The sequence below is a fragment of the Henckelia pumila genome, chromosome 4 (assembly GCF_033568475.1).
Source record: "Henckelia pumila isolate YLH828 chromosome 4, ASM3356847v2, whole genome shotgun sequence".
Classification (NCBI taxonomy): Eukaryota; Viridiplantae; Streptophyta; class Magnoliopsida; order Lamiales; family Gesneriaceae; genus Henckelia; species Henckelia pumila.
Genome location: NC_133123.1, coordinates 23,007,921 through 23,078,521, shown reverse-complemented (window position 1 = coordinate 23,078,521; position 70,601 = coordinate 23,007,921). Strand labels below are relative to the sequence as shown.

The following is a 70,601-nucleotide window of genomic DNA, read 5'->3' as shown; positions in this document are numbered from 1 at the left end:
CACGAATCCGGCATACAAGCGAAGCCCGTTTTAATCCCCAACCGAGATGAATCAACCATACTAATAGGATACACGTCCGGTATAACACCTTGCTGATGCTGCGAGCCTCTCTTTCGATGATTCTGCTGCGAAGGAGGCGAAGCCAACGGCGGTAACTGCGAAATTGGCATCAACATCAAGTTAAAATTGGGGCAGGTCCCTCTTTTCAAATGCTCGGAGGCAGTCCTCGATGGGTTTGAAGCAGAGAACGCAGCATCACAAAGAGTGCATTTCAATTTCACAGCTTTGGGGGAGTTGGTCTCAGGATTCTTGATCAAGATAGGCTCGAGATGTGCCCAATACCAAGCCCCTTTCCCTTTGACCGCCTTCGTACGGACAGTCAACAATCCTTCATATCTCTTGCTCAACGCCATCGCCGCCAAATCTTCCCCCGACGCCGCCATCGAGTTCAAATTCTCACTGGACATGACCGGAAAGTTTTCTCCTTGGAGTCCAAAATCCAAAATCCGGTGGCGGGTAGTTGATTTCTCAGTAAAAAATAAAAAGAAAAGAAAAAACAAGACGACCTTTTTTTTTTCTTTATAGTGGGTCAGTCAGTAGTAGTTCAAAAACAACTAGGTGAGATTTCGGTTCGGGTAATTTCACCAAACTTCCATTCGAAACGAACCTCCCCCAAGAAATCTGTTCCGAACACGACGTGGGTTTCCGGCTTCCGGCGCCGCCGTCACTATCCCACCGACGGCCGGCATTCCCACAGCTGGTGGACAGATTTAAACTCGAAAGAATCGCCGAAAAAAAGCCAGGAATTGAAAGGGAATTGGGAGAGATTTGTATTTGTAGAGAAAAGGAGGAATGATGGAGGTGTTCCTCTTGTGGCTGTTGGTGAAGAAGAAAAATGGAGGACTGCTTTATTACATAATATTTTATTAACTTTTTTGGTATGCTGACGTTATTTAAAAAAAAAAGTATTATATTCCTGGTACCACGTGCTAAATATGGCGCGTGTGAGGAATCCGCGAATAAAGGTTGCGAATTTGTCAACAGCCCGGGACATTGGAGTGGGCCCCACTTTCAATTAGCCAATAGAATTGACTGATTAGTCAACATTACAATTGGTTTGGTGACATGGAAACCAGTCCACGTTTATTATGTTTTTTTTTTTTTTTTATTAAAGAGAAAAAATTTTGTTTATAACAATTGGTATTAGACTCGTATGTTTGATCGATTCATTCCACCGTCCATACCCAAAAGATTTCATCCAACGGTGGTAAAGGAGATACGTATAGTTTTTGCCGTGCTGTCTCGGACATTATATCACATGAAAAAATGATGTAACTACTTTTTCTTGTAATTTTTGGATCAAATGTTTATGACATCGGTCATATGTTTACATTGATTTAAGCATTATTGATCATGATACATAACGATCTTCTTTCCTGCTTTATCACTCGACAAATTCGAATGTAGTCATAAATAGATATTCAGAGTACACATGCATATAAGAGTGATCCATCGATATTGGTGCATGGCACGAGCCCTCATTGAAGCACACTATGAAAATATAACTCTAATCTCAAGTTCTAGTGAAAAAAATGCTTTCGCTATAATCAAAATTTTAAAAATCGCGAAGTATGACAAAGCGTTACGATCAAATTTCAAGCTTCACAAGCTTAAGCGAGTTTAGAACAAGCTTAAGCGTGAAAAAATATTTTTATTTTGATATAATTTTAGTTATATTAATTTAATTAATACAATAAATAACATATAAAAATAAATATTTTAAGAATAAGTACATAATTTTTCAGTTATAAAAAACATAAGTCTCAAAATAATAAATTATTTAGAATAAAATTTTTGTGTTAGGTCGAGTTTTATCTCTTAGTCACAAAGAACGAAAATGTATGAAGTAAATATAATTTTGATGTATTTACGTTTTTTTTTTAAAAAAAACTTATATTATTATATATTTATTACTTAAACTAAAAATTAAAAGCTAAAAATATTTATAAATAAAAAATTGTTTTAAATATTATTTTAAAAAAAATTATGTTTTTCAAGATTTTTCGTGCTTTTTTTGCGTTTAATATAATCAACCAAAGAGTTAATCGTTTTTTTCACTTTTTTTTCAAAACGAATCATTTTATTCACACTTAATCATGTTTAAGCGACGATTTTTCACGTTTTATAAATACCGGACAATAGTAGCTTTTTTCATCTTCAAGGGAAGCAGAGAGCTCCGCTCGACTTGAAAGTCAATATTTCTTGCCTTTCAAAATCGATTATGCCTTCAAATTAAAAAAAAATGATTATGCCTTCAAATAAAAAAATTATTGATTATGCCTTTTTAAAAAAAATGATTTTGCCTTAAAAGATTTGAAATGGGTTCGATTCTATAATAATTAATACATTTATGACTTGTTCTTCTTCTAAGTTCTAATGCTTTTTCCATTATTATGTCATGACCGTATGTGTTTTAGTTTTTTCTTTTACTTCTATCATAAGCCATACAATTATTTTATTAAAAGTAATATTGTTTCCACTAATTATTTTTAATCTGTCCAAATAAATTCTATACTTCGATAGAATTATATGATTTTTTTTCCCACAATTTTGAACGAGTAGTTAAAGTTTAAATCTAAATTTTCCATTTTTTCGACTTTCGATTTCTAGTTTTTAGAGTGTGCTTTATATATAATTGTTATTTAATATGACCTTTATTCGTATTAAATATATTTTTTCAATATATTTATTTAGGAAAAATTATTAAAAGAATATAATTATATGGGCTACTTTCAACCACAACTAAAATAAAGTTGATAAACCATCAGAATTTGTCAAAAATAATATTAATAAACCAGCAGAAGATTCCAATTTCATGAACTGAACTAAAAAAAGTAACAAATCCCAGTTTCATACATATAAAATACAAGTTTTACACAACAGAAGAAAAACTCACAAGAAATGCAAGGATACCAGAAGTCACTCCTACACTACAGTCGCCTAAACAAGAAACAGAATAACTTCTAATCGTGCTCGACTTTGCTCTGTAACGACGAGGAGTCTTCGCTTAGTAAAAGGGTCAGAAGAAGTGAGCCTAAGGCTTTCTAAACCTAAGATAATGATAGGCAAATGGTATATGATCAGCAAGTTATTCACTGGCTTTGCTCTCCCGAATCTTCACCTGTTAGTGAACGATTGTTGTCAATGTCGGTAATCTTGGAACCTGGAATGGAGTTCAAAGAAGCCAAGTTGTAGTTCCCATGGAAGGAAATGGAACTGGTCGGATTTGGCTTCGGCCCATTATAGGCTGCTTGATATCTTTCTTCAGCGATAGGGTTACTGGAGGAGGGTCCGAATGTTATCGTGTTCTCGTATCTTGGTTTCTTGGGCTTCTGCTCTTGCTGATGTCCGGGAAGAAAACTGCCAATCACAACCTGTTGCATTCAAAAGGTTTAAAAGTTATTCAAACCTCAAAAATCAACAGGAACAGAATGTTTTCACGAATACTTCCTACGCAAATAACGACATAGGTTGGTGCACGAGGAAGTTGTAATATCCCGTCCATCATTGGAGTTCAAATGACGATTTAAAATCTGTTTCACTTATACGTGACATATTAAACTACCAATGCTCATTCTTACCATCTATTAGGCAAAAAGCCACAAAAATTACATTTGACAATAATTCTCAAACCTGAACAGAGCCTGCAGCCACTAGCATGCCAGCTAGACCTCCCCCCAGAACACGGCCATCCGGTCCGGCCAGAGAGATGCTCATTCCACCAGATCTACTTTTTGTCAATCCATCATCGTTCAGAATAAACGATCCAGTCAACGAAAGAATCTCGAAATTCCCCTGTAGAGTGAACACCCATGTTATTTAAAACTAGGGCATCGCGTCCTGTATAAGATTCTTGATAGTGATGGATGAAATAATCATGTAGCCAAAAATTTCACCGTAAGTGGGCGAAAGTAAACCACAAAAAACTCGGAATGGGAGGCGAAATCATATGATCAATTACACAAGGCCACTACCTCATAGGTCAAAGTACCGCCAGATGAATTAGGCTGCCGCAGTGTAACATTTGAGATAGCGCCATTAGCAGCAAGAATGCAAATGGCCCTAGATCCTTGCTGAGAGAAGGATAGTATCTTCATACTAACATCCTGAAACAGGTAAAAATATATAAAATTTAGCCAAAAATAAAATGGGACGTGAGACCCCCGATGCAACAAGTGGGATTGGTGTCCATTTAAGCATCAACATGGCTCATTTGAGCTCTTCGAAACACATGTATGTGGGCATGCATGAGTGACTTGCTATATGTTAATTGATTTAAGTTGGATGATTCGTAGTCCAAATGTAGTTTTTCCAAATGCCATAGCCAATAATCGGAATTGTAAATATACTCAGAGGAAACTTCGTACGAGATATCGAGATTAAAGCATGCCATTATCAAGTTGGAACATATGCCTTGGAAAATAATAACATCACCTAGCTGCTAAATTATGATTACTACTCCACAATTTTAAGAACTTCTATGGGATTTTAAAATAAATAAACTTTCTAAAATCAATCAGAATTAAAAGAAAACATGTACTAGAAAGAGGAACAGCTTTCTTGGGATATATAACAAATACCTCGCCTGCATTAACAGTGATTACATGGGGTGTAAAACTTCCACCTCCAGAATAACCCATCGTCCCCCCTACAAAATATTAAAAAATTATAGGTATTAAATCATGGATCATTCAAATATAAAATATCTTAGCAAGCAACTACTGCAAGTTAATATTTCTGTGTCTGTGAGTACAAATAATATTCACATACTATGGCTATATGGCTAGCATAAGTTACAAGATCGAAAATCACTAAAACTATTTTCACAAGTTCCACACCAACTGCACTAACAAAATACAAGATCTCCACCGATCGTGCAAGGATAATGGAAGTCCAAATTTTTTCCCCCTCGCCCTTTGGATCTTGCAGTCCATTTACACGTGATGGTGCGAAATCTACCATCGATCATCAAAAAAACATGGAAAAAAAAACAACTTTCTGAGAGAGGTGCTTTAATGTTAACGATCCTGCATTACCAGGTTAATCCTGTGTTTCTCAAAAGCCCAAGTCCACCTGTACCATGAACCAGATCCACATATTTTTCTACCATTTTCTTGATTCTTACACCACCATTCATGCACAATTGCACACAACAATTATACAGTAAAAAGACATATGCTTGTTCTGTGACATCAGCTAAAAAGAAGAAGTCATTAATAAACGAAATTGATTCTCAACAAATATCAGCATATATATTTCCACATTTTAAACGTGACACTGACACTTGTTTTATGTTTTATACGTATAAACTTGACCCCATAGCACAGAACAAAATAGCAGAGAGCAGCACAATGAAAAAAGAAGATATATAGATCTAATTTCTCAACACTTGTAGCCAACAGATTTATCAGTGGTTTCCAAATTTTATGCTTATTTTTCTCCCACAAGATTTTCATTTTCCACCCCCATCGAATATTAATAAACGTCCCACTTCTCTCTATCACAACTCTAGCCCAAAATCTTGGGTCCACCTTTGACATTCAACCAAAATAATAGCAGCAGATCTCACATACACACACTCACACACACACATACACACAAATTTCATACGTTTCTTTACAAACCAACAAATATAATTTCGATGCCGAAAATGGGTACCCGGAGTTTCGAATTTTGACTTCTTTTTCTTCTTGAAAGAGTCAACTCTTCCACCCAAACTCTGATTCCATGCGGAATAATCGCCAGTGAGTGGAATCGAAGCCGATATAGGCATAGGTGACAGTGCCACAATAGAACCATCTGGCGCATACTTTCTTGGCCTTCCCCTCTTCTTCTTCGTCACCTCTCCGGCCGCCGGTGCCGTCACACTTGCCGGCGGAGCTTCCGACGCCGGCGGAGCAGTGGATCCCCCAAATTGGCTCGAATTTTCCACCATAGGCTCGACCCTGAAGCTTTGAGGAGCTTCGTCACCTCTCACTGCAACTCCAGAGCCCATTAATCCTTCTTTATCCTCCATTAATACACTAAAGTATATCAGACACCTACAAAATCCTTAAACCCCAGAAGATTCTCGGAACTAAACTCACTAAATATGACAAAGATCGTGTCTTTTTCACCTCAAACACGCAGGACTAACTGAGAAAACCACCAAACAAAATTTACCCCAAAGTAGAAATTTTAAGAGCACCACAAGGTAAAACTTGAATTACCCAGAAAATCTTACAAAAAATCCAGTTCAGGAACTCGGACAATCTTGTAATCAAAGATTCAGGCTTAAAAATTCCAAGATCATCCCAGTACACCAGAAGCTCCGCTGCAGGAAAATGCGGGGTAAAATTTTCAAAAATATATATATTTTTTAAATTTCTGCCATTACAGAGCAAGATCAGAACTGTATCCGTGAAATTGGGAAAAAAAATTCAAAATTTTGGTTGGTGTCCGAATTTTTTTTAGATGTAAAAATTAGGGTTTTGCAAGAAAAGGCTGATAATAATAATGAAAAATAAGCAAAGTTGGAGAATATTAGGAATTTAAATAATTATGAATCAATTAAATAATAGAAAAATTAATTAGGTGAGTGGCAATATTTAAATTCAAAATTCAAATTATTAATTGTGGTTAACAAAATGGTTTCAAATCCGTCTCGGAAATTTCATAAATGGGATTTAAAAATATGCAAAGTTAATGGATTTTAAATATAAAAGATTATAAAATTTCTGTAAATTCTTTTTTTATTTGGAAAAGGCAATTTAATTATTTAAAGCTGTAAAGCAATTGTGGCTTGTATTTCAATATTTTCAACCTTTGACCAGTTCTCTGTCTTATTTTTTAAAATTATTTTTATTTTTATTTTTTAATTAATTTTACGAGAGAAGTTCTTTGTCTTTTAGGTCAATAAAAGTTGACATATTTGAAAAGATTCATCTTGCAATGATCGATTCATTTGAGGGGAAAATTCTCAAACTACCACTCATAACCTTCTCACTTTTGAGCTTTAGTTTTTAAATACATTTTCTTAATACATATTATCAATGTCGTTAACATGGATGAATGTTATTGGATATGATATAAAAAATTACGTGATTGTGAAAATATTTAAGTTTCGTCTAGAATACGGGAATAATGATATTGATAAACAATAATGATAGGTTACACCTAAAAATTCAACTGGGCCTGAGCCCAATCATGAAGGTCCACTCCAAATATTTGTGAGGCCCAAGCTTATTTAAATATTATATATATTTAATTCAAGCAGGCCCTGAATTCTACAAAATCCCATAAGAGGCTCGAGCCCGTGAAACACTCCGAATATCTATAAATAGCTCAAGTCACCTCATTATTAAGGTACACAGTTTCTTAAGCACTATATCGCTCTACTCTCGATTATTATTCCTTGAGTAATAACTGACTTGAGCGTCGGAGTGCCTTCGCCGGGAACCCTCCCGGCTCCTCTGATTTTGTTTTGTGACGTAGGAACAACCCACCGAAGATCTCCACCGGGAACATACAAGGATCTGTTGATACTCCGAACTTTGCGGAAGCAACGTGTCATATACAAGTGATTTTTGGCTTCATCAGCTTGGCGCCGTCTGTGGGAACCCGTTCACTACGTCATTGAGAACACATATTACTTCAAAAATGTCTCAAGGAAATGTTAACAATGGAAACGCACCGCCGAGTATTACTCTCACCCGTGAAGACTTGACTGCGCTAATGGAAAACACAGCCGCACTCGCAGCAAAAGATGCAGTTGCTCAGTACCTAGAAACCCGCAAGCGCAAAAGCAGCAAGAAAAAGGCTCAGACTGAAGGCTCGTCATCTCTTGACCCTAATAACGGAGACCCAAATAAAGATAAATCTAAAGTGAATGATAAAGATCAAGGGGGGACCAAGAAAAATACTACTCAGAAAGACGGTGAAGCAAGTGTTCACACAGTTCATGACATTTGTGGCGAAAACAAGATCACTAATCCAGCTCGGAAGGATGGATCTCGCACACATGTAACTGGAGAGAATATGTCCGCAATTTTGCCGTCACGCCGAAGCCCCTTCACTGATGACATATTATCTGAAGCATTACCAAAGGGAGTCAAAATCCCCAGCTTACCTGAGTTCGATGGAACGAGTGACCCCCAAGACCATATTGACAAATTCTACGCGAAAGCGGATTTGTATGATATCACAGATGCGGCATACTGTAAAATTTTCCGAACAACATTATCAGGAAGAGCACTCACATGGTTCAACAAGTTACCCTCTGGATCTATTGCTAATTTGGAGCAACTTACTGACTGCTTCATCCAGCAATTCTCAATTAACAAAAAATACCCAAAAACACCAGCATATTTGTTCACAGTCATTCAAAAAGAAGGAGAATGTTTGAGGGACTATGTTCGGCGATTTACTCATGCGGTGCACGAAGTCTTACACGTGAACCATGATTTGTTAGCTGGAATAATGCAGCAAAACTTGCGTCATCGGAAGTTCAAGGAATCAATAGCGGGAAGGCCGCCCAAAAACCTAGAGGAATTACTGGAAAGAGCTGAGAAATACATTCGGGTTGAAGAATCTATTGAACCACACTACCTGAATAAAAGAAAGAGAGAAGAAGATAAACCAGATATTAGAAAGCGAGACGAGAAGCGAACAGCACAGAGCCCCCGTCTCCAGAATACACCCCTCAATGCACGTCTGACCGATATACTGGTAGTGGCTGAAAAACAAGGATTGTTGCGTCCCCCTCGCCCAATGCAGAATAACCCAAAGCGCCAACGTTCGGAAAAGTATTGTCATTTTCATAAAGATAAAGGTCATACTACAGAAGATTGCTTCAGTTTGCGAGCAGAAATTGAAAAACTCATAAAGCGCGGACATTTGGGAAATTTCGTGGACAAGTCCCGCGGTGAAAAACGAGATGACAGGCATCGGGACGAACAACCAAAACATGACTATCAAAAGCGCCATGACGAAACTGGAAAACAGCATGAACGAGCGGATGAAAATTTGCCCTCGGGAGGGGTAATCGCCGTAATCACTGGGGGGCCTGCTTGTGGCGACTCGAACAATGCAAGAAAAGCTCTTCTGCGAGCAGCAAAAGGAACCAACAATTTATCCAGCCCCACATCCTTGTCAATATGTGAAGTTGGAACCATCCAAGATGGATTATCATTCAGTGACAAAGATCTGGAGAACCCTCGGGGTACCCATAATGATGCTTTAATCATCTCAGCCACAATCTCCAATTTTTGGGTAAAGAAAATTCTAGTGGATTCAGGAAGTTCGGCCGACATAATTTTTCATGATGCATTCGTCAAGTTGGGTATTAGTAATGCACAGTTAACTCCAGTCAACACTCCACTAGTCGGATTTTCCGGAGAAATAGTTGAAGCTTTGGGAGAGGTAACGCTTCCTCTATCCTTGGGTTCTTACCCCAAGCGGTCTACTAAAATGGTGAAATTCCTTGTGGTAAAAGCTTCATCTGCGTACAATGTGATATTGGGACGACCAAGTCTCAATATATTCCAAGCCATCGGATCGACATATCATATGAAGCTGAAGTTTCCGACTCCAGGAGGAGTAGGAGAAGCCCTTGGTGATCATCGTCTAGCTAGAGAGTGTCATGTAGTGACTCTGCGGGGTTCGTCAGAAAATCGGAAAAGACAAGTCTCTAGTGAGGAAAAACCACCAAAGCCCGGAAAGCTTTTGCGTGAAAATGGAATACATTTGGTGGATGAAGAAGCTGAGAGCAAAGAGAGAATAACAGCAACCGAAACTCTGAAACATGTGGCAATCATTCCAACTGATCCCAAGAAAACCCTAAAGATCGGGACCGAATTACCTCCTGAGCTGGAAGAGAAGTTGAAAAATTTTCTTGGTCGCAATTTGGACGTGTTTTCTTGGGGTGATGAGCATCTGCCAGGAATACCTCATGAATATGCGCTTCATCACCTCCGTGTTGATCCGAAAATGAGACCGGTGAAGCAAAAGAAAAGAGCATTTGGTCCAGAGAAAAATCGGCATATAGCCGCGGAAGTGGAGAAACTCTTAGTGGCAAAGTACATCAGGCCAGTTTCATACCCAGATTGGCTTGCAAATGTGGTTTTAGTACCAAAACCTGGAGGAAAGTGGCGTTTGTGTATAGATTTCACTGATCTCAACAAAGCATGCCCCAAAGATCCGTTTCCACTCCCTCGAATTGACTTGTTAGTCGATTCGATAGCAGGATGCGAGCTGCTCAATTTTCTTGATGCATATCAAGGATACAATCAGATCGGCCTAGCGCCAGAAGACCAGGAAAAAGCAAGTTTCATCACCGACAGGGGAATTTATTGTTATGATGTAATGCCGTTTGGTTTGAAAAATGCTGGAGCTACCTATCAGCGTCTGGTAAATACCATGTTCGAACACTTGATCGGGCGTAACATGGAAGTTTATATAGATGACATGCTCGTCAAAAGTATTCAAGCATATAATCATTTGGAAGATCTTGAGGAATGTTTCAGTATACTCAGAAAATACAGGATGAAACTTAATCCGGATAAATGCACTTTTGGTGTACGAGGAGGCAAATTTCTCGGTTATATGGTGTCAGAACGAGGAATAGAGGCCAACCCGGAAAAAATCAAAGCAATTTTAAACATGAATCCTCCGAAGAGTGTAAAAGGCATCCAAGAGTTGACAGGACGTTTGGCCGCCCTCAACCGATTTATCTCAAGATCTGCAGACAAGGGTTTACCATTTTTCAAAATGTTGAGGAGTGGGAAAGGTTTTCAATGGACAGAAGAGTGTCAGCAAGCATTTGACGAGTTGAAAGTGCATCTGACCTCTCCGCCGTTGTTGGTAAAACCAAACGAAGGTGACACCCTGTTAATTTATCTGGCAATATCTGCGGAGGCGGTAAGTGCAGTATTGGTCTCTGAAGTAGGACGTGAGCACAAACCAGTTTATTATATCAGTCGAACTTTACACGGAGCAGAATTAAGATATACAAAAATCGAGAAACTGGCACTGGCTTTGGTAATTGCAGCGAGAAAATTACGTCCTTACTTTCACTCTCATCCAATAATTGTACTCACCAATCATCCTCTCAAACAAATTATCTCGAGTCCTGAAGCATCAGGAAGAATGGTTAAGTGGGCTGTTGAACTGAGCCAATATGGAATTGAATATCGCCCGCGTCCAGCGATTAAAGCACAAATCCTGGCTGATTTTCTAGTAGAAATGACAGTAACTCAAGAAGAAAGATCCACCCAAACATGGATGGTTTATGTCGACGGGTCATCAACCTCTACAGGAAGCGGTGCAGGTATAATTGTGGAGAGCCCACAGGGAGATAAATTTCAATATGCCGTCTATTTTCTATTCCCTGCAACGAATAATGAGGCAGAATATGAAGCTTTCATCATGGGAATTAAATTGGCCCTGTCGGTCGGAGCAAAAAGACTAACGATACATAGTGACTCCCAACTTATCGTCAGTCAGGTTAAGGGAAATTATGAAGCGAAGGAAGATAAAATGTTTGAATACCTCACTCAAGTGAACGAGCTTCTCTCGCGTTTAGACAGCTATGATATAAAGCAGATACCTAGAGGGAAAAATGAGTCAGCAGACCGCCTTGCCAAGTTAGCAAGCTCCTTGGCCAACATTGATAGTAGGAAAATTACATTCCTAACTTATGGCAAGGAAAAAACTGATGGAAGTGATGTTACAATCTTCTGTGCTGACAGCAAAGAGCCTAGTTGGAAAGATGAAATAATCGACTATTTAAAGCAAGAGAAACTACCTGCTAACCAAGTCGAAGCTCGAAAACTTAGAGTGAGAGCTGCTCGGTTCACGATCATTGACGGAGAACTGTACAAAAGAGGTTTCTCTTCACCTTACCTAAAGTGTCTAACGCCAGCTAAGGGAAACTATGTGCTCCGTGAAATTCATGAAGGAATATGTGGAAATCACTTAGCTGGCAGAGCTCTCGCGGGGAAAGCATTGCGCCAAGGGTACTTTTGGCCAACGATGAAGCAAGACGCTATTGAGTTAGCAAAACATTGTCACGCATGTCAAGAGCATGCTAACTTCCATCACCAGCCGACTACAATCTTACAGCCCCTGGAAAGTCCTCTACCTTTTGCTCAATGGGGAATGGATTTGGTAGGTCTTTTTCCTCCTGCTACCGGACAAAGAAAATTTCTGATAGTAGCTGTGGATTATTTCACCAAATGGGTCGAAGCTGAACCATTGGCCAAAATATCCGAGAGAGATGTAATCAATTTTTTATGGAAGAATATAATATGCAGATTTGGCATTCCTCAAACCTTGGTTTCAGACAATGGAACTCAATGCTCTAGAGCGAAGATAAAAGACTGGTGCAAAGGACTCTCTATCAGGCAGTTCTTCACTTCTGTAGGGAATCCTCAAGCAAATGGGCAAACCGAGGTCACCAACCGGACCATTCTACAGCACCTCAAAACACGCCTAGGCAATGCCAAAGAAAAATGGGTGGATGAGTTGCCAAGTGTTCTATGGGCATATCGAACCACTCCACGCTCTTCAACTGGAGAATCTCCTTTCAACCTGGCCTACGGAGCGGAAGCTGTGGCTCCTGCCGAAATCGGAGAGCAATCATGGCGAGTGAAACAGTACACTTCATCTGGGAATGACCAAGCCCTCCGAATTTCATTGGACTTGGTGGATGAACTGAGAGATGAAGCTTCGACACGAGCAGAGAGATATCGAGCTTGTATGACTAAAGCATACAATGACAGAGTCAAACCAAGATCTTTCCAAGTAGGAGATCTTGTATTGAGATAAAGTAGAAAGTTAAAATTTTACCCTCACAAAAAATTAATGTATATTAATTCGTCAAAAAAAATTTAGTGTATATAAATTAAAAAATATATTAAAAATAATAATAATATTATTTTTATTGATATGAGATAAATAATTAATGATTTAAGATAAATAGTTCATTCAACGTACCGTTTGGTACGAGGTATTATTAGTCTATGTATAATTTATCTTATCCAATCTCGCGTTCTTTTTGTCATATTATTTATCCATCTATTAATTATTAATTTTATATCAATCAAATCATTTATTATTTATCTTACATCAATCAAATCATTGAATTTAAATAACTATATTACCTTTATAAATAATATTATTTATATTTTATTTATTGTTAAAAGGACAAAATGATAATTTATCATTTTCATATAAAATTTAATCAATCAAATCAAATAAAATATAATCTATCAATCAAATCAAATACTCTGTTAACTATCATTTCTTATTTATTTTATATTGCATTATATTACTTATCTATGTATTATTTATTTCATCACTTGAACCAAACGATAAATTTGCAATCAAATATCGTAGAGGATTGGAATATCTTTTACCGTATAGGATTGGAATATCTTTTACTATTTATAATATAATGCCCCGTTTGGTACATATGATGAGAATTGAGATTATTATGGAGAATGGATTAATAAAAAATATGAGAGGATATATAATACTACCATCTTATAATAATAGTGTTTGGTTCATTTTATAAAAGTTGTAATACCATTTACTCATATACATAGAAAGACAAATATATCCTGGAACCTTCTATACCCTGGAACCTTCTCCAAATTTACAATCAATAAGCGTGACTTGTCTCTTCTTTATTACATACGCAGAGTTCCCCATTTATGTCTTCTTCATCTCTTTTTTATCTCTTCTCCAAATCCATTTTTCAGATCCAGTGAAAACAACAAAATCGGTGAGTAGATCTGAAACTTAATGTAGATATATAACAACATAGGTTATTTGTGGGATTTCGTTTTTTTTTTTTCCAAAAAATGTTGCATATTCAAGAGATTTGTGAAAACTTTGGAAAATGTATACGAGTAAATGGAAAATCGTAAAACCTAGATTCAAATATTGGTCATCAAAAAGCTACATCGCAGATCTGTAGATGCATCTACATATCTTACTTCACGTTGAAGATGTCCAGATCTGGATCTATTTCTGTGTTGTGCGATTAAGACAATGGAAAAAGAGAAAGAGAACATTTATTAGGGTCATGGGTAAAAGAGTAAAATGTGCTCCATAATCTCAATTACTGTTCATAAAATATTGACAATACCTGCTCTTTCACGTTGATGAACTGTCCGTGTTTTTCATGCCTACAAGGCCAGTTATTACAGGACCCTTGGGTTATCCAAGGATGTGTGCTATGTGAACCAAACACCCATTTACTTATTAATCCTACCCAAAAATACCTCCTATCAAACTAATTATATGATTTTTCTTTATATTATATTTTTCTCATTATTTCAATTTAAAAAAATAATAAGTTTTCTAAATCTTTTTAAAAAAGATTCATCATCATCATTATTATTATTATTATTATTATTATTATTTATTATTATTATTATTATTATACGGTAATCACCAGATCCACTAGTTAAAATAATCCAATTTCAAACAAATAAACCAAACCAAACATAATCTCAAGTCAAGTGGTGTCACGCTTTGGAGCCAGGCCCGCGTCTGTGCGACTGCACACAATGGGTAGTTATAGCAACTACTTCGTATTCGTCCTCGCTTTACGAAAATGATTAACTCAAGTTGCTATAAAAGTCCATTGTAGCACATTTTAAACTCATTTTAAACATTTCATTTTTCTCATGTGGGAGGGGTCTCACAAGTGTGGTCGATAATAACTACTCTGGTAACATTATTTTTTCATAATTCCAAAATTGCACCGACACATTTAGCTATGAATAAATAATGTATACTAACAATCGATGTACATGTTTTGCGTATATGTAAATAATTTAATATCTAATTAAAATTATAATAAATATAAAATTTTAATAATTTACAAATAATATGTTGATATTAAACAAAATTGCAATGAAATTCTTTAACTGAAATGAATCTTTAATTTTAGCAACACACAGATAGTGGCTGGTTTTTAATGATGGGAGTGGGAAATGCAACCGTGAGTTTTTACCATTTTACCCAATAATTTATATAAAGTACAATGTATGTTTGAGGATTAAAGTTGTAAATTTGTATTGGTGTCATCAAACGTACTAAAACAGTTATATGAGTCTCAACTTTTATATAATAGTATAGATAAATTACTTCTTGAACTTGACCCCTTTCAAAAAAGGTCGGCATTTTCCCTCATTTTTTTTTTCAATTTATCATAATCCAATTCATTTTTCGCATTATAATTTATATATTTATCGTTTGAATTGTAATTCTTATGTATTTTTATTTATTAGTATTAACATAGCATATTATGTTTCAATTCTAATATTTATGATAAAAACAATCTTACCAGTTACCACATTACTTTTGTAGAATATTATAACCAAATCAAACAATGTGGCGTTGTTTTCAATTAAACTTTGTTATTGCACCATGGCTATGAAGAATTTTTTTTTGAAAATAAAGCCAACACGCTCAGATCCTCCCAACAAAGGAAAACCCCGCGGGGTCTAAAAGTGGATATTTAATAACAACCCGTCCCAAGCATTTCAGTACACAGAAGAGGCTTACATTCCGATCGGGATACGCTGTAGCCAGCCATAAAAGTCTAGCTACAAAATCAGCCACATTTTTCAACATACATCCTTCTATACAACACAGTAGAAACTGCTAATATTGAAAAGAGGTTGAAAAGTGATGGGTGCTAATGTCTGTTGAGTACATTAGGACAAACGGATGAAGCTGACCTGTTGGCGCTATTACCGTAATATGTTACAATACAGGAGTGAACTACAAAGATTTTGCATCAGCAATAGCCTATAAAACTTATGATATCTTTCTCTCGCACATTATTCTATGTTGTGGAACAATAAAATGATTCTAACAAATAATGAACAAGAATTACAATCGGGCTAACAACAAAATTATTTCTACAAGTCCTGGAATCCTCTTCTTATATTTTCCAGTACCAGTTCATTCCATGTATCAACTGGACCCGGCATGCACCAATGCAAGCAATCCTGCGGTGGAGGCTTACCATCTGGTCCTCTCTGTGTGATCTTATTTGGGTCCGGACTTCGATATGGACCCGGATGCCCATCATGGCGATATGAAAAGGCTTCTGTGATATCCATCAGTTTCATTTTTGATTTGTTAGTCTTTTTCTTCAACGCACGGTGAAAACCTGTCACCTGTTTCTCGTGCATTACATCGGTGAAGTGATTTTCAACTAATTCACCTTCCAAGATGGGCCGTTCTTTCCCAGTGCATGATCCTCCCGTGTTCCATTCTCCACCCTCGTAATGATCGGGTGAAAAGGTTCGAACAAGTGTAAGACCAGTGTAATTTGGATGAGAGCCTATGGCAGTAAGAATTGTCTCGACTGATATTCCAAAAGCTTCAATATTATCAATCTTCTTTTGCCTGGAATTATCAGGCCACCATAGCTGTCCTCCTACAATCTCATTGTTCAGAATATAAACCGACTGTTTGGCAAACCAGTGGCCAGAGGAGAGGACAACCACATCAAAACCTGACATATAGTCCATGAAGACCTCATCTGGTAAGTCAAGGTGAAGCTTGACGACGCCCTCTGGGGCAAAGTCAAATGGTTTGGATGTTTGGTGCACAAGCCAGGAAGACCATATGCGAACAATCATTGTAGACGTAGATCTAAAATAGTACCGTTGCATTTTTCGGTTGCCTCTGTTTTTGGGAACCTCAACCTAATAAGAGTGCAAATGACAGATTGACAGGTTTTAGAGTATTTTCCACAATGCAAGAAATTCCTACATTCTAATATATCCTGTGACACTCCTATAAATAGATTACATCAACGAAAAAACTTAAATTTCTAGTTTATTTAATGATTAGCAATAGCTTATATGTCAGCCAACACAATTTATAATCAAAGTGGCACAAATAGTGTTTGATCCAGGTTCTTAATTCTTTATTCTTCTCCTCCGCATTTGTAAATACCAATTTTTTCTAGCAACTGGTTTTCAATGTTTAGAGTTGATCCAAAATACACTTGAGTGATTAATAGAGAGGAACCTAGAGAATCTAACTTTTTTTTTAAAGAAAAAAAAAGAAAACCTTCAAGGATCCACTTGCAACAGCCCAAAAAAAGTTTTCCCCATGCAGAAACATTAATTGCTAATCAGCGGTGAACATAAATAATGGAATGAAGTGGAGAAGGGAAGAAGTAAGCAAAAGTAAAATAAGAAATCTCTTCTAACCTGCCACAAGATACACAGCATTGATTCCATTTGATTTCTCGCAACTGAGTCACCGATAAAAGCTAGTGTTTTTCCTCTCATTAACTCCAAGAACATCTTTGGGTCAAACCTAGGGAGGTCACACTTGGAAGGTTTCCATCTCCAATTCTCATATTCCTTATCTGGCCTCCCATTTCCCTGACAATTCTGTGTCTGGGTAATCACGGGACATGAGTTATTTGTGTACAATGGTCCAATAGGGTCATAGATCCATGTGCCATGGTAAAGATCACAACCTGAGCATGATTAAGATGAACTCACAATGTCAAGAATATGAACCAGATGTCATATAATCTACACAACAAATTTAGTCGATTTTAACTTCAGCCCGTGGTATAGCATTATCATAGGAGAATATAATACAAAAAAATAATGTAGCAGACGCCAACACGTCCTGCAATTGTGTTCTGGTCAACTAAAAATTCATTAATATGGTAATTAAAACTGACATCAAGAGTGCTGTCGTATTCATTTGGTGTGTCAAGGACTCAAGGAATTGAATTTCTTTGTGGCACATGAAATATTTGTTAGCTACGTACAAATGAAAATATAAAAAAGGCAACCCACGAAACCAACAGGGAATGTAATTCTCCCCAAGCTAAATAAATCTGCAATTGTTGGACAGACAAACTTTATGTCCATCTTAGCAATAATGTATATGCTAGCAGGTTAAAAGTGCTAACAGATGAATAGCGACAATAAATATCACAAAGTGAGGGACAAAACAATTACATAAACGACTGGTATTCGGCAGCAGTACCTGAAGAAGATGGATTTGTAATGCTATCCTCTTCTTGTCTAACTTCAGAATATGGATGCACGTTCTTTGAATTCTCGGATTCTACCAATACTGAACTTGACAAGTTATTCTTTTCTAGAGATCCGGGAGTCGATTTTCCAGTTCCTTTTCCAACAGGATTGATATTCCCGTGCAGAGAAACACCTCCATTTCCGTTGCCACCCAAAACCGATGAACTCGATCCCCGTGTATCCTCTGGAGAACCATCGCTGTAATTGGAATTAGAAACCGAACCACCAGTGGAATCCGAACGAACCTCTATGGAGCTATCAACAACATAGAAATACCCACGAACTGTTGACCCAATTGGTTGTTGTACCAAGACGGTGGAGGCAAGAACCAAGAACACAGAAAGGCCTCCCACTAAACCAATAATAGATAAAAAGTTCCTATGATAGACGGGTTTAGCCACTTCTGTCATGGAATTCTATTGAAAACTACAGAGATCAGATTTTAAGGCAGACCCAGATTATTATTCCTCTGAACCACCACCAATTAATTGCTTTCACATACAGACATCACACACTAAGTAATCAATCAGTAAAATCTGCAGGCCATTATCCCCCATAACTCCTCCATCTCGATCAAAACCTGCAAAGCAACAACATAAACAAAAAGCACTGAACACCAAAATAATGGCGTCAAATTACAAATGCCATCAAATCACTCCCGCAGTAAACAACCAAGATTTTGTTAAAATTACACAAGAACATGATCCGAAATCCGCATCATTCCATTAAAAAAAACTGGTGAATGGCAACAAAGTACACAACCCAAATAAATAATTTGTTTTTAAAAAAAGACAAACTTACCTGCAAAAATAAGCTCCCTTCTCCCCAAAAATCAAATGCCAACCTCGCAACCTGAAATCCCAGTGATATACAACGGCTAGAACGAAATTGACGTGCTTCCAATGCTGATGGATCTGATGGGAATACAACTGCAATTATATATATTTATTGATGATTAATGCAACCTCTTTCCCACCACCTTAATGGGTTTTCTTTTTTCCTTTAATTATTAGAACATAATATCCATCCTCGAGTCAAAATCGAAACATCTGGATCCCATTTGCCGATTATAACCAAATAATTTAAATATATATATATAACAAGCTTGGATTTGATGGTGATTTGAGCACGTCGCAGGCTCGAACAGGAGAGAAAATGTTAAATAAGTTCCTAATCTAATATAATGCATTAAATTCTCTCTAATCCAAACCTGAAATTTGATGAGAATAATGAAGGGAATTAGATAAATATTACCCGAAACGGAAACTCAATATATGGATTGGATTCCAAGTGATAAAACTTAAAGCTTTTTTTTTTCGCTAAATTGTGAAAATATATTTGTCGCAGTGCCACGTGCCCTCATCATTTCATTACCAAAACCCAATAATCAAAACAAAAAAATAATTTAAACGACCAAATCTCAAATTTTTAATATTTATATGAACCACGATACAAAATATGCAAATTTTAAAAACGGTTTTGTTTTAGCTATTGTCAAACTCGACCGGTGCGTCCCGCGTGACCCACCAACCACAACATGGATGAGGTGGTGACACAATTTTAATTGAGTCGTTGGGGAGACGAAACGGACTAATCTGTCAATTTTGTTTTTAAAAAATACAAGATCAATATTAGTATTTGACTTCAAACAAAAACATCAGCAATATATTTTGAATATAAAAAATCATATATCCAAATATATGAATTTCCAAAATGTATGCTTTAAGTATCTTAATGCAAGTTGCAATCATTCACGAAAGTTCATTTGAATTTACCAGATTTCGAACGGGTTATTAAAACCTCAACTCAACTAGTTTTTAATTTTCATAACGAAACGTGCGTGATATATATGAATAGGGATATTGGCTAATGCCACTACATTGTAGAGATATTGATAGATATTAGAAGATTTTTATATACAAAATTATGTAGATTTTTTTTTAATATTCTTCAATGAAATCTGAAATACGATAACACAACGTGAAATCTTATCAACAATGGTAAAGTCTTGATGATGTCCAACATTTAGAATACATGTCATAGCAAAGTGTAATTTACCAGAGAAAATAAGTCTATTTTGGATAACAATGAAAGATAGTTAATATAATTTTTTTTAACATAAGAAAAAATTACGGATGAAATAGTGAAAAATAATAAGTTTCGATTTTGCACATAAATTCATCTCTGGAAAAAAAATAATAAAGACAACGATCTTATCCTACGTTACTTTTACTTAAATACTTTAGAGTTTAGAATACAATTGGATAGAAGGATTTTCAAATCAAATGCAAGCTTTTAATTAATCTCCCAAATCATTTTCTCAAGTTCAAATTATTCAATCCAAATAAGATATTATATTACCTCTGTCGCAAACAAAAAAAAAAGAAGAGAAAATAAGATACACAAAATTGAAATATATATTTCTCAATTAAGTGCTCGACAAGGGAGCTCTTTTTAGAAACCCGAGTTGAGAATGTAATGTATATTTTGTCAGATACAAAAAAAAAAAAAAAAAAATAATTGAGAACTATAAAAGTGAAATTAAAATGGAAAAAATTATCATAAAATTAACAAGTGCACATCTGCTTGACCAACACAAACCCCTCTCATCCAAATACCTTCCAAAGTATTCTTCTTCAGGACAATTATTTGTCCTGGATGCACAAAGAGCATCTGATATCATATTTTCCATGACATCGACAAGTCCGGCCTGGCCATCCGAAAGAATCATATGCCTTTGTTATCGACTTGTCGTGAGTTCAAACACGCCGGCCTGTTGTTTAAAAAACATGATCGATGTTTGATGTCTCAGGGAACATTCTAAGACAGATCTGTTCACAAAGCCCATTCTAGAGCTGCATAGTCGTTCAAGTTCAATACAAGTTAACAAGAACGCGAAAAAAAAACGAAAAAAAAAATCGCTTCTCCTGGACTAAAGACATTCAACTCACCAGGCTGACGCCAAGAACTTGAAACAGCACCAACGTGAACAGGATCAGAAGGGTCCTCTAAACACCCCAAAATCTTCATGCACATATCCTCTTCAAGCCTCTGGATAAAATCAATGCCGCCATCCATTTTATTTGCCCTATTTTTACTTTCTTATCATCCCAATCCCAAATTTCAAATCATCGTAATCAACAGAAACCCATCTGAATCAAACAACCAAAAAGTGAACACTTGAACCAATAATCACAAAAAAAAACATTATTATTACACTCAAATTCAACATATCACACCAAAAATCAAACGCAGAAGTTGAAAGAAACTCAAGCTTTCAAACCCTTGATTTTCAAAAACATAAAACCAACACGAAATGCCGTTAGGAAAAAAGAATCCAACATGCGCCGCCAACCATAAAATAAGATGTTTGAGAGATTAAAGAAACAAGAACTGAACCCAAAATTTTGTCAAAGGTCTTTAATCAAATTTCTCGAGAAATTCGACTGACATAATAAATAACAGTCATCATTCACTATATCATATCACAAAGAAGTCACCGAAGCAAACAGATCAAACTCATGTTACTAGCTAAGCTAAAACAAAATAAAGTTAACTTTAGTTATCGATAGATCAATTAGCAACTTAATAAAACTCAAAGATCAACATACTATCACCATCATTCCATAAGATTCCTCCATAATATCAATATTTCTTTTCTTGTAGCAGATTTACATTTCTTTCAAAAGTCAATAACACTCTACCAAATAATCATGCTATCATCATCATGATCGGGAATTATTAGAAGATTATGTATCATTTCACTAAACACCATTAACCATATGGTACAATTTAGTATCATAAATCTTCATATATATGAACAAATGTCATACTATAAATACTCTCACACCTATGTTACTGCCTTTGGAGTTTCCGTATCATGACACCACACCTCAACACCTGAGCATATCATCTCGGCCATTGCGACAACACGTGCGAATTGACATCATCATTACAGGAATCCACATCACCTTCTATATTAGACATCACCTAATTTATATAATTAATTGGGTCAGAATCTCGTATAAAATCCAAAATCTCAGCAGAAAGTTAATATCCATATGATGAGAAAATAATATGATATGTTTCAGTCATTATCAAGTACCACCCATACAGTACAAGAATTTCCCATGCACCTCGGTGGCATACAACCCTTAATAACAGAAACAACATCATCGTCTTACAGTCCACATAGTCTAGTCTAGACACAATGGACAAGACTAAATTCATACAACACACAATAGAATATCATCACATAAACAAGTAGCAAGAGACACTTTACCTTATCTTCATATTTTTAACTACCATCTTGCAATTTCAATGGTCAATGATGATACAAACATTTATTGTTCACCACATTTAACACACAAACACACAAGTAAAGAATTCAATAAACATGTATTCTCATAAGAAAACCATAAAAATGTATAGATATGCACAATCAATATTGACCTCCAACACCTAAACCGAAGATCTTAATCATCTCAGACATCTAACCACTGCTCTGATACCACCTAATGTAGTACTCCAAGGTTGACCTCGCACTAACCACACAACTAACCAATTCTATAAAGGAATTAAACAATTGTGAATACCACATGAAGAAGAATAAGCCAATTATGAACTCATTTCCTGATGTTGGAGTATCTTCAATCATCATTTAGCTAACACATCACACAAAGGACCGTAAGCCAATTATCAACTCATATCATGACATTAGAGTAATTTCAATCATTATTCAACTAATACACAACATGGAGCCTGTTATCAACTCATATCAGGACATTAGAGTAATATCAATCAATCATAATTTAGTTAATGTTAGCACATCACATGAAGGACTGTAAACCAATTAACAACTCATATCCTGAGATTAAAGTAACTTCAATCATTATTTAGCTAAAACATCACACGAAAGACCGTAAGCCAATTATCTATGCCGTAAAACCAACAATAATAATCTCATGCCTCTATATATCATAATAAATCATATCACAATCAATATATGCGACTAAAAGCACATCCACATTAACAACTCTTACCCAAATATAAGGTCCCCAGGTTAGAATCGCAACAACATCATGTAGCACAAGATGCGTCATCCACTGGTCGACAAATACAACAATCAACTGGATACATCATCCACCACCTGAACAAAATGAATCACATGACATCAACATCATATCAAGTTAGATACATCATTAACTGGCTAATTATACTCCCCTGGTTCTCGCTAATTAACAACCCACAGGCTCTGCCAGATCGACAATCATACCATCCATTCCTATCTCTTTAGTCTCATAAATCATAATTACTGCTATATGCATGTCACTCGGCTACAAAACTCATATATTTACCAATTTACCAATCATGCAATCCTTCTAATCACACCTAGTCAATTACTATTTATACGATACATTTGTTAGTGATAATGCTTAGCTGAGAATAAATTATTGTACTTGTATTGAAAATGAACGTACCTAGTAAAATAGAATAATGATATATGGTTATCACCTGCTACCTGATTTCTATTAAAATGTTAATATAACACTGCCTCAAAATATTTCCAGATCTAAAAGTAAGCAAAGGATAATTTTAATACCACAATTCAATATGATAGTAACATAGTCTCAATCATTTCCATGTTGCAACCAATAAAATTATGGTTTAGATATCAGAACATAACATCATTTTATTATGGCTCCAAAATTTCTGGGTTTTCAAATAATGAAGGGACAACTTTACCACTAAAGGCTGCATCAATAAAAGCAAGCAACCTGACCATATAGCATTGCCAATCGATGGGCACACTTAGCCATCCGATCAAGGTACACAAGAATCAAGTATTAGTGAAAACTTGTGATGTTAGTGGCTTCTCTGACTCTTGTATTCAAACATGTGATAAGAAAAATTTTCTTGCCAATGATATCCCTTTCATCCCCTTCAACAAAATTCTTGAAGATAGGAGGAGGCACGATAAAAATATTTTAGATTGTTTAAACATCAGAAAGCTCTAATTTTCTTTAGTTTTCCCACCTGGTTCTTCCTTACATAATATAACCGAAGAACTGTTCTCGAAGAAATATTTAGCAGTATCCATACAGCTAAACTTGCCAAAGAATGTTGGTAACAAGCTACACAGAACAGTAGCAGCTGAAACTTCTCCGGCCAACTTCATTTTGCAGCTCCGGTTCAAGTTCTCAAATGAATCAAACCAACACACAAAATTTATGGACGTATAAAACCAATCATTAAGTCTTTTGCTCACATCCTCTCTGAAATGTATTTTTCAGATTATTCCCGGTTGAGACGAAGGCCTCTTTCTTAGTGCTCATCCAAGGAAAGTTCTTTTGCAATTGCATGTAAAACCAATGACTGCAATTCCATCGCCAAAGGCAAGCCGGTCAAAATATATATTTTGACAACAAACTGAGCATCAACCAAGAGAGAGAAAAAAATATCATGCTCGTTTGATTTCTATGTAATAACGCTGCCAAACTCAAGAATATTAGGATCAAACTGGGGTAACTGGCTCTATATAACTGTAACCAGGAAGTTTTTGAACTCCTCTCTCTCTCATTTTGTCTCTCAAACGAGATATATCCAACCATCTATCAGCCTCTGCATACATGTGGGACAAAAGCACGTAGTTACCAGCACTCCGAGGCTCAAACTCAAAAAGTCTATGGGCTATCTCCTCACCTAGATAAATATCACAATGCAGCCTGCAAGCCCCAAGAAGAGCACCCCAAGCACCAGCATGAGAGTCAACCGGCATTGACCGTATGAGCTCGTAAGCAGCCCTGAGCTTTCCTGATTTTCCCAGAATGTCAACCATACATGCATAATGATCAGGAGATGGATTAATAGAGTATTCTCGAATCATCAGGTCAAAGTAACGGCATCCATCATCAACAAGGCCAGCGTGACTACAAGCTGTCAAGATAACTGTGAAGGCCACTGCATCAGGTCTTATGCCTTCATCTAACATCCTGTCGAACAGCTGCACTGCTTGAGCACCACTACCATGAGTGCTCAATCCCTGTATCAAGGAACAAAGAGAAATCAAGTCACGACTAGGCATCTCCTCGAACAAAAGATTTGCTCTCTCCATATTCCCACATTTTGCATTCATATCAATAAGAGCTGCAATAACATGAGCTCTTTTAAGGTTAAAGGAACCATTGCTCATATATGATTCAATCCACTTTGCTAGCTCTAAGGACCCCAATTGTGAACAAGCACACATTAAGCTCACCATTACAAATTCATCAGGTTTCACATCAGCAGACAAAATTTCACCAAAAACATTTACGGCCGCACCAGGCTTTCCGTTTTGTACATACCCAGAGATCAAAGCAGACCATGAAACCAAATCCTTCTTAGGCAACATGTTGAACAATGCCCTTGCAGCTGCCATATCACCCGCTTTGGCATATCCATCAATTAAAGTTGTAAATGAAACCTCATCCTTGGAAGGCATCATGTCAAAAAGCTTTCTTGCACAGTTCAAATCACCAAACTTCACCAACCCCTTAATCATCGAGTTCCAAGCCACCTCATTCCGCTTCGGCATTTTATGAAACACACGTCTTGCAGCTCCCAGGTCCCCAAAATTCAAATAACCTGACATCATCGCTGTCCAAGAAACCTCGTTTTTTATACGCATTCCATCAAACAACTTACGTGCGCATTCAATCTCCCTACATTTTCCATAAAAATCGATCAAGCTGGACCCAACAAACACGTCGCCTTCACTTCCACACCTCAACACCACCCCATGAACAACCCTTCCCTCCCTGAGACCCAAATTACTAGTGCATCCCTTAATCAAAGAAGTGAATGTATATTCATCCGGAGCCACATTTAAAGCCCTTCTCATCCTCCTAAAAAGCAAAAAACAATCATTAAGGGAAATACTCTCACACTGCGCTTTCATCATGGTGTTCCAGAGGTAAATATTTGGATCAGAAATGCAGAAGAAAAGGCTGGTGGGATAAGAGAGATTGGTGGGCATTATGCTGTAGCAGAGTGAAATGAACAAGGTGATTAAGAAATGATCTTGATCGTAACCTCTGCGGATGATGTGGGAATGAACCTGGTTGAGATCTTTGACTGTTTTGCAAGCTTTCAGAAGGGGCAACACAGCTAACGATGGATTGCCCACGAGCATCGTACTCCCACAAAATTCCAATTTTACACTCTGAAACAAAACCTAAACCAACATTAAAAATTCCCATTTCACAACGCTTTGTCGATCCATTGTGTAACAAATCGAATACACAGCATCACCTGGTCAAATACAAGAAATTAGAACCTCTCAGACTCTCAACAACACAATGCAACCCAAAAAACTCACCCCCCCCCCCCACCCCCCCAAAAAAAATATATATATAAGATCCAACCATCATCGTTGTAATTCAATAAGTAAGGTTGAGATTCGGGATTGTCAACTTTCCACGAATTCAGTTCAAACAATTTTTTCTTTTAAATTTTGTACAAATCTTTTTTAAAAACATTTACTCCCTATCTCAAATATATACACACTTATGGGCTTGTTTGACTTTTCACATAGTTTAAAAATTCATTGAAAAAACAAATTATACAAATAAATTTCCTATTTTATTCTTATTTAATTGGTTGGACTAAGTAAATTAATCTACAGTAATACAAATTCAATAGCTAAATCAATTATCAGAATACAAATTCAACAGGGGCATGGTGATAAAATAATTGAAAAAATGCCATTAGATATCAAAACTAACACATATATTTGGGACACGTGAAAAATGAAAACAATCATATACACGAGCTTTCAAGTTTTGATCTTTTAGTTAAAAAAATATTAACAAATAATTTATTTATTTTTATTGATACGAGTATTGTGTAAAGGCCTAAAAGGGGATAGGGAACCTAACAAAAATGCCTAATTTTGGGTTCACTCCTACCATATTGTACAAACACGAATTGTAAGGGGTAGTACTGACTAATGAAGAAGCCAAATATTAGATTTTTCCAAGAACTGGCAATATAGTATATAAAACTACAGCAACTCAACTCTAATCTAACCATCTTTTCCAAAACAAATATAAAAAAAATCAGCACATATTACAATCCCGAGTTCATGTCAAAGCAAATGGCCTCAAGGTAAACCAAACCCAAATCATGGTAATCTTTTCATTGTGAACAAACAACTACAAATAAAAATGGTCAAACGACCAATTCGGTCCCTCGATTACTTCTTCACTGAGACTAATACAGCAAACTGCAGCACAAAACTGATAGTATTTGCGATGAAATAATAATACAGAGAGAGACTTACAGCCATCGCAGAGGTTTTCGGAAGGAGAGATTACGATTCTGGGAGTACAGGCAGAAAAGGGATTTAAGTGACACCGATGTCGTCTTCTCCCCCATTTACCCCCTTTTTTCAATTTTTGATTTTTGATGATTTGTATATATATTTTTAATCTTATTGTATACTCAAAATATATTTACTACCTAAATAATTTTTTTTTTTAGGGACTACCTATACCTAAATATAAGTTAGCACTTGGGAGATATTTACAAGAGAATGTTATTTACACTTCAAAAAGTGTTAATAACACTCCACATTATCTATTTAATTATTTACTAGACAATTTTGCCTTTTTTAATTGTTTTCCTTATATAGTATAACATTTTTATTTACCTTGAATAATTTAAAACTATATTTTGTATGTCAATAACAAATTCTAGCATTTTAAAATTTTATCGTAATTTTTTAGATACATAAAAATAAAATAAAAAAACTTAGTTTAATCTTGAATACTATAACTTAAGTTTTAGCAGGAACATAAAAATTTATTATTCAATTTTATCACAAAATATGTAGAATATTTAGGTGTAAAATTTTTTGATTGTCACAAATCACAATCTTATATAAGAAATATGACTATTATTCAAAATATTAATTTTAAGATTAATATTATTTATCAAATTTATTGATTAATTTATCTTTATTTTAAAATTTCTCAAAATGAATAATAAAATATATGGATTAATTTTAATAGTTTATTTATGTCAACATATAATGAATGAAATTCAAATAATTTAATTTTATAAAAATTATATTATCGTTAGTGAAATTTGTTTACACCTTCGATGTATTTTTCATTCGAAAAATTCGGGTAGTTTGTCGTGTTTGAGTAGAACCCGAACTCGATGCAAATATTTTGGGGAATATATTGGGTAGAAATTTCTACCTGATCGGGTCATATGGGTACCGATTTATTTAATTTTTAAAATTTTAATTAAAATGATAAATAATATTATAATTGTTATTATTTTAGTTATATATTTTAGTCAAGGATGCTAATATATTAATGTTTTTGTATTTTTTATTTAAGTATATTTTTAATTAACAAAAAAATATAAATACAATGTAATACATTTTTAAAAAAACCAGGTAGTACTCAAACCAGAATAACCCGATTCCGAATTTTTCGACCTACCACCACGTCTACCTCTACATGTATAGTTTAGAAAAATACTAAAAACATAAAAAATAATCTAATTTTTAATTTTATTATTTAGTATATTTTATATCTTATTATAATATTTAATCAGAATTTGATAATTAAGTTTTTTAAAAAATAAGAATTTGATAATTCAAAGTTTTTTTATATCTCAATTATTTTATGTATTTTTTTCTAAAACCAGGATGAAATATTTAATATTAATGTTATATTTTTTAAATTTATTTTCTTTCGGTATATGACAAAATTTGTGAACCAATTTTTAAAATATTATAGTTTTAGTTATTTGCGTACAAAAGAATTGGAATTGAACTTTTTATGGTAAATCTAAATCCAAATGTTATATAATATAAGGAATTGGAATTAAACTTTTTATGGTAAATCTAAATCCAAATGTTATATAATATAAGGAAAGTAAAGATAAGGGTAATATTGACTAATAATTAATTAAATAGATAAGGTAGAGTGTTATTAGCACTTTTTGGAGTGTAAATAACACTCCCCTATTTTTAATCGATTGTAAAAAAATTTTTAATTGCTAAAATATATCTATATTTGAAAAATAGACGGATTTTTGAGCTAGGTGTAGAAAATTTAATGTTCGGTAATTACTCAACTATAGATCGAACGATCCAGATTCATTTACATCTCCTATGCAATAAATTTGGGTACTGATCTATCAACATCGAATAAACTGCTCGATCAATAGATAAATATATATTATTATAGTTAAACAATTTATTATTATTATTTTTTTGAAACTTAAAAACAATTTATTTATTAAGTACTCTCCTTCTCCCTCCTTTTATTCAAACTCCAATACTTATTTTTCATATCTGATTTGCAAAAAAAGAATTCCTCGGATCTTTATAAAAAACATATACGATGAAAACTATCTATCAATTTCTCAAATTTAAAATAAACTCTCGTCTCAAAATCGCAAATTACATGATCAAGAAATCTAACATACAATAAATAAATAATAAAAAAAATTTGGCATCAAATAAAACAATAAATTAAAAAAAGTCCTAACACTGCATTTTTTTTAGCGAAGAAGTACACGAGAAATCGCATCAGCGACTTTGAAACCGTAGAGGGAATTGTTTACTTCATTATTTGTTTATCCATTTTCAGTTAAAACTGGAATAAATCCAAGGCTTCAAATGCGTTAAAACTCCAAAATCCGTTCTCACGCTTCGTTTGTAGGAATTTGTGGGAAACGAATCGAGGACTCGTGAAAGAAATACGTAACTTGGCTTCAATTCAACGCAGATTTCTTCGTTAATGGCCGCTCAAGGACTGTCCGTATTTCCTGTTACACCTTCTTGTTCATCCTCGCAGCAATCTTGCGGGGAAGCCGTTGAGCGGTTCGTGAGGTTGAAGCCAGAGATTTTGTCGAATTCTTTTGTGGGTACGAAGCTATCGATTCAATCATCAAGGTTGAATGTTGTCGCTTCAAAACGACTGGGTTCAACTGTTGCAACCGTGTCTTTTAGCCTCCCAACTGGGTAAGTCTTTATGTTGTATTTATTGAGGCATTGCTTGCTCAAATTAGTTAACTAATCTTTGGTTTTGTAGAAAGACAGAAGGTGCTGCTACTGACAAGAAGCCAAAGTAAGATTTTGTTGCCCTTTTTCCTTTGGTTATTATTATTGGTTTTGAAGTCAAGATATGGGTTGATTTATGATATTGTGGTTGAGTAAGTATGGGTTCTATTTGTAGTTGAGAGTTAATATTGGCATTTATAGATTTTCGGCGAGGGCGATAAAGTCGTTTGCTATGGCGGAGTTGGAGGCTAGGAAGCTGAAGTATCCAAATACTGGGACTGAGGCGCTACTTATGGGGATCTTGGTTGAAGGTTGGCTATTTGCATAAGATTGTTGCCACTTCTAGTTGATTCCAGTTTGCTTCTTATTTCTATCCTAGAAACCAAATTGGTCGATTTGGTTGAAGAAGACGCCTTTGTAAATTTTGTTCCTTCAAGAAATGAAAGTGTTGGTGCTCGGTGTTGAGTTTATTTTAAGCCCTGGTAATGTGTTACCATGTTGGTATAAGGTTGAATGCTATGTAAAGTGTAGTCATATAAAAATGATGAGTGTCTTAGCATAGGCTACGGTATTGAAATATTGAGGAAAAAATGTGTGTGTGCGTGTTTTGGTAGTTATTAGATGAAAACCAATCCATCACAAAATTCTTACACACGAACATAATGGAAGTGATCTATTGGTCGTGAATGTCACATTACCAGGTGTTGATCTTGCAGGAACCAGTTTGGCAGCAAAATTCTTGAGGGAAAACGGAATCACACTGTTCAAGGTGCGAGAAGAAACTGTGAAGCTGCTAGGGATGGCTGACTTGTATGTTTTCAGTCCAGAGCATCCACCCTTGACTGAACCAGCTCGGAGAGCTCTAGATTGGGCAGTCGATGAGAAAATGAAGTCAGGTTGTTATGGAACACTTATGTTGTTGAAGTATTCCCATATACCATGCATAGTTGATTTAGCCTTGATTACTGATTTACTGTGCACACAAGAGTTAGCTTACTGCTCTTATTAGTGTAGATTTGAGCAATAGCAAGCTATCGATCCTATAATTGTGCTAACATCCAATATTAAATGTTTGATTACTCTAAGTTATAAGTTGAAGAATTAGTCCTAGCTCTTGCTTTGTGTGGCTGCCCCACGCAATGTAGTGCTTGTCTGTTCTGCCAGTTGTAGTTTTCAGTTCACTTACACGGACGGCAACTAACAACTACAAGGTTTGGTTCTATGCTAGGTGTTCGGTCCTACAATTGAACTTTCACCTGAGTTTTTTTAATTATATTATCATTTGATGCTGTAATGTATTGTTTTCCTATCATATAATGAATTTCGTAATTTGGCCTTTCATTGTTTCAAGCAGACAGTGATCATCTTTTTACTTTTTTGGTTCACCACTTTTATCCAAATCAAAATTTCTAAATTTAATTGTTGAACCAGATGAGAATTTCATCAATTGCTTGTTTTAGTTGGATTACATGTGAATTATGTATCATCAACGGCTTCTCTCCTTGTCGGTTACGAAATTGATCCGGAAAAGATCGGGGATCAACTTTAGTTGGTTCTTTGTGTGGAATCTGAAGTACTCTTATCAAAACATGATTGATATATTACTTTGCTTGAGCAATGTCAGGTAACCATCTGTAAGATAGAAGCAATAGTGAGTACTGGCTGGTCAATGCTGTGAGGCCCAGTACTCATATTTTCCACAATAGATCAATCCAAGTAAAGTATTAGTCTGTTCATGGGCAATGGGCATTAAGTAGTCCTATCGTGATTGTGACGTCTTTAAGACATGAAGAATATTGGGTTGCCTAGATTTCTAGAAATTAAAACATCATAATGAATGCCCTACTTCTCTTCGTTTTTGTCTTGCTCTGTGCATTTCCTGTCATTTCAATGAGGACATCAATGTTAGTTTAGGAACATAAACTTCGCTGGTCAAAACTAAACTATAACTTCCATTAGTTTCCACGCTTCTTTTCTCCTTAATTTGGCAGTTTGTTTTCTGCTAATTTTTGTTTATTGTTTGCATCAGTCAAAATGCTTACTAGTATCATAAGGAACAACAATGGTTGCTTGTTCCACCATATTTTCATAGTTCCTTGTTTTGAGCCTTTCGATAGAACATCAAACTCATTCAAGCAACTGACTACCTTTTGACTCCAATTTTGTGGTAGACTTTTTCTAGCATAATTTTGGCTTTGGAATAGACGGGGTTTGATTTATGAATGTAGTCTCATTCATGTTTGTGATTAAAACCAAGTATAATACTAAGTTCTCAGCAAATGTCTGTGCTTGCTGCTGTCTTTACGACTGAAAGCTCTAAAAAACGCAGGTGAAAGTGGAGAGATTACTGTTTCACATTTGCTTCTTGGAATCTGGTCGCAAGAAGAATCAGCGGGGCATAAAATAATGGCTACATTTGGCTTTGACGATGAAAGGGCCAAAGAACTGGCTAAAACTGTAAGTTCTGTGAAAATAAACTTTAACATGTTATTTTTGAGGAGAAAAAGAAAATGTAAATTCTTAGTTCCACCCCATTTTTGCTGTGTATTTAGTCGATTTGAAGTTGCATGATTTCTTTGGAATCCTCTGATGCAGACTTCGAATCTTTCTTGTCCACAGATGGATAAGGATATTATTTTAAACTTCAAGTAACTTCGCCCGATGAGTCAGGTGTCAAAATCTCAAAACCTTCATTACCAGCACATGCCAAGGAGATAGATTTTTTTTCTTGCTGACGATATTCTATACAGGCCAGTTATCGACACTCTTCTTAAGGGGTCTGGATTTTTCCGTTTTCAAACGGCAAAAGTGTTCTTTCCCATCGCGTTAAGTTTTGATTCGGATGCAAAAGCTTTTGTTAACTTAATTTGATACGAACCAATGGATTGTATCGACTTGGAATTTTATGGAGAGGAATGTTTATCTTCATTGGCTTTATTTAGTGTTCTCAGAAAATGTTGCGAGTTTGTATTCGATCTTTGAGTTGTTATAGAGATTTTTTTTTCATAAAAAAAAAAAGATTGTTTATATCAATATATGAGCATAATTAATTACATTGGAGCAAAGATTTATTGGGAAAAAAATTATTATATGATGATATTTCTCAAGATTATTAATTTTTTAAAATAATTGGAAAGATCATTCCATATGATTCAAAGAAGGCAAAAACTCACGGGTCAATTAGTCTTTTATTTTGGTTACTTATATAAAAGTTTTATTTTTTATTGTAAATATGAATATGGTTGACCTATCTTTCGAATAAATATTCGTGAATCGTTTTACAAAAGACCTACCCTTCAATGAAATGTGTGACAAAATTCCAGTTTTAAAAATATATAATTTTTCATATTGTTTGTTGATGTTGAGTTGTTTCCGTATTGTTATTGGATCGGTTTCTCACGTAACTGCTTGCCTCCACTAACAACATGAACTTACTTTATCAAAAAAAAAAAAAAATGAAATCCGTTGATATTTTCGATGAGCTAACTTTTTAAATATTAGAATTCTTATATATTTAATAATGAAAATGATGGTACAAAATCATAATATCCTCATAGATATTTCAAATTATTCATATCGATATATCAACTTTAATTTTAGAGTAGCAACTCATCGATTAAATTAGAGGCTTAAAAATAAATTTGAGTATTATTAATTTGTTTACTGATGTAATTTTTTTATTATTTTATAATACATTAATTCATACTATTAAGTAATAACATTATAATAAAATTATAAATTTTAGCATGAATTAATGTATAATTATTTATAATAATATGTCAATTAAATAAAAAATATATTTTTAACCTCGGTCTACGATATCAGGTGGTATCATAGCAGTCATTAGATGTTTGGGATATTTAAGATCTTTGATTTAGGTGTTGGAGATCAATATAAATTGTGTATACACACACACACATGGTATTTTTATGTGAAAACATGTATATTGAATTTTTTACTTGTGTGTTTGTGTGTTCGATGTAGTTACTTGATAAAATAAATGTTTGTATTATCATTGACCATTTGAAATTGCAAGATCACAGTTAAAAACATAAAGAGAAGGTAAAGTATCTCTTCCTCTATATTATCTATTATAACAGTCTGGTTGATTTTTGGGTGAATTGATGTTCAGTCCCTAAACCAAAAGTCAAATTAAGAATCTGTCCCTTGTCAGAAAAAAAACTTGTTTGCACTTTCTGGGCCCACATTATTTTTCTCGGATAAAATTAAGTACAAAACATTGAAAATATGGTACAAGTACATGATATTTGAGCACTAATTGTTCAAGGTCGAGTACAAAAAATAAAGGACTAATTGTTCAAGATCGAGTACAAAAAATAAGATTTTGAGTATAAAATCTAAACATCTTTATTAATGTGAACTTGCAACCTATGTTTGAGTACTCAAAAATCATATATTTGTACCAAATCTAACGCATTGAGCACTCAAATATCATATATGAGTACCATATTTTCAATGTTTTATTTTGATTTTCATCCAAATAAGATAAATGTGTTATTAATATCAAAAAAATTTTAGTACTCGAAAATCATATATTTGTACTAGATCTAACACATTTGATACTCAAAATCTCATATATTAGTACCGTATTTCTAATATTTTGTACCGATTGTCATCTAAAGAAAACAAATGTGTTATTATATCAATATTTGCTTACATATTTGAGTACTCAAAAATCATAAATTAATATCATATTTGAAACAATTGATACTCAAATATCATATAATTGTACCATATTTTTCATATTTTGTACCAAATTTCATCCGAAACAAAACATGTGGGCCAGGAAGTTTAAACAAATTTTTTTTCTAACAAGAACTGATCACTGATTTATGTTTAGGTTTGGAGACTGAATTATAAATTACCGTTGATTTTTTACACCTAGTTTTTATGTGCCGTTTTTATTTATGTATTCCTTATTTATCCACTATAACAGTCTGGTTGGTTCTTTACACCTAGTTTTAGTGTAGCAACTATATTTCGATTCATCCTCTTGTCATAATTGAACACTACACTCATTTCATTATTTTCATATCATGGAGGTTGCCGGTTATGGTTTTGAAGTTGTAGGGGTTTCATTATCATTGAATTCACTCTATTATTCGAGTGATTTACCAATGTGATGAGATCAATAAAGTGGATGTTTATGTGTTTTACTTGCATGCTGATTTAAACCAGGAAAATAACCAAGAATTTGGGCGTGTTTTTGCCAGATTTTGTATATAATTCTTTGTCATTGCCCATCAAAAAAAGATTATGGCAACGGAGAAATACAAACAGATATACACTTATTATTTTTATGATAATTTTTTCCATTTTAATTTCACTTTTATAATATTTCTCTATCAATCGTTGTTATGCATTTGATTTTTTATTGCCAAATCTCCATCTCAGCAAAGGCTGAAATCTCCCCTCTCGTTCTTGGTGCAGAAATCAATGGTCATTGAGTTGAGTTGACGCCGGAGAGTTTCTTGACAAAATTTTTAATTCCGGTTGGCCAAACTGATGCATTCTTTTTCGGCAGGAAAATATCGAGATGGGAGAACCAAGTTTTGAAAATGGAGAGAATTTAATATGAAACCACATTTTTTATTTTTCTTTTAAATTTCACTATAAGAAATTCAGTTTTTTTTTCAAAATTATAATAAACTTTTCTCAATTATATGAGTTAAAAATTATTTATTTATATTGTTATGTATTATATATACTTTAATTTTTTTTAATAATCAATCATTTCATAATATAAAATTCGTCACCCTCACATCAAAATCCCAGCTTCATCCCTGAAACCAACTGCAAATTCATGCAAAACATCCAAGAAATCGTCTTGTTAGAATGAATTCTTGACCCCCCAAAAAAAAAAAAATCGGTGGGAAATATATACATTTTTAAACATTATTCATATATATGTGTAGTATATGAAACAACATACGCTATTTTTTGCCTCCCTCTCTCTCATTATTATTATTATTATTTTTGGCAAAATAAAAATCCCAGTACTTGTTTCAGTTTGAGGGATATAGAGAAAGTTTATGGTTTATCGAATTTTTTCCGAGTGACTCAAATTGCTGTCCGTTTGCTTGAATTTACACTTGTGTTAGGTTTGCTGTGTGAGAGTCTACATATGGACTTCAGAATATTGATGGCGAAATGATGTTAGCAGAGAATGTTGCTGCTAATGGAACTTGGGAAGCTCCTTAAATTATATTATTGTAATGAATGTGTTGGGTTGCATTTTTTGCCTTAACTTACGATTCCAACATTAATCGGAGTCAGCCATAGGGGAGTCCTGAGTTCGATATTTTGGTGGAAAATTTGCATCCAGCCATTGTTATAGGAGTTTTCAGCTGTTGGGTGGGTACGATGAGCTTTATGGAAATCCATTTTCCAGGTATTTATCTAATATTGGTGCAAAGCCAGAAAAGCTAAGGTTGAAAGGATCATCCGACTCCATTTTGATGCGAAAGCTTGAAGGGGCTTTGAAAGAGCGTCAACTAGATGAGGCATGGTCATGGAAAACTTACCAGGATTTCAAGCGCCTGTATGGTTTCCCCGGCCAGATTCTTGTGTTCAATCTGATCACCGAATTGTCTTATTCAACTGACTCTAAATGCCTTCGTAGAGCTTTTGATTTAGCTCTAGAGAAAAAAATTCCCCTGCATCCTGACTTGATGACGAAGCTCATGCTTTCTTTGGCAAGGTCTCAAATTCCTGTTCAAGCCTCTAGCATTTTAAGACTGATGTTAGAGAAAAAAAATCTACCATCACTTCACTTATTACAAACGGTCTTTCTACATTTAGTGAAGACGCAAGTTGGAACTCTTTTAGCTGCAAATGTTTTAGGTGAAATTTGTGATTGTTTTCAGAAGTTAAATTTCAGCAAATCACCTCAAACAGAGTTGACGAAGCCCAACGCGACCGTTTTTAACCTCATTCTTGATGATTTTATGAGGTTTGGATCACCTTTAAAGGGCCAGCATATATATATATGTGTGTATGTATATATATGATTATGAATATTTCTAGTTCATAAAAAAACGTTGTTCAAATTAACCAGTAGTTTTGTTAAACGAAAATTATTGTGCAAAAAATAAATTCAAATATCGGCAAGAAATATAATTCGCACATAAATTTACAAAACTAAAACTTCCGGTGCCAAACGCAATCCTAGCAAAAATTTGAGAAGATATAGGTGCCAACATATAACTATGATAGTTTGGTAATAGTTGCCGGTGTTCCATTTTTTGGCATTAAAAACGGGGGAAGAAACGATGGAACAACAAATGCAAACACGAGGCAAAACAATACCAAAACTACAACATACCAAGCCAGGTGGGGAATGCCCAGCAAAAGTTCATCACAAACTGCCAAAGAGATCGAGAAAAGGTGAGAAATTCATAGAATTCAACAATAAATGAATTCGTGAATACACACATTCCAAAAAATGCATGCATGAAAGCCGGAGATGAATAGTTGTCACAAAAACCACACACACAGTCGAGCAACAGTTCAAAAGTCTATGCCGAACTTCAAAGACATCGATGAAGCGCATAAGGAGTTACGGACAAAGGAAAAAAATTGCACTTGGCTGCCTGTAAGACAGTTCATCATGTGCTAAAAAGCCAGCCCCCCTGAAATGCACAAGGAGTAGTATACGAGTTACGGGAAGTGATGAAATGCATATCCTTCCCATGCCAAACAGTTCATGCATTAAAATCCCACATCCTCTAAAACTGAGATCAGCTAAAACCTCCCTATGTATCTAAACGTTGCTAGCTGACACTGAATAATGAAAATTACTTAATATATTTGATGTATTTGAGAAAACCAAATGCAAAGCCCATTCATGGAGGCATGTCTAAACCAACTGATGAATGAAGAACCCTTCGTTAAAGGTGGAAAGGCGGGTGCTTTGAGATTTTTAAGGATTCGCTCCACATTCCCTGCTTGATGTAATGTTTGAACATTTTTCATTCCCACTTCAGAACATAATATTCTCACTGTCTCAGGCTAAAAAAAACTCGTCCGCCAGAAGTTATATAAATTTCTTCATAAATATCGGTCTCTCAACTTCAAGAAGTAACAGAACGATGAAATTAACTCAAACAAAACAAAGCAAAAGCTAGTTGTCATATTAATCAATGTAGCAGCACAGAAGCAGTAGAAGGATAAAATTTCGCCATTAAAAAAACAGCAATAATCAACCATCAAGACCAAACTGATCGAGCATCATATAAAATTTGCCTATAGTTTATTTAGAGAATCAAGTCCCCATTTACATGAAACTCCGCAAGTTTCATTTACTGAAATGTACAGAAGATCAACAAAAAACGGGGTTATTATAATTTTCTGAGGATTGTTTAAAATTGAGGGATATTGCATAAATTTCTATATAAACAGCAAAGATACAGACTTTTTTTTGATAAGCAAAGATACAGACTTAATAAGGAGGGAGTTTTCAGTAAGGTTTTATATGCATGAGGAGGTACACGGCCGTTAAATTTTTCAGTGGGGAATAGTGCACGGCACTGACGAAAATCGATGGAAAAAACATTTGAAGTTGGCAGTGTGCAAAGGGAACAAACCGGTTATGGGGTACATGGGGAGCTTAAAAATTCGTTTAAGAATATTTTGGCAAAATTTTCCTACAAAGAACTGAGGAAAGTTGTTATGCTTGCGAATTTTTACTTTTAAGAGTTAAAAGTAGGGGTAGGATGATTCTTTAAGGCAAAAGCTAGGTGCAACATAAGCCTTGTGTTACAGATCGGAACTTCACACGCAGGTCAAAAGGCAACAATGCTCTAGGCTGTTCATGAAGGGAATCCTAGAATCGTATAGGAGGTTCCCGAATTTTCCAGACATTTTAGTTAGTGTCTAGATTCTTCTAGAGATACTGAAGACAGTACAGTAGAGCATTCAGAATCTTCTAGAAGCTTAGGTGAATAGATTTGCTACTCCATTTCTAACAACCCAAGTTTGTCAACCCTAGAAGCTTACGTGAATAGACTCTTGATCTCTCACAGTCTCCCTCAGTCCCTCCAATTCATAATCTAATTACATGTTACACAGCAGCGTAAAATCAGAAGTACTCAGTGCAAAAAAAGGTTTGATTACACGCTTTCTAGCGATGCCTATCAATTAAGCAGCCATCAACCCTTATCGAAGTTTTTTTCTTAGTAAGTTAATATGCTATTCACTTATGACACAGAATTCTAGATGATTTGAAATTTTCTTTTAGTTATGATTTACACAACAATATTCTTTAATGAATTTTTTATTTACATTGTTTGATATTTTTGTGAAATATATTTGGTTTATGTGATATATAGTATAAATCACTTTATGCATGTGGATTTTTAAAATTTATGCCAAACACATTTTACTTAGATAAAGAGTGCGCCTCGCTTCGCGCCTCAGGCTCTAGGGCACCCTAGACTTGAGTGCGCCCTGCGCCCAATAACTATGTTACCAAGTAGAAACAAAATATTGTCCTACCTATATTGAAGATAACATATTCCTGTTCCAGTTTCCCTGATATTGCAACAAACCCCTCAGGCTCAACGTTCACCAGAACGGACATTTCACTCTGTGCAAAAATTCCAGCTGAATAAATTCTCATGTAGCAGTAAAACGAGAAGAAGCATTTATCAATGTTAAAAAACTTAGAAAAAAACCTGGTCACTAAATGAAGTCACTCCACTTGTCTTGAAAATTAGCTTGTCCGTATTGAGCAATTTTCTTCCTCTTTTGGACGTCAAATTTGGGATGCCTCTGTTCAGTTGCAAAGTGAAAGCACAAGGTATCTGGTATTTGTTTCATCTTGTTATAATACATTATTAACAAAGTGATGTTGACAAATAGAAAGAGATAAACAAGATGCATACAGAAGCTGGGTATGATATCTTCACTTCATACCACGTGTATGGTTTCAAGCCTTGCAACTGATAGAGGCGTGCACCATTTTGTAATGGCATCATCTCCCTAAAAAGCTCCTCACCAACATGCAGAACTTTTTGACTAACCCTGTAATTTTAGTGAGATCAAATGATAAAAAAACAAAGCTAAACTCAATATTTTCAATTAAGAAACAACCTTATCCTTTCGAAATAATGCTCACGAAAGAAGATGAATTTCACAAACAAAAGATAGAAGCAATCAAGTAATAAACAATCCAAAATGGACAACAACCGTAATTAATAAGTTGAAAGATAATGAAAAACATCATAAATTACAAATCTTTTTTAAAACAAAATATTGTCCAATCACCACGAGAAATAAAATCTCCTAAACAGCTCGAATTAATATAAAAAGCTCCAAGTCATCGACCGCTTACCCGCTACCATGGATAGATGTCGTGCAGCTGAGTATAAAATACAGAAAGATCAACTCGTCAAAGGAGCCTAGCTTCCGCCCAATTTGAAACATGAAAAACTTTTGAAGAGCCAGAATCTAGTATAACATAAAACAAGAACAAAAATGGGAAACACCAGAAACTAATCAGTTATTTCGCTTCTCAGGAAGCATCTTCACATATTACAAGAAAAATATCATGATGGTTTGGAATAATAAATCTGCACGAAAATGAAAAAATTAACCGATTAACCGCGAGCACTCACACACACCCACACACAAAAGATAAAAAAACAAGATAAAAATAATAAAATTTGAAAATCAGATAGCTGCACAAAATATACGAGAGATCTAATGAAGCTGAACCAAGCTGATCAATTCAGGAGATTAGTGATCTATGAAAAAAATGGTTCGCAGTACTTCCACAACTGGAACTGCAGTAGCCATTCCAAATTTTCTACCTGGAAAAGGAAGGTGCTAGGTAACGTCGATGATCACCGCGATAATGGTGGAACGATAATCCGAAGGGAACTTTGCTGTAAGCGGAGAGGGAACGGCCGATTTACCATAAAAAGATTTGCTCTTGCTCTCACAATTTTTTTAAAAAAGCAATTTTGTAAGTTACAATTTTTTGTTTTGAAAAAGCTCTAATTTTGACTTAAAAAAGTGCTTATTTAATTACTTTTTTGGTTAACCAAATACTTTGTTAATTGAAAAACACTTAAAAAAGTGTTTTTTTGGTCTGGCTTTTGAAACCAAACGGGGCGTTAGTTTTGTAATTTCATACTAGGCACCGTATGGTTTGAGTTATAGGATAAGTAATTTATAGATAATTAATATAATGTAAATTAAAAATAAATAAAAAAAATAGTTAACACATTATTTGATTTGTTGGATATATTATAATTTATTTGATTTAATTGAGGTAAAATTATTAATTAGTAAATAGATAAATAATATGACGAAAATAAGACGAAATTGATTGGAATACGTTATACATAAATTAATAATACATCAAACCAAACAATGCCTAAATATTCAATTTTGAGTTTTGGTCATGTAAGTTTAGTTATATTTTGATTTTTAGTCATTTTTCATTTAAGCAATGTTTTTATAACCGGACCGATGATTAAATCGATCTAACTTAAAAAAACGGTCCATCTGGTTGAACTGTTTTAACCGAATTGTCGGATCGAAAACCGTTTATATAATATAATATAATTAATAATATATTTTAAATTAAATAAAACCTAAAAAATTTATATAAATAGAAATATATATATTTATCGTAGTTTGAAAACTAAATAACTACATAAATATATTCAAAAAAATTATCTCTAATATTAATAAATAATATTTTTAATGAAGAAAAAAATTTCAAATAATCATGTATACATATAATAAATATTAAATTAAGTTTTTAAAATAAAAAAATAATTTTTCAAACAAAAAATCGAAAAATCAATTTTTCGGTTCTTGATCAGTTCTGCTGGTTCAACGGTTAAAACGGTTTTTGGGAGTGGTTTAACCGTTAAAACGGTTTTTGGGAGTATTTCAGATCAAATCAGTGACCGATTTCGGGTCAAACCGGTTGAACCGATCGGTACAGTTTGGTTTTCAAAAATATAACATTTAATTGTTAATATCACAACAGACACATCATCATTTTTAATGCCACTTAAGCATTTTTAGTTGTCACGTCAGCATTTTCTGATGCCACATCAACATTCTATGAAGAAAGGACTAAAAACCAATTATAACTTAACTTATATGACCAAAATTCAAAATTAAATATTTACAGGACCAAAACACAAAATAGGTAAATTTACAGGACCATTTTAACTATATTCCCTTCATTACATATATAGATTTTTTTTAAAGATTATATAGTGTTTAGTTGGCTTCGCTTGGTTCAAAATTCAAATCAATAAAGTGATGATTTAAAATCTTTTTTAATCGATCTAAGTAATGTGTAAATAATTAAGCTATGAATTTGAGATTTCTCTATGTTTCATGGTTAACACTATAATTATAATCGAAATCCATTTATTTGAAATACTATAATCCAAACGCAACCTTTTCTTTTGTGGGGAGAATTGCATTTTGACCCTTATGAAACACATAAAAATAAAAAAACCTCTTGTGTAAATTAAATAGGTGGTGTTGTCTGAAAAGAAGAAAACAAAAGGTTTGTTATACTACGGTTGCTCGAAGAACCAGTGTGGTTTCTTCCGTTGTTGTCACCCCGATGATTATACTATGTTTCCAAATGAAGACGAAAATGAATTTGATGGTGAATTTAGAGGTCAGAGTTGCAATAACTATGGTGGTGTGAAGAACAAAAATAAATCTTTCGAAGAAGAGGTTTCTTCTACTGTGCGAGGAATAAATATTGGTCCAATTGAAGCTGGTTATATCCATATTTCATGGGTTGCTTGTGTGTTGCTTCTACTAGTGCTTACTATTCTTGTGTTCAAGTAATGGAAAAACAATGTGTCATAGCCTATTGTTGATGAATTTTGAGTTTGTGTGTTTCAATTGAGTCTATGTGTGTTTAATTTGAGTCTGTGTGCATTTCTTTTGAGTCTATATTGTTGCCCGACGATGAAATATGACATTCTAATTTCATGTGGTTTTTCAATTCATCGATGAAGCAATTTATGTCTTTTAATTAAACTAAAGATTATAACTACCATGAAGAAAAACCAACAATGAAATCATTCGAAGTTCGAATAACATGCAATACTCAAATTAGACTAGTTGAAAATTAAAACATTCATTGTAGATATTGCATTCCATACAATCCAAAAGATATTAGTAGCCTATCATTCATGACTTGATACAAAACACTAGAAATTAATTGATTAATATCATTAATAGCCTACAACCCTCGTTTTTTCAATTACCAAAAATAATACAAAATGCGACAAAGCAGCAACAAAAATGATTGAACTACAGCCCCCATCTTGGCAACTTTCTTGCCAACCTAGCTAGAAGAATTGGTGTTTACATCAAATACACTTGAACTAGAGCTTGTTCCTTGACTCGAAGCAGCAACATTTTCATTTCAAGTTGTATTGACTGTAGCTCTAGATCTCGAGTTTGCATTTCCAGTTGCAATGGCCGTAGTTGTAGCTGTAACACCTGAAAATTCGCTACGTAAACCCGCATGCATAACTAAGAGTTTTTAACTTTAAGACTGTCATAACTTAAAATTCTCATTTCATAAATCATTAAAACATAGTAGAGCCGTCAATTTGGGTTAGGCCCGTCGGGTCGATCCGCCCCGCCACACAATTTAAGTGTGTTGGGTCGAAAGTTTTTCAACCCAACTAAAGGTGGGCCTACATGGGCCAACCCGCCGAGGCCCGCGAAGCGCGAAATGGCCCGAGGGTCTGGAGAATTATTATTTTATTTTTATTTTTATTATGATATATGTATTTTTAATGAAAGTTGTGATTTTTTTTGTATTAGTTAATTTATATAAAATTTATACGTATGAAATCAATAATTAAATTTTTTATTAATATGTATCTATTAATATTTATTTATGAAATGAAATTTATAATTAATTATAATAATTTTTATTTATTTTTATTTGTAGTGAGCCAACCCGCGGACCGGCCCGTCTAACCCGCAACCCACCTTGGATTGGATTGGGTTGAGGATTTCCAGCCCGCCAGGATGTTGGGCCGGCCCGCCCCGCCATGGGTTGGCCCTAGGGCTGCAAACGAACCGAATCAAGCCGAATAATGATAAAATTTTAAGGTTCGAATTCGGCTCGATAAGAGTATATTCGAGTTCGAGCTCGATTCGAAGTTCGATAATTTCAAATATTTTGGTTCGAGTTCGGCTCGAAATGAAGTTCGAGTTCGAGTTCGGTTCGAAATATTCGAACCTATTCGTGAACTATTCGGATATTATGGTTCGAAAGCTCGAAATGTATATATATTATTATATAATTATATTATATTAATTAAATATTAAGGCTCGCGAACTATTCGCGAACTATCGAACAGAGTAATTTCGGCTCGAGCTCGGCTCGAAAAAAAGTTCGAACATGTTCGAATTCGGCTCGAGTTCGATAAGCTCGAATACGAATCAAATATTTATCGAGCGGGCTCGTAAAGCTCACGAACACGTTCGGTTCGTTTGCACCCCTAGTTGGCCCGTCTTACAGCTTTAAAACATATATCATGTGTCTCATGCATAAAACATAATTTAAATAATTTAAAACTTACAGAATGACAGTGCAGCTTCTGAGCTCCGTGTAGCATGCTAGTCACCCTACAAGAAACCTGGCTCTGATACCAAATGAAACGACTTAAAAACTACTACTAATTTTTTTTAAATATATAAATATACTTTATACTCTAATTTATTTCTTTACTTTAAATTAATATTTATACATAAATATATATCATACTTAAAATAATTTTGTATAACTTAATATACACTATATAAATATAAATAAGTATATCACATGCAAATAAATACATAAAATTAATTACTAAAACATGATAAAATCTCATGCACAAAAATTTCATAACTAAATACCTAATTATTATTTATTCAATAAATTCATGCAAACTTGAAAATAAATAATTAAATCTAAAATTCATGCATACTCTTAAACTTCGACATATTAAAAACTTATGCGAAAATATTTGTTTTGATTCTTAACACATCAATATAAAAAATGAGCTATGGTCACGAGTACTATCTGCTTGGATGCTCATACGCCCTTGGCGCTTGTCGGAACCACATTCTCTTCATAAATCTCAGTCTCACCTGCACCATTTAAATCTAGCGAGCCTAAAGGCTCAACACGTTCTATCCTTATATAACAACATGAAACCACGCACAAACACACATCATATAAAATACGTGAATATACTTATACGTGCATGATCTTAAAAACATATACATATAAACATGTATAAATTAATCATAAGCATCATCATCATACAATATCATAAACATTATACTTAATACGTTTCATACAATGACATGTCTTAATTTTTTTAGTTCTCAACAGGTCGTATCTATGTCGGTGGACTCATACTTAACGATTGATCAATCATAAAAACCAACGTACGTGGCGGTGAGATCACCACCTCTTATGCCACTTCACTAGCTCGCTCAGCTGGATCCATAGGCTCATCTAACATAAACATTATTAGGAAGGTCACCAGGCCCAAGTATCCCGGTCTCCAACCACATCACTTTCCACCTTCACATCAACTTCCATAAAAAAATTTATTTGTCTTTAACATGCCTTTAAATTTAACATAAAATTTTTTAAATGATGCATGAACTTAAAAATCATCATTATTTCTTTATTACATGAAAATTCGATTGTAAATATATATTTAATTTATTTTCAAACTCCAATACTTATTTTTCATATCTGATTTATGATAAAACAAAAAGAAATTCCTCGGCAAGTCAATCATTATAAAAACATATACGATGAAAAATAAACTATCGTCTCAAAATCCCAAATTCAGAGCGATTTTACATGATCAAGAAATCCTAACATACAATAAATAAATAATTAAATTAAAAAAATCCTAACACTACATTTTTTTTGGAGCGAAGTGCACGAGAAATCGCATCTACAACTTTCAGCAAAGAAAGATAATAATAAACGAGAAACCATTTGTTTATCCATTTCCAGTTAAAACTGGAATAAATCGAAGGCTTTAAATGCGTTAACAAAACTCCAAAATCCATTCTCACGCTTCATTTGTAGGAATTTGTCGGAAAAGAATCGAGGACTTGTGAAAGAAATAGGTAACTTGGTTCAATTCAAGTCAGCTTTCTTCGTTAGTGGCCGCTCAAGGACTGTCCATATTTCCTGTTACACCTTCTTGTTCATCCTCGCATCAATATTTCCGGGAAGCCATTGATTGGTTCGTGAGGTTAAATCCCCATATTTTTTCGAATTATTTTGTGGGTTTGAAGCTATTGATTCAATCATCAAGGTTGAATGCTGTCGATTCAAAACGATTGGGTTCAACTGTTGCAACTGTGCCTTTTAGCCTCCCAACTAGGTAAGTCTTTATGTTGTATTTATTGAGGTATTGCTTGCCCAAATTAGTTAACTAATCTTTGGCTTTGTAGAAAGACAGAAGGTGTTGCTACTGAGAAGAAGCCAAAGTAAGATTTTGATGCTCTTTTTCCTTTGGTTATTATTGGTTTTGAACTTAAGATATTGGTTTATTTATTATATTGTGGTTAAGTATGGGTTTTATTTGTAGTTGAGAGTTAATATTGGCATTTATAGATTTTGGGTGAGGGCGATAAAGTCATTTGCTATAGCGAAGTTGGAGGCTAGGAAGCTGAAGTATCCAAATACTTTGACTGAGGCTCTACTTATGGGGATCTTGGTTGAAGGTTGGCTATTTGCAAAGATCAAATGTTGCCTCTTCTAGTTTATTAAAGTTTGCTTATTATTTCTATCCTAGAAACCAAATTGGTCGATTTGGTTGAAGAACATACCTTTGTAAATTTTGTTCCTTCAAGAAATAAAAATGTTGGAACTCGGTGTTGAGTTTATTTTAAGCCCTGTTAATGTGTTACCATGTTGGTCTAAGGTTGAATGCTGTGTAAAATGTAGGCATATGAAAAATGATGGGTGTCTTAGCATAGGCTACATAATTGAAATCTAGAGGAAAAAATGTGTGTGTTTTGGTAGTTATTAGATGAAAACTAATCCATCACGAAATTCTTACACATGAACATAATGGAAGTGATCTATTGGTCGTGAATGTCACATTATCAGAGTTGATCTTGTAGGAACCAGTTTGGCAGCAAAATTCTTGAGGGACAACGGAATGACACTTTTCAAGGTGCCAGAAGAAACTGTGAAGCTACTAGGGATGGCTGACTTGTACGTTTTCATTCCAGAGCATCCACCCTTGACTGAACCAGGTCGGAGAGCTCTAGATTGCGCAGTCGATGAGAGAATGAAGTTAGGTTGTAATGGAACACTTGCGTTGTTGAAGCATTCCCATATACCATGCATAGTTGATTTAGCCTTGATTATTGTGCACACAAGTGTTAGCTTACTCCTCTTATTAGTGTAGATTTGAGCAATATCAAGCTATCGTTCCTATAATTGTGCAAAATGCTAATATCCAAGATTACATGTTTGATTACTCTTAATTTATAAGTTAAAGAAATTAGTTTCAGCTCTTGCTTTGTGTGGCTCCCCCACATAATGTAGTGCTCGATTATTCTGCGGTTGTAGTTTTCAGTTCACTTACACGACAACTAACAACTTCAAGGTTTGGTTCTATGCTAGGTGTTCGGTCCTACAATTGAACTTTCACGCGATTTTCTTTAATTATATTATCATTCGATGCTACAATGATTTGATCATTTTCATACTCGAGCCCCCCCCCCCCCCCCTCCCCCCCCACAAAATCAAGAAAATTTCCATCTCCAGCCACATACACGACCACCACTCAAAAATGCGTTCGATCAGTTGCACAATGATTTGCCCCCAAATCAAGAAAATCTCCACCTCCAGCCACATACACAACCACAACTTGAAAATGCGTTCGATCAGCTGCATGATGATTTGATCATTTCCATACTTGAGCCGCCCCCAAATCAAGAAAATCTCCACATCCAGCCACCGACACAACCACAAATTAAAATGCGTTCGATCAGATGCACGATGATTTGACCATTTTCATACTTGAGATGCCCCAAATCAAGAAAATATCCACCTCCAGCCACAGACAAAACCACAACTCGAAAATGCGTTTGATCAGCTGCACGATGATTCGCCTCCAAATAAAAAAAAAGCTCCACCTCCAGCCACAAACACAGCCAAAACTTTAAAATGCGTTCGATCAGCTGCACGATGATTTGACCATTTCCATACTCGAGCAGCCCCCAAATCTAGAAAATCTCAACCTTCAGCCACAGACACAACCACAACTCAAAAATGTGTTCGATCAACTGCACGATGATTTGACCAATTCCATACTCGAGCCGCCCTCAAATCAATAAAATCTCCAGCTCCAACCACAAAAAAAGCCACAACTCAAAAATGTGTTCGATCAGTTGCACGATGATTCACCCCCAAATCAAGAAAATCTCCACCTCCAGCCACAGACACAACCACAACTTGAAAATGCGTTCTATCAGCTGCATGATGAATTGATCATTTTCATACTCGAGCCGTACCCAAATAAATGAAATCTCCATATCCAGCCACATACACGACCATAACTCAAACTACGTTCGATCAGCTGCACGATGATTTGCCCCCAAATAAAAAAATCTCCACCTCCAGCCACAAACATAGCCACGACTTGGAAATGCGTTCTATCAGTGTACGATGATTTGACCATCAGCTGCACTAATATATTATAGTCCCATAATAAATTAAAAAATTTTAAACTAATTATAACTACGAAATCCGTTTATAGTTTCGAGATAACTTTTTAAATATATATTTTTAATTTTATTAATGTTTTATATATTTAATTTAAAGATAGTAATCAAAATTTTCTCATATATATTTCAAATTATTCATATTCATATATCAACTTTAATTTTCGAGTTGCAATTCACCAGATAATTTAGAGACTTAAAAAATACTCAAAAATCATTCATTTGTACCAGATTTGAAACAGTTGAAATTCAAATATATCATATAGTTTTACAGTATTTTCTACCGATTTTCATCCGAATAAAACATGTAGACCAAGGAAATGCAAAAAAAAAGTTTTATGTGAATTAGAGAGTTTAAACACATATTATTTTTTTTACAAGGACTGAACACAAATTTAAATTTAATTTAGAAATTTAAGGTAAATTTATCCTTTATTTTTAAATTCTCTCTAACTATTGTAAAAAAAATAATAATTTCTTTCACGGCTATGTTCTTAAATTCTTCTCACTATTGTAAAAAATAATAATAATAATTCCTTTCACGAGTATCGACTACAAGACAAATCAAGAAAGTTAATAAATAATGGTCAATACACCGCCACAAATTCAAGAAAAGCTCCAGCCACCGCCACAACTTGAAAATGCTTTCGATCAACTGCACGATTATTTGACCATTTCCATACTTGATCCGCCCCCAAATCAAGAAAATCTCCACCTCCAGCCACAGACATAGCCACAACTCGAAAATGCGTTTGATCAACTACACGATGATTCGCCCCAAAATCTTGTATTTCTTTATGCCATTATTGATGGCATCTTTTACTAGTGGAGGAGGCAGCTGTCTGAAATTTTTTATGCCATTATTGATGACATCTTTTACTAATGGAGGAATCACATGCCTGCCACTTTCTTTTGGCTTTATTCTCCTCACATGTCTGCTTTATTGTTGTCGGGGCATCTTTTGCTTTTGAAGTAGGCCCCTGTAAAAACGCATTTTCGGTGGTCCTTGTCCACCTTTGCTTGTCTCGAAAAAATCCTTTCGATCCATTCGGAGTCTAAAGGTTTTTCCAAATTCTGGCTCCTTCTGATTTGGGCATTCTGGGCAGATATTCTCTGACCATCGTCCAATATAAGCCATGTTACAAAATTTTCGGCGAGTTTCTTTACTCCCCGGCAGCTTGCTGTTTCACAAAAGGTTTCTCTTCTTTTCGAAGAGTTCTTCCGCAAATGCTGTAATTTTTCCTGTCATTGTGTTCAACAGGAACGATCCATTCACAGAATTCTGATAAAATTTGAATGGAAACTTGACTTTGTCCATCTCAGTAAGACAGACCCAAATACCCCATGCCCTTCTGGTTGAGATCTCATTTTCCCCGAAAGTGGACACCAAGGGTATTTCTTCAGTTTTAGGATCCTTGATAAATTTATGACTGTTTATATCAGGTCTCCTCAGCTTGATGAAATGAAAGGGTTCGTGTGATCCTTTCACTGTTGGTTCTGGAGCTGCACTAAAAAAGTATAACTCAAGCACATCTCCTCTGGACAAATGATCATTATTTGCCCATGTTTTTTGGACTGCTTCCTGGATCCATTTTGGTAACTGTGATATCTCCGGGAAGCTTGGTGACGTTGTATAAACTGAGGCCAAAGCCCCAAATTCATACCAGAGTTTTACATCTTTAGGATTGACATTATTTTTTAGCCAAACCCTTGGATATATCCCTGCAACATCAACCCTGCAAGTGTTCGGGTTGATTTCACTCCTCTCCCACCTTTGTTGATAAACCTGAATGGAAAAATAATAGATGGATTAGTATCAATCTTAGATTTGCCCTTATCAGTGTTGGGCCTAAGATTGATCTCTTCCTCTTTTATCCCAGAGGCGGAGGGTTGACTTGATGAGTTATCCTCATCAATTGTTGCTTCATCCAGATCATCAAAGGCTGATGATAGATTAGCACTTGTTTCTTGAGTTTTGGATTCCTCAACATCTTGTTTCACAACCGATGGTTGTATTTCTTGTTCTTGTAAAACCAATGGTTTTAGTATATCTTGTTTATGAGAAATCAATGATTTTTCTATAGCCTTTACAATTGGCCCTTGAATAGCAGCTCATAGTTGTGTTTGAGCTTGCATACATCCTGTAATTCGATTAGATACTTTGATCCGATCAGCTTGTTGTAACCTGCCGGCCATTTCAGCATTAATGGCTAACTGGTTGAACTCGTTTTGAAGCAACCCAAGGTGTTCCCTGAGATGCCTCTGCATTTTCATGATGGAATCCACATTACTGCCTTCCATATCTTGTTAAGAAATCTGCAAGAATATTTTCATGAGATTTAATAATAAAAATATCAAAAATATAATTTTGACATAATGCTTGCCATCTTAATAACCTAGCTTTCTCAGGTTTAGATTCAATCTTATTTTTTAGAAAAGCTTTTACTTGGGTGTTATCAACCTTCAGAGTGAATTTTTTAGCAAGTAAAAATAATGGCCATTTTTCAAAAGCCCTTTTAACTGCATAAAATTCCTTCTCGTTGATATGACATCTAATGGCCTCAGATTCTGAAAAAATATCGCTACAGTATCTGCATGGTATTTCTCCATCTGGAGTGATCTTGGTAAGGACTGCTGCCCACCAATCATCGCTGGCATCCGTAAATAATACCAGATCATCTTCATCTACGGGTATAGCCATTTTTGGGAGATTCTTACATATCTCTTTTAATTGGTTTACCCCTTTAGTATGGTCATCGGTCCATATAAACCTAGCATCCTTTTTTAACAAAGGACTGAACACCTTTCTGTACATTGCTAGATTGTTAATGAACATCCCTGAAAAATTAACTACTCCAAGAAAACTCTGGAGTTGTTTTACATCTTTGAGTTTATCTGGAAAATTCTTTACCTTTTCCACAATATGGGGTTGTAGAATTATTCCAGTTTCATTAATCTCAATACCGAGGAATTTAATTTTTCTCGTTGCTATGACTGCTTTCTTTTCAGATAAAACCAGTCCTTTTTGTTTACAAATTTTAGAGAAAATCTCTAAGTGTTTAACGTGTTCGTCTATATTTTTTTGATGCTATAAGAATATCATCAATATAAACAAACATAAAGTTGAAATAATCTTTAAAAAGGTTATCCATCTTTCTTTGAAATATTTGGGGTGCATTAGCTAATCCCATAGGCATAACTTCCCAAATATAGTGTCCTTGTGGATTAGAGAAGGCTGTGAATTTCTTACTTCCTTCTTCCATTCGAATCTGGTAAAATCCAGACTTACAATCAAATTTTGAGAACACTCTAGCATTTCGTACACAGCTAATTAGGTGTTCTCTACTCGGTATGAAGTACCCATCAAACTCTAGGATTTTATTAATACCTTGGTAGTTAATAACTAGCCTGAGTTTCCCTCTTTTTATTTCACCATGATTTCTAACCAGAAAACCTGGGCTACTATATGGTGAAACTCCTTCTTTGATTAAACCAAGGTCCAAATGTTCCTTGATAATCATTCTCATATCCCTTTGATTTGTTATGTTCATCGGGATAGGCTTATATCTGACGAATTCATACTCTTTACCTTCCTTTAGAGTAAGACTGGCTTTGAGTTGATTTCTATCCCACCATGCCAATGGATGCTCGTTGTAACTTTCTTTGAGCCTCTTTTTGACATCTTCAAGGGATATTTTATTCTCTAACTCTATATCTCTGTGATTTAGAGTTACCTTGAGAAGCTCCATATCCTCTGTTTGGAGTTCTTGTTCTGTTGTTATTTTCAACATGGTTTCTCCAAAACTTCCCTTTATCACCATGCTGGCTGCGAAATATTATCGGCAATTGTCGATAAAAAGCAACCTTGAGTCTTTGAACGATAATTTTATGATCATAAATTGTAGTGAACATAAGTCTTCTTGACTTATTGTCTTGTGTGTACTTCTTAAACATTTGTAAGAAGTTATTTCCTAACAGGATATCAGCTCCTGTATCATGGAAATAGATTGGTGGTGTTTTTACCTTGTACCAAGGTATTTGACCTGCGCCTCCCATAAGGATCTCTGCTTGTTTTATTCCTTTGCAAAGAATTAAAATTCTTCGAGAGAAATCTCGTCCAGCAATTTTTGGCAATTCCTCTTCACATTCTTCAGGGAAGACTCCTCTTTTTGCTGTACAAATTTTTGCTCCTGAGTCAATATAAGCTGCAAAATACTCAGCCTTATATTGTTCATATAACATCCCTATCTGAATGTATATGAAGAAAGGACTTGTTGTCATTTTTTAAAGGGATTACTAAATGGCCCCGCCATTTTTAACAGATTGTGTTGTAACTCAGTAATTCGATTAAGACTATTTACCTTTAGTTTCCCTAAGGCCTCAGAAGGTAGAGTATGGTTATTCCTTTCTACTTCTTCAATGCGTTCTAGTAAACCATGTTCATGACTTACTAATTTCAACTGTTGCTTCTTCCTCTGTCCGTGAACAGAATTCTCGAATCTGATTAAGGGATTGTCCCTTATCCAATTCTCTTGGTTTTCCATTTCGTAGAATTCTTATTGAATTCTCCAAGTCTTTTCTTTTGTCATGAACTCTATTCATTTTTCAAGGCGTTTCCTCCTTTTTCAAGGCGTTTCCATGGTTTATGGTCTTCCAGGAATTCTAGACCAAGAATGAGTTGATCTATTTCTTTTCCTGGAATTCCCCAGATTTGAACTTCCAATTCTCCAATATTTATCACTCCTTGGTAAGTTCCTTTTTCCTGTTGTTTTAAATAGTAAATCGAGTTACAAGGAAACAAGTTTCGATGACTTGTAATTTCGAATACTATTTTCACTTCTTTCTATCCTTCTGGAGATCTAAGTTTTCCTATTATAGAAAACTCTTTTTCTTCTGGTGGAATTTCTTGAATAAGAGATTTGTCCCATCTTCTGCTTGTCATTCTGTCTCCTTGGAAAGATAACCTTCGGGGTTCTATTTTAAGGTCTCTGTATAGAACCGGTCTGTCTTGAATTTGAATGTCTGTTTCCTGAATTAAAGAAAACTCGATTCTTTCCGGGTATATTGCTTGAGAAACTTTCCCAAAGATCTTTGGAATTTCAATGAACTCATTTCTAATAAATAATTCAGAATGGTGAGTATTAGAAAGAGCATATGAAATTTGATACGTAATAGAATATGACCTATTACCTTCCTTCATTAGTCTTTTTTCTTTGAAGTTTTGATGTAAAGTCAAGGCTCGACTAAAATCTCTATCAGCTAAATTGTAGGTTATTCTTGGATAAATAACTCCCACAATTTTTCCTGCATATAAATTTCCCGAGATAGTTCCTAGAACCGCATCTTGTATATTTCCCATTCTTTTTATCGCATACTACGATATCTATGGGTGAATCTATTCCCTTTTTAAAAGTAGCCTTGATCATAATCTGGATTGCTCCAATATAAATCCAAGACATTGTCTTTGCTACTTCTGCTTTTAATTTCTGTAATTCTTCTCGAATTTCTTCAAAGAGAATTAATTGCATTTCAATTTGATTACTGGTTAGTTCCATAGGGATCGCCATTTCCCTTCTGGATACCTTATAAATCAAATTATGTCTTCTTTGTCTTAGCCCTAGGTTTCCTAAGACTTTTTCAACTTGTTCTGCCAAAAATCCTTGGTACTTCTGTAATGTTGGATTTTCTCTCATAATCCTTTGGACCATATTATGAGATATCGTGGTTTGACTAAAGAACCCAGCCAAACTTTCATATGTTTCATGGCGAAATACTTCCTCTTTACTATGATTCTGATTCTGATTCATCTTCAGAAACTTCTCGACTAAACAATATCTCTTCTTCTTATATGATTTCATCTGAGGGGATATCCTCAAATTGATATACTTGGACTAGATCTTGAAAGAAGACCGCATCATCCATATCTGGTGTTGCTTCAAAGAGTTTAACTCCTTTTTTCTCGTTTTCTGAACAATTTGTAGATATATGTCCTCTTGCTCCACATGTCCAGCAGTTGCAATCCTTGAAACTTTCACTTGCTCTTGTATGAGTTCTTCTGAAAGTTCTTCTTGATGGTGTTCTTCCCCTGCTTTGTGATGAGCGTGTTGCTGGGGATGTTCTTATAGGTCCACTTCTTCTACCTGATCTATAGGATCTGGCCTTTTGTTTGGACCAAAATGTTATTGGTTTCCAAGAACTTTTCATTCTTTATTATATGAATTATTTCTGAATTTCTTCCTTTTAAATCCCTGTTATCTGTTTCCAATGATCGTTGGAAGATCATTTTCTCTACAACACAAAGGTGTACGCTTATCTATACCCCTTATTTTCTTATAGCTCTTCTGTAATGCTGCCATATGGCACCATTCTGCTAATTTTCCTTTAAAAAAGGAGGCACGTCTTGCCAATGTATCAAGATTGCCTGGAACATATTTTTTAATCAGCATTTCTCTCCAGGGACTTGACATTTTTGCAAAAAATAGCTGAATTGCTATATTTTCCTCGACTCCCGAATTCCATCTGTATTTAGTAAATAACATAATGTATTCATCAACTAAGCAGATATCATGTAACTCGAGGCTATAAAGAGCTTGAGTATATCTTATCTTTTTCTCTGTACCTTGATTATTGAAATAGTCTACCCCTATGAATTATGCTTTAAATAGGGTGGCCATTCTTTCTCCAATCTCGCTGAGTGATTCTCCTGCTAAGATTGATTTCTTAGTTTCTGGCATAGTCATCTCCCATGCGATCTTAACAGATCCCATTAGACTCATTTCTAGAAGTTTAATGAATCCTTCTTTATTGAGATATAATATCCCTGCTGCTATTCTCATAGCTGACGTCCAATAATCTATAAGATCTTCTCTGTTTTTGAAGTCCAAAACATCAAGGTTTAACATAACCCCGTAAGGATGTATTGGATCTAAAACAGTTTTTCCGTAAGGAGTTTGATGGAGTGGGATTTTACTCCTTCTGGATCTGGTTTCTGCTGGATGTGAATTTTTTCCAACCTGGAACTCACTATGTGGTTCTTCTTTTTTAACCACATATCTTGGGGAATTCCCTATGGGTTGTTCACCCTCAGAAGAATTCATTTTTAGATCTACTACTTTGAGATTCGCAAAAGAATCCGCAAGATCTTGTAGATCCTCGAGATTTAATCTTTCTAAAGTAGTCATCAGATAGTGTTTTTCTCTGATACTGCTTTTATAAGATTAATCATCATTTCATCATTGGTTAAAGGTTTTTGGACCATTTTGATTTTACCTTTCTGATGTAACAAAGGTTCGGTACCAAATGTGAGTGGTAACCTTCCTCCTGTATTTCTTTTTCTAGAACCCGAAGTGTGTTCTAGATTTATGATTTTATTTTGAAGATCCTTTAGGTTTTCAAGAATTTCTTCTTGTTTCTTAAGGATTTCTTCAATTTGCCGAGGTATTTCATACAGCTAATTGCTGTAATTACCGTCTTTTGAATTTCTCTAAGATCTCCGGAGAGTTTAGAGGAATCTGGGGTAATCTCTAAAAATTGAGAGTTAGAAATCATTTTTCTTTATCTCTTCAAAATTAAGAGCATTAATCACAACCTGTTGTAAGTAATCTATTGTGAATAGATTAACTTGCTTATAGGATTTCATATGAATAAAATCCTCTTGATTCAAACCTTCGTTTGAAGTCATCTTTTTTTTTAAAAAAATCTTCTCCTCAACAAAGAAAAACATGAATTAACGAATAATATTATGTCTGAATAATTAACCTAAGGCTTTGATACCATTTTTTACGGATAATCCTTTGTACCATGAATAAACACAAAATCTTCAGATTTTAGCATAAAAATCTTTAGATTTTAAGCATAAAAAAGCATAAATCCAGTACAAGAATTAAACAATTAAATTCAAGTTTTGTGGTCCTATGAGCTATTGCAAAGAATCTTATGGGTAAGGAGGTAGAGCAAAGTCAAGTTTGGGATTTATCACTAATTTGCTCTTAAAATTGATATTAATTATATTTAAGTTTCTTGTTTAATATTTATACGGTTGATTATTAAATTATAATTATTTTAAATACAGAACCAGTTCATTGCGAAGTAACAGACTGCGAGAGCATGTGTCCACCGATAGGGATAGGAAACGCAGTGTTGCTTTGATTGCTGAATTGAGAATACTAGAAATTTGACGCAACACTTCTCAGCGATTCGCGAGACCCCAAATAATGGTAAGCGTATAGCGTGTGCATTATGCGGAATATCGACTTTAGTGTTGGCGAAGCCTTAATTTTTCAGCCGATTTATTGAGTATAATTTGTCGTTCCTAACTGTGTGGGTTACAGTTTTCATTCGCAGCTATCAATGATACAGACTCGAGAAACGAGTGGCAACCATTAGCTCCGACAAAAGAAGCGCAGGCAAGAATTTTGTGCTATTGATCCCAATTAACTTTCATGTTTGCATTATCTAGTTTTGTTCGACTCATTTTAATGTTTTCGTGTTTGAGAACCTGAGTGGATTTCATGATCCGGTAGTTAATCGTTGCAGTTATTGTGTTGCAAATTTTGAACGTGCTGGGCCAATAATTTTGTGATGTCGATGTTTTTGGGTTAACTTTACAGTTTGAGAAGCGCCCTGGGATTTAATTTCATTGTAGCATAAAGTGATAACGAAGCTTTTTGAGGAATTTTTCTTAACCGAGCTTTCGTGAGCCAAGCCAGAGTAAATCTCAAGCAGCTTGATAGTATTTTACACATTATTTTGTATTGCTAGCTTATCCAGCTCAATCAACCTAGAACAAATGTTTTTCAATTTTTCAAAATGAGATACCTGAGCTACAAGGATTTTTGCAATCCATCAAGAGGTTGTGACTTGTGAGACTGGGATCATTTTTCTGCAGTATCTGCTCCTATGTATTATAGCTATTTTGTCTTATCCACTAGGTATTGGTTGTAAACTTCCATCTCGTTTATAATTGAACTGTGTTTCCAGGAGTTTCGTTTGTCACAGTTATATCATGATGGACTGTTGAGATTGCAAGCTAAAGACTATGAAAAGGCCCGTGAACTTTTGGAGTCGGTGCTACAAGATCCATTGATATCAAATGATCAGGTTGTGCAAGCTTTAAGAATCTTCCAACATTTTTTTTCTTTTGACACCTTTTCTTCTTTCACGTCTATTTCTTCTTTTGATTTTTTTTCGCTTTACGTTCTTATGTATGTATTTTTTTTTGTTTATTTCAGGTGGAAAATATTGCTAGTGGTGGTCATCTGTCACAGCTCAGGTAATAAACATTGACAAATAAATTTCCTTTCGAACGGTTTTGATATATATACATATGTATATATATGCTTCTGTTAGGTCTTTCTTTCAATGGTCACTCCGCATCGATATGGGCGTGTGCTCATTTCATGGTTTGTTTGCTGGGCGGGGATGCCTATGTGTCTTTGTTTTCCATCCTATAATTTCCGGATAAATTGTTTGATCCAACTATCATTTTTATAATACCAAGTTTGTCCATAGTTGAAATGGCGACGACTCTATCCCTTTGGCTACCTTGGTTTTATGCAGTCATGGCAGAATTGAGCATATCACAATTTCGTATCAGTTGAGTTTGTTTGAATGGAAGTTACCAGAACTCTGCTTCTGTCAATTCACAATAGGAATTGTTATGATCCATTTGAAGCTTTTTGTTAAACATTTTTATGACTCAACTTTTTGGTTGTCTGCAGATTCTTGGCACTTAAAAACCTTGGCATGGTCTTTCTTCAACAGGGCCCTACCTGTTATGAGAGTGCTTTGCGGTGCTATCTGCAAGCTGTTGATATTGATGGCAAAGATTCTGTCCTCTGGAACCAGTTAGGTACTCTGTCATGCTCGATGGGGTCTTTAAGCATCTCTCGTTGGGCTTTTGAGCAAGGACTTGTTTGCAGCCCTAATAACTGTAAGCTTAATTTTTGTCTTTCCCCACCTTTCACTTGTCACATTTTCACTTAAACGATACCAATGCCACCTCTATCCCCTTTCATCTTGTACTAGACATTTTCATACTTTTTAATTTATCTAACAGCCACATCTCTCCTCAGGATATATTGTTGACATAAGCCATGTCTCCACAAGTTAATGTATGGTTTATTGACAAACTGCAGGGAATTGCATGGAGAAACTCTTGGAAGTTCTGATTTCTATCGGTGATGAAGGGGCTTGTCTTTCTGTTTCAAAACTGATATTAAGCCATTGGCCATCTCATTCTCGTGCATTGCATGTTAAAATTACCATTGAGGAGTCTGAACCAATACCATTTACCCCAAGAGGTATAGATAAATTACAACCGAAACATGCACGACTGAAATTTCCAGAGAAGAGAAAAGCATCAGATGGGGAATTGGACAATACCACGGCATGTAAAAAGCTGAAGCAAAAAATTGAAGTTCAACTCTCAGAAGCCTCCTGGATAGCACTTGCTTATGAGCTACTGGAGATCCTACTCCCATTATCGATACCCTGCTCTGAACCAATTGAGAGGCAGAAATCTGGGGACGTTACAGTAAGCATACAGTTGCCTTCATCGACAAAAGTGGCAAGTTTTATTGAGATAAAAGGGTTCACGTGCAAGTCAGGTGGTATAGGCATGTCTGTTGTTGATCATAGCTCTACCAATGATAAGGAAGGAACTGTACTCGAAGAACAACCTCAAGAGAGAAGAAGCAGTCGCCTTGAAAGACTCAGAACTCGTAAACCAGGGAAAGAAGAATCAGAACTTTCCACTAATAAGGATCTTGCTAAAGTTGTGAAGCAATATCTAGTACCTTATTTGGTCAGCAGAGCTAGTACTATAAACTGCGAGCACAATTCTAAGGTTTCTTTGGATTGTTCTCAAGAAGCTTCCAATTTGTTAGATTCAGAATCTACTGATGTCATTGCATTTGTCCAGAGTACATACAATAACTGTGGTGCTTACCACGTGAGTCACTTGCTTTTAGAGAAAATTGCAAATAGAGGCATTTCATATCAGGATAGTATTGTAAAAATATTGGACTTGGAGAAGTTGACAAGACTCTGGGGACAGGAAAGAACTCCTGAGTGCAGTCTTTTTCTTTCTGAGCTTTATTATGACATTGGGCTACGGTCTTCTGAAACATCAAAAAAGTGCAGTTTCATGTCAGAGGCATCCTACCATCTTTGCAAAATTATAGAATCTGTAGCCATGGAATTTCCTTTCCATATTACTGGAAGGGATGAGAAAGGAAATTGCAACTTGACAGATGTTTCTGAAAAAAACATTAATACTGCGATGGGCAACAATTCTTTGTCAAATTTTAACCATTGCTTCTGGATACGTTTTTTCTGGTTAAGTGCACACTTGTCTCAGTTGGAAGGTGACGAGCTAAAAGCTCAAAAGGAGTTGTCTGTTGTATTGTCCCTTTTCATGGACAAGGATAAAATGAACTGCCCTTCTGTTCCTATTTGCTTGCCGCACTGCAAAGCCAACAAAAAGCTTTCTATTGATAGGGTTCTTCATGAAATCAATTTGATTGAGGTTGATTACTTGGTAAAGAAGTCTGTAAAAGATATGCTTGAGAAAAATATGCATGCAGAATGTGTTGATCTTCTTGCCCCTCTTTTATTATCAGTAAATGATGTTCATTTTGATGTGTTATGCGCCTCGGGTCATGAAGGTAGAGGGTTTATACCAATCGAGATATCTGCATTAGATGTTTTAATTGAATCATGTGAACTGGCAGAACAGATGTACGTTGATGTTTATTTGGGTTGTCATAGAAGGAAACTCCAATTACTTTTAGCTAGAGCTGGTCTGGAAGGCAATTCTACTGGTAACCATGCATTTTCTTTTTCTGAAAGTCCATCAAATGAAAGCTTATGGCAGCAGTGGAACCATTCAGTTGCTGAAGAGGTGAAGGCTATATCTCAATCTGCATCAAAAATCAAGAACAACATCAATCCCATCGACTTTATTGTGAGTCATTGTTTTTCAAAGTTGTTACTATCTTTAGGTTTTTGTAGAATATTACAGAAAGCCGTGAATAGGATTTGGCAACGGATTTACCTACAAACAGCGACAAGATACGCATGATCCATTGAGTTAGGATGATACTTTTCTATCTGAAAGCACAAAATTGTTGATTCTTAGCTAATATGAAAATCAACTTGTTTGATCTTCCTTTTCGGGGCAATCTTGTTTATTTATCTGGTTGTTGTTATCTTGCCTATATTTGAACATTAGAGGTTCCTTGTACTCTTTCAGGGTGCTTCAGTTATTTAGTTTCAAGAAATTAGGCATCCCTTATCATTTTGTATTCCCTTGGATTCTTCCTGCTTTACTGGTCGGTTGTTACAAATATGGGGGAATTACATGCTTATCAATAGTAGATCACCTTTTTTTTTTTTAATAAGCCCCTCTTTTTATAGTAATTTGTTTGGAGATTTATAGGTTTATATGCATCTGTGACAAAGGAAACTCAAGTATTATATTCACACCCAACTGGTTTGTGCATTTGCAGGGTATGTATGCATGTATTAATTCATTCACCGATATAAAGTACCAGAAGCTAAGACCAAAATATGTTTATCTTTCAAAATGGACTTTCTGAAATATAGACATTGATGAAAAATTCCAGTGGTGATCAACTATGTGAAACATGCTGTATCTGTGTTGGTAAAAAGGCTGAATATTTTTGTTTTAGCTGGAAATCATTTCGCCCTTATAGAGCTTGTTATTTTGTACATTTACGATCTATATTATTGCCTTATTTGCATGTTTTATGTTTATATCACTTTGGAAGTTTTTGTTTGAGCTCGGATAATTCTTATTTATATACTGTTCACCATGAACTAATTTCGTCACGTTCTTTATACATGAATTTTCAACAAGCATTTATATTACTTAACATGTCCCATTGTTTAGAGCAATAATTTGAAAATGCTTGAAGTTGTTCTGGATACAAAGAGGCATCAGAAATTGCCTTTTATATCAGAACTTAGAGAAATTTTACTTGATTGACATGCTATATTTCCTTACCCTGTTTGACAATATCTTGCAGAACAAAGATCACATGGAAATTATTGGTGATATCCAGTGTTTATTGCTAACTCTCATGTGCAATATCGCTAATTTATACTTCTCCAAGAAGTCCTCTGGGATTGGTGTCCCTGATTCAATTGAGCACACTGAAAGATGGTACTTTGTGGACGCTGCTATTGCCTTTTGTAAACTTCAGCACTTGAACTTTAACGCTACAGTCAAGTCTCAGGTGAGCATGGGCCCAGCTTCTACCTCTTATTGCTTTGTTTAATTGGTCCATCATTGCCCCTCTTTTTTCCCTCTCCAGTTTACATTCTAATGTTCTTTCATTTTGGTATCAGACTGAGTTGGTCGTGGCGATTCATGAGATGCTCGCGGAGTTCGGTATCTGCTGTGCTCGAGGGACTGATGAAGCAGAAGAAGGAACGTTCTTGAAACTTGCAATTAAGCATCTATTAACCTTAGATATGAGACTTAAATCTAATATTCACTCTCCTAATAAAAGGCAAGAAACAAAGCTCGATCTACGCACTTCCAGCAAAGATCAGTTTACAGAGTCAGAGAAACTAGCCCATGACAGTCCTATCCCAGGATCTCCAAATGTATCTCAACAATCCCATGTTCTTGATAATGAACTGGACAAAAAGGACAGGGATGTAGCTTCCACTTCAGAAAACGTGTCTGTTGAGAGGTTAAGTTCAGAAAGCATTCCCTCTTCTTTAGATAAAGAGAATCTTTGCCTGAAAAGCAACAATAGTGTAGATTATGGGTCTGATGGAACACACAGCAGAGAAATAAAGAACAACCATATGATTGAGTGTGGTGATGAATTAGCTGAGGATGAAAGAGAGGAACTTGAGCTTGGCATTGATAATGCTTTGGATCAGTGCTTTTATTGTTTGTATGGTTTGAATCTGAGATCAGATTCATCTTGTGAAGAGGATTTGGTAACCCATAAACACACAAGCCAGGGAGATTATCAGACCAAGGAACAATGTGCTGATGTTTTCCAATATATACTTCCATATGCAAAAGCTTCATCTGTGAGTAGAATTTTCTTGACTCGTCTGTGTCTTCCTTTCTGGTTTTCCTGCTTTCAAGACCTTCACATCAATATGGCTCAGTATCCTTTTGTTGTGCTATAATCAAAATATACGGTATAATGCTTCTAGAACTGAACCACTGAATTTACTTTGGTGCACTAAGATGTGTTTGACTTTCAGAGGACTGGGCTGGTTAAACTTCGAAGGGTTCTCAGAACCATACGCAAACATTTTTCCCAACCACCCGATGATGTTTTGGCTGCAAATGCAGTTGATAAGTTCTTAGACGATCCTGAATTATGTGAAGATAAGCTCTTGGAGGAGGCTGAATCAAACCGCTTTCTGGATTCCACTATGAAAATTATGTTTTCAGAGAATTCATTTGGTAAACAACAGAACACATCATCAGTAGAAAGGTATTATTATTATATAAGGAGGTTGCCGATTCCATTAAATTTTGTACTACATGACTAGCACTTGGAGCAAAGTTCCTACATCATTAATGTTTTGGTTTCAGTTCTGACCCTTACCTGGAAGTTTATTGCAACTTGTATTATCTTCTCGCCCAGTCCGAGGAAATGAGTGCGACTGATAAATGGGCTGGTTTTGTTCTAACTAATGAAGGAGAAGACTTTGTAGAGCAGAATGCAAATCTATTCAAATATGATTTACTGTATAATCCTATGCGTTTTGAAAGTTGGCAAAAGCTTGCCAATTTATATGATGAGGTAATGTTCATGACATTCTTCTTTCCTCATAAAAGGCAAAAGGAGGGAGGTCAAGTGATCCAAGCTTGATAATGCCTAAGTTTATGGTACTTTATCATGCAGGAGGTGGACTTGCTGCTGAATGATGGCAGTAAGCAAATAAATGTTCTGGGTTGGAGGAGAAATTCTAATCTACCTCAGAGAGTTGAGGCAAGTCGAAGAAGGAGCAGAAGGTGCTTATTGATGACTTTGGCTTTGGCAAAGACAGCAAGTCAACAGGTTTCCTTCCCTTTTTAACTCTGGCTATTTTTAGATTGTGACTGTGATGATGATAAGAACTCCATGCACCTCATGCTGGCTGGCTATTTTTTTCGGTCGAATATTCTCTGCATTGATGTTGTGTTGTTGGATTATGGATTGTGTTGATTTTGAGCCGATGCCTGTAATTACAATGTGTAGAACACTTCTCCATTGTTTTCTAACGTTTTATTGGTATCAGGGAGAGATACATGAGTTATTGGCATTAGTATACTATGATGGACTTCAGAACGTTGTACCATTCTATGATCAAAGATTGATCGTTCCCTTAAAAGGTGCGGAATGGAAGATATTTTGCGAGAATGCTCTAAGTCAATTCAAGAAAGCCTTGAAACACAAGTATCTTTCATCCTCTTTCATCCTCATATCTCAAACGTTTTCTTTCCAGATTCTGATTATGCTACCTATCTGTTAAAAACTTTGCAGGGAAGATTGGTCTCATCCATTTTATGTGGGGAAACTCTGTGAAAAACTTGGGTACTCTCATGATATGGTGTTCTCGTATTACACCAAGGCTATTGCCTTGAATCCATCAGCTGTAGATCCATTCTACAGGATGCACGCATCACGGCTGAAGTTGCTCTGCAAATGTGGGAAACGAGATGAAGAGGCCTTAAAGGTTCTAATCTATTACACTTGATGTGATTCTTTTTTCGGAGGACTGTATATGCCTTTACTTCACCTATTTATTTGTGTTTTTTTTATATTGCTATGGAAATCTGTGCACGCATCCTTTTTTAAGGGTGGAAGTGAGGTTACATTTGCATAAAGAATCCATAGAAATGATTTTTCTTGTGAGCTCTTTTTTGAATTTTTGTGATCTTTGATTGATCAGTGTCCACATCTATTTGTGATTGTTTGATTACTGCTAAGACATTGTGATGTTGATCAGTAATCTGTGTTCCAGGTAGTTGCGGCACATTCCTTTGTTTGGTCAACCAAGGAATCTGTGATGAATATTTTCAGTGGACTTGGTTGTGAAAATTCAAAGTCATCAATGTACGTTGAGGATGGAAGTTCTTGTACCAATTCCGAGCTAGTTGGACTCCATCAATTTGAGAAGATATGGAATCTGCTTTACAGCGATTGCCTTTCTGCCCTAGAAACTTGCGTGGAAGGAGACCTCAAACATTTCCATAAAGCCAGATATATGCTATCTCAAGGGTTGTACCGGAGAGGTGGACCTGGGGATCTAGAGAAAGCAAAGGAGGAGCTTTCTTTCTGCTTCAAGTCATCTCGCTCTTCATTTACGATAAACATGTGGGAGATTGACAGCATGGTAAAGAAAGGAAGGTACAGAAATCTTGTGCATGCCAGCTATAATATCAATATTGAAGCTTATTCTGTTGCATCTCTGAATAGGTCTTAAGCATCCAAGGTCCCAGAGTAGTATCAGAAAACTAATAGTGTTTTAACAGAAGGACTAGAAAGTTAAGGATTGGGACATCACTGATAAAACTGAAATTTAGCTGGCATATCCACCATCTTTTTCAACCTATCATAATTTTTCCATCAATTAGGTGGTGGTTAATTCATTAGTTTCAATCTTTGCTATCTCACTCCAATTGTACTACTTGGCATCCATTGTGCTTTTAATATCATTTGTTTGTATTATATTTTTATTCTTTGTAATGCAGGCGCAAGACTCAAGGTCCTTGTGGGAACAGGCGAGTTCTTGAAGTTCACTTAGCAGAGAGTTCTCGAAAATTCATAACTTGCATTAGGAAGTACACACTTTTTTATTTGAAGTTGCTGGAGGAGACTGGAGATATCTCTACCCTTGATCGAGCTTATATCTTTCTTCGGACTGATAAAAGGGTATTGCATCTTGATGCCTCTGGATTACGATAATTTACCAGAGTAATGGGTGCTAGCAGAGAGGAACATTGTTTAGAAATTCTTTCAATTTTGACTGCCCCCAATCAGAATTGTAGACTGTAGTGGCTGTATTATGAAGAAGAGGCTGCAATGATTCTAGCTAAAGCAAAGTGGTCCACCATACTGCAACAGAGTAACTAGTGACTGTTTTTGAAGAATTTATGTGCATAATTGCCAAAACAACTTTTGATATGTTTGTTAAAAAGAAAAAATCCTTTTCCAACTATCATATGGAGCCTTCTTTATTCCAATCTCATTCCCCAGTTTTGGATACATGAGTGCACAACATCTGTGGCCGTGTGATGTCATTGGTGTGGCCATGGAAAAGTAACCTATGTGTTTCTACAATTGTTGATGTGAACAATAATGTTTCAGAGTGAGTTCCATTGTGGAATATTTTCATAGAGCCAGAACAATGTGCTTTTTAGGTGAATTTTAGATGAAAGGAAATGAGATAAAACTTCAAAATTCATTTTCTTTGTATTGCCTCTGTCTTTAGGTTATCCTCCAGTGAATATGCCACATGTTTGTGAAGATTTTACTATGTTTCCTCATTTCTATAGAATGCCATGAAAGTACTTTGGCATGGAAACACATGGAGATCAAGTGTTTGAGATGTTTCCACTAATTAGGGTATCTATACGGAAATCCAGATTGACGTTCACTTTTCGGTACAAAAATGTTTATTTTAATTAGCCGTCTATAAATCTTACCGTAAATAAAATGATTTTACGATAAATATTTATACTGGAAACTGTTGCGTCTAACTCAGAGGTTAATGCAGTTCTCCTTGTGCCTAGAAGATCTGGTTCCGGTGGCTCTTATGAGGTACATCAAGGCCTTGACCATGTGTATATCTCAAGCTGGTCCTGGCTGTGATGCTATTACCGAATCCATTGAGCATTTGCTGGAGAGATTATTCAATTTGTTCTTGGAGAGGGTCAATTTATGGCATGATATTTTCTGCTTGCCTGAGCTAAGGGGTTCAGAGTTGACTGAAAGCAGCCTGTACGGGTAAGTGTGCCAGAGAGAATGAGTATTCCAATAAAAGTGATAAATGCATCAGCATGTGTTTTTTTTAATTTTCTTGTTATTTTTGTGCAATCACTCATAAAGGGTTTCCATGTTTCCAGTTGAAAATTTAAATGAACAAAAAAATGTCTATTTTCAAGTTCAAATATGTAGTTAAGTCGGTTGGTTGATCTTGCATGGCGTCTATCTTACCATTACATTTTCTTACTTGCAGATATCTCTATGACTTCATACAGCTATTGGAGAGAAACGTAAGGGTGGAAACACTTGAAGGCATAAATGAGAAGATCCGAAAGCGACTGAAAAATCCTAAGTTGTCCAACAGTATTTGTGCTAAAGTATATAGGCATGTGTCTGCTGCTTGGTGTAGATCCCTTGTCATTAGCATGGCAGTTGTTACACCCTTGCTTTCAAGGCTCTCGACTGAGATCTGTGATATGAATTTATTGGGCGGGGGACTGGAAAGCAACCAACTGCTTTGTGTCGATCTGCAATCAGAAGAATTGTGGAGTTCAGCTTTTGAGGATTCAAATCATCTCAAGAATCTTGAAACCAAATGGAACCTTTCGTTATCGAAGATCAAGAATGTTATAATCAAGAGAGTTTCAGATGAAGATTTGGAAACGGCAGCCGCACTTCTCAGATCTTCTTACAACTTTTATAAAGATACCTCTTGTGCATTGCTTCCATCCGGTATAAACCTTTATATGGTGCCAGCTCAGCTGGCGACAGAAACATATATCCAGCCAGGCATTGATGGGGTTGACATTATTGATATGAATACTTCAAGGAAACTTCTGTTATGGGCTTACTCACTTTTGCATGGCCATTGCCCAAACATCTCACATGTTATCAAGTACTGTGAAGAGAACGCAAAGGTATGACTTGTTAATATACATGGATAAACTAATCATGTAATGAGTGCGAAAGGAAATAAATTCTGTGTCACGAAAAGAAAAATAAAAGCATCCAGTGTATAACTTTCTACTAAATTTTAGACTTAGGACATAGGCTTGAGTCAAATTCATGCCATATGATGTAATCCTTCAAATGGAAAATGCTGTGTCTCTTGGATTTTATGTTTGGTGAAGGCTTTCACCAGTCATTTCCAACTTAATTTTGCCTCTTAAAAATCAATTTCTTCTTGTTTTAATAGCACAAATATTAATACCGTAACTTTGGTATGCACTGGGTAATGTTTATATTCTGTTTTTGCAATTCAGGCGAGGATCAAGAAAGGAACAGGGGGTTCATCCACCCCTCCAAGTGCCCACGTTTGTACTGCCACTGCCACTCATTTAGGTCCTTCCTAAAACTTTCTTGTGGTGCTTTACAAACAGAAAGTATCGCCATGACCATACACTGATATCAGCACATTCCTGTCCTTAAATTTGACCCAGAAATCTGCAATGCAGGTGGCGTGAAAGATGGGGTTGATAAAAGAAGTGAACCAGAAGTTCATCCGATACCCCCTTTTAGTCCTATTGCACCATTACCTGAAACTCAGAACATCCATAAACCGGAATGCTTCACTTTGGCAGAGTCCAAATTTACACAGAAGGGTACATCGACTTTGCCCAAGAATGCAAAGATTAAGAACCTGGTCAAAAAAAATTTGACCGAAAGTGACGGTAACAAAGGCTGCATGACAGCTGATTCTCAGCCTGTAGCTGGCAGTTCTTGCAACGAACCGCCCCCTGCATCTTCATCACTTTCTGGGGAATCACAGAGTGGTGAGAAATGTGAACCATCTGATGAGAAAGAACCGACATTATCAGCAACAAATTCACTTCAGCACAACGCCTCTGATGTTGAATTGGGCAGCTTGGATTAGCGGAATGAGGGTGTGAAATCGAATGAAGTTTGATTCCGCCTGGTCCTTTAAAGAATCTGTAACCAATTCCAGCATATTTTACAGTGTACTTGAGATGATTATAGTAAAATAATTTATTCATTGAGTTTAACCAAATCTAAAAAGTGAAATAAAGTATAGAGCCAATTTGGATATAGAAGCTGCCAAAACACTTAAATAAGTTCAGTTTTTTAAGTTATTTTAATTAAAAGAAATTTCATTTTGATGTTTGGATAATTGTTAAAAAATATTTTTATTTTTATTTTTATTTTTAAATGCAGTTATAACTATAGGTCCAAAAGCCAGAAATTCTAGCATTTATTTAAGTGTTTTTTTGAACAATTTTCATAACTAAAAAAAAAAAGTTTCTATCCTCTAGCTTGTCGAACAGACTCTTAATGTAAAGTTTAAAGTCGAGTATAAAAGCAAGTGTAGTGTTCTGATTGGTATGCATGCGTTTGTTAACATCACAAGCGATGATATTTATCACATGGCCTCCTGATACTGCATCTCAAAGTCTCCATTACTTTGTCATCTTCCATATGGATCTTGATCAGTTCTTTTTTCCCAAATTCTAACTCAGTCGGTCAGTCCCTAAATTTCAGATTTAATGGTTCTGTAAAACAAAAATTTTGAAGATTCAATCAGAATTGCGGTTGGTGGATTGTGATTTGTGATATAGATAAGGGGGAAAGAACTTTAATTTCTCTAAAGATTTCGACTGGGGCTCAATGTTCTGATCCCAGCACAGGATTGGCCCTCCCAAGCGTTCGGCTTGTTGGAGTATGTTGATTTTACTTGACCTGTATGTGTATCGAAAGTACTTGAGAGCAAGCACAGGACTCATTCATGCCGCAACGATTACCTGAAATACCAATAAGGCAAATAGTCCTAAATATTTAACGAGAGGATCAACAACAATATATAGATGCACCACTTTATTTATTTATTTGAAAAGAAAACATACAATCATTGTACAGTACCAGTATGATATGATGGCTGCCTACATAGACGAAACATGAAAAGACTGGTCCCTGAGATGCCTGAAATGAAAGAGAAACTGGAAGCATTCTATTGTTAGTAACTAGTTTCGCAGCTAAATATAACACTACAGCTAGCTAGATATCATGAACAAATTAAAATGAAAATAAACGGAAATAAAAAAAAAACAAAAACTTAGAAAATCTGGATGAAGCAGATCAGCAAGGATTTATAAAAGGAATATTGGGAAAGAAATTAAATGTCGTGCGATTATAAGAGTACGTAGCGTCCATGCACAAGTATCAACCCTTTTCCAAAAATCTGAATTAATCTGCAAGACAAGAATTGTCAAGTGTATTAGTGATTGCTCGATGAGTGAATAGTATTTAAATCCCCAATATTCATTATACTTTTATTCTAACTCCCCAACCAAAAGATTATTTACAATAGCTCTCTAGGACCACCAAACTTGATTAAATTCTAACTCCTAATTTTTAAAGATTAACCCAGATTCCTCTAAACTCTCCGGAGATCTTAGAGAAATCGAAAAGACGGTACAATATTACAACAATCAGCTGTATTAAATACCTCGACAGATTGAAGAAATTCTTAAGATTCTTGCAACTCTAAAGGATCTTCAAACAAAAATCCAAACTCTTGAACAAAAATCTGGTTCTAGAAAAGGTAATACAAGAGGAAGGTTATAACTCTCGTTTGGTACTGAACCTTTGTTACATCAGAAATGTAAAACCAAAATGGTACAAAAACCTTTGACCGATGAA

At 35.2% G+C, this 70,601-nt stretch overlaps 8 protein-coding genes across 18 annotated transcripts in view; 3 read left to right on the top strand and 5 right to left on the bottom strand.

The window, feature by feature from the left end:
- The window catches only part of LOC140864552 (uncharacterized), a 2,902-nt gene extending 2,010 nt beyond the window's left edge, over positions 1-892 (bottom strand). Inside the window, exon 1 of the mRNA XM_073268810.1 lies at positions 1-892. This exon is cut by the window's left edge and continues 2,010 nt beyond it. Coding sequence (XP_073124911.1) covers positions 1-467 — 467 coding nt within the window. The 5' untranslated portion in view covers positions 468-892.
- A 1,958-nt stretch (positions 893-2,850) lies between these two features.
- On the bottom strand, positions 2,851-6,565 carry LOC140863211 (AT-hook motif nuclear-localized protein 1-like). The gene is made up of 5 exons (XM_073266488.1): positions 5,719-6,565; positions 4,641-4,708; positions 4,035-4,166; positions 3,694-3,855; positions 2,851-3,434 (listed from the first exon to the last, which is right to left on the bottom strand). The coding sequence occupies exons 1-5, from the start codon at positions 6,074-6,076 to the stop codon at positions 3,153-3,155; spliced, it is 1,002 nt and encodes a 333-aa protein (XP_073122589.1). The 5' UTR covers positions 6,077-6,565; the 3' UTR covers positions 2,851-3,152.
- Positions 6,566-15,781: 9,216 nt separating this feature from the next.
- LOC140864180 (protein YLS7-like) lies at positions 15,782-19,397 on the bottom strand. The gene is made up of 4 exons (XM_073268159.1): positions 18,933-19,397; positions 18,082-18,711; positions 17,283-17,557; positions 15,782-16,769 (listed from the first exon to the last, which is right to left on the bottom strand). The coding sequence occupies exons 2-4, from the start codon at positions 18,539-18,541 to the stop codon at positions 15,975-15,977; spliced, it is 1,530 nt and encodes a 509-aa protein (XP_073124260.1). The 5' UTR covers positions 18,542-18,711; positions 18,933-19,397; the 3' UTR covers positions 15,782-15,974.
- A 1,174-nt stretch (positions 19,398-20,571) lies between these two features.
- LOC140864179 (putative pentatricopeptide repeat-containing protein At5g37570) lies at positions 20,572-27,563 on the bottom strand. 7 transcript variants are annotated; one of them, XM_073268152.1, is made up of 6 exons: positions 27,454-27,563; positions 23,877-26,423; positions 23,174-23,280; positions 21,982-22,121; positions 21,083-21,283; positions 20,572-20,986 (listed from the first exon to the last, which is right to left on the bottom strand). In XM_073268152.1, exon 2 carries the CDS (start codon positions 26,302-26,304, stop codon positions 24,646-24,648), a length of 1,659 nt encoding a protein of 552 aa, XP_073124253.1. In that variant the 5' UTR covers positions 26,305-26,423; positions 27,454-27,563; the 3' UTR covers positions 20,572-20,986; positions 21,083-21,283; positions 21,982-22,121; positions 23,174-23,280; positions 23,877-24,645. The 7 variants fall into 7 exon arrangements, with proteins under 7 accessions (XP_073124253.1, XP_073124252.1, XP_073124259.1 ...); XM_073268151.1 differs by having other exon boundaries at positions 24,168-26,423; XM_073268158.1 differs by having other exon boundaries at positions 24,834-26,423.
- Positions 27,564-29,779: 2,216 nt separating this feature from the next.
- LOC140864181 (ATP-dependent Clp protease ATP-binding subunit CLPT1, chloroplastic) lies at positions 29,780-33,219 on the top strand. 2 transcript variants are annotated; one of them, XM_073268161.1, is made up of 7 exons: positions 29,780-30,156; positions 30,227-30,262; positions 30,397-30,506; positions 30,912-31,091; positions 32,525-32,652; positions 32,815-32,865; positions 32,946-33,219. In XM_073268161.1, the coding sequence occupies exons 1-6, from the start codon at positions 29,933-29,935 to the stop codon at positions 32,845-32,847; spliced, it is 711 nt and encodes a 236-aa protein (XP_073124262.1). In that variant the 5' UTR covers positions 29,780-29,932; the 3' UTR covers positions 32,848-32,865; positions 32,946-33,219. The 2 variants fall into 2 exon arrangements, with proteins under 2 accessions (XP_073124262.1, XP_073124261.1); XM_073268160.1 differs by lacking the exon at positions 32,946-33,219 and having other exon boundaries at positions 29,781-30,156; positions 32,815-32,912.
- A 2,869-nt stretch (positions 33,220-36,088) lies between these two features.
- On the bottom strand, positions 36,089-41,139 carry LOC140863814 (uncharacterized). 4 transcript variants are annotated; one of them, XM_073267524.1, is made up of 7 exons: positions 41,028-41,139; positions 40,550-40,665; positions 40,101-40,239; positions 39,891-40,019; positions 39,712-39,802; positions 37,541-37,580; positions 36,089-36,953 (listed from the first exon to the last, which is right to left on the bottom strand). In XM_073267524.1, the coding sequence occupies exons 2-7, from the start codon at positions 40,639-40,641 to the stop codon at positions 36,932-36,934; spliced, it is 513 nt and encodes a 170-aa protein (XP_073123625.1). In that variant the 5' UTR covers positions 40,642-40,665; positions 41,028-41,139; the 3' UTR covers positions 36,089-36,931. The 4 variants fall into 4 exon arrangements, 3 of the variants coding, with proteins under 3 accessions (XP_073123625.1, XP_073123624.1, XP_073123623.1); XM_073267523.1 differs by having other exon boundaries at positions 36,089-36,927; XR_012144034.1 differs by lacking the exon at positions 36,089-36,953 and having other exon boundaries at positions 37,210-37,580; positions 40,132-40,239.
- Positions 41,140-42,825: 1,686 nt separating this feature from the next.
- Positions 42,826-47,657, top strand: LOC140860664 (uncharacterized). Its single transcript, XM_073263669.1, has 5 exons — positions 42,826-43,043; positions 46,383-46,622; positions 46,693-46,728; positions 46,856-46,965; positions 47,368-47,657. The coding sequence occupies exons 1-5, from the start codon at positions 42,826-42,828 to the stop codon at positions 47,655-47,657; spliced, it is 894 nt and encodes a 297-aa protein (XP_073119770.1).
- Positions 47,658-57,054: 9,397 nt separating this feature from the next.
- LOC140894683 (calcineurin-binding protein 1-like) lies at positions 57,055-68,984 on the top strand. Its single transcript, XM_073303251.1, has 19 exons — positions 57,055-57,194; positions 57,309-57,383; positions 57,958-58,077; positions 58,209-58,249; positions 58,698-58,909; positions 59,115-60,943; positions 62,028-62,237; positions 62,350-63,051; positions 63,232-63,467; positions 63,569-63,779; positions 63,882-64,037; positions 64,258-64,415; positions 64,503-64,695; positions 64,984-65,369; positions 65,714-65,894; positions 66,739-66,968; positions 67,201-67,864; positions 68,210-68,288; positions 68,402-68,984. The coding sequence occupies exons 1-19, from the start codon at positions 57,192-57,194 to the stop codon at positions 68,818-68,820; spliced, it is 6,105 nt and encodes a 2,034-aa protein (XP_073159352.1). The 5' UTR covers positions 57,055-57,191; the 3' UTR covers positions 68,821-68,984.
- Positions 68,985-70,601: the final 1,617 nt, after the last annotated feature.

Bases quoted from the DNA above. Each gene is read 5' to 3' on its own strand.
- LOC140864180 (XM_073268159.1), bottom strand. From the start codon at position 18,541: ATGACAGAAGTGGCTAAACCCGTCTATCATAGGAACTTTTTATCTATT. The intron at 17,558-18,081 runs GTACTGCTGCCG...AATCATGCTCAG, and splicing joins TACAAATCCATCTTCTTCAG to GTTGTGATCTTTACCATGGC. The intron at 16,770-17,282 runs GTTAGAAGAGAT...CACTCTTATTAG, and splicing joins TGCTGTGTATCTTGTGGCAG to GTTGAGGTTCCCAAAAACAG.
- LOC140860664 (XM_073263669.1), top strand. From the start codon at position 42,826: ATGTTTCCAAATGAAGACGAAAATGAATTTGATGGTGAATTTAGAGGT. The intron at 46,623-46,692 runs GTAAGTCTTTAT...TTGGCTTTGTAG, and splicing joins CCTTTTAGCCTCCCAACTAG to AAAGACAGAAGGTGTTGCTA. The intron at 46,729-46,855 runs GTAAGATTTTGA...TGGCATTTATAG, and splicing joins GCTACTGAGAAGAAGCCAAA to ATTTTGGGTGAGGGCGATAA.
- LOC140863814 (XM_073267522.1), bottom strand. From the start codon at position 40,641: ATGTTTCAAATTGGGCGGAAGCTAGGCTCCTTTGACGAGTTGATCTTT. The intron at 40,240-40,549 runs GTAAGCGGTCGA...CTAAAATTACAG, and splicing joins ACATCTATCCATGGTAGCGG to GGTTAGTCAAAAAGTTCTGC. The intron at 39,803-39,890 runs GTTTTTTTCTAA...ATTTTTGCACAG, and splicing joins TGACTTCATTTAGTGACCAG to AGTGAAATGTCCGTTCTGGT.
- LOC140864179 (XM_073268150.1), bottom strand. From the start codon at position 26,304: ATGCTCGTGGGCAATCCATCGTTAGCTGTGTTGCCCCTTCTGAAAGCT.
- LOC140863211 (XM_073266488.1), bottom strand. From the start codon at position 6,076: ATGGAGGATAAAGAAGGATTAATGGGCTCTGGAGTTGCAGTGAGAGGT. The intron at 4,167-4,640 runs GTATTTGTTATA...TACCTGTTTCAG, and splicing joins TCACTGTTAATGCAGGCGAG to GATGTTAGTATGAAGATACT. The intron at 3,856-4,034 runs GTAGTGGCCTTG...TTCACTCTACAG, and splicing joins GCGGTACTTTGACCTATGAG to GGGAATTTCGAGATTCTTTC.
- LOC140864181 (XM_073268161.1), top strand. From the start codon at position 29,933: ATGGCCGCTCAAGGACTGTCCGTATTTCCTGTTACACCTTCTTGTTCA. The intron at 30,157-30,226 runs GTAAGTCTTTAT...TTGGTTTTGTAG, and splicing joins TCTTTTAGCCTCCCAACTGG to AAAGACAGAAGGTGCTGCTA. The intron at 32,653-32,814 runs GTAAGTTCTGTG...TCTTGTCCACAG, and splicing joins CCAAAGAACTGGCTAAAACT to ATGGATAAGGATATTATTTT.
- LOC140894683 (XM_073303251.1), top strand. The intron at 62,238-62,349 runs GTGAGCATGGGC...TTTTGGTATCAG, and splicing joins ACGCTACAGTCAAGTCTCAG to ACTGAGTTGGTCGTGGCGAT. The intron at 64,038-64,257 runs GTTTCCTTCCCT...TATTGGTATCAG, and splicing joins CAAAGACAGCAAGTCAACAG to GGAGAGATACATGAGTTATT.